Consider the following 72,089-nt stretch of genomic DNA (forward strand, 5'->3'; position numbering starts at 1 on the left):
AGCCTTGCTTAAAAATTATAAAAATATTTCAAATTATTTCTCATCTCAGGCTTGCAATTTTAAAACCTTATATTCACCTAGTTATGTAAACTGAAACTTTCAGATGATGAAAGTTGTTTTTAGATGAGAAAGGAAGGAAGTTTTAATGTCTGACTGTGATGTTGATGGCCTTAACAGAATTGGAAAATAAGAGAACCTACTGATTTATGAGAAGATAATTTTTATTTTAGAGACACTGAATTTGACATACTGATATCCAAGTTGATATACTGCAAAACTCCTAGAAAGGCATAGTGTTTCAAATACACAGATTGAAACTACCTTGTGGCTAAGTGACTAAATGCTTGAGATGATGATTATAAAGCAATAGTAAGTGGATGCTGATCATACTTCTTTGTTATGACCAGTGTCTAATGTGCCATTTGTAGTTATATATACACATTTAGTCCTAGGATAGCTACTTATATCTACTTAGGTATCAAAATTGGTCTTAAAAGGCTACAATATTATATTAAAGGAAATAATTCATTCACATTATCTTGAACAAATAAATTCTTACAATAATGAGGCCTGTTTTCCACTTGGTACATTTACCACTCGAAACTCTACCTAAGTCAAACTCCCTAAAATAAGTAAGATTTGCAAGTATAAAGAAGATATATGCACATATAATTCTTATAAATAAAATAATTTAAATGGTTTACATCCTGTTGAAGAGTTTTTCTTTTCTACCACAGTTCCATTAACATGTTATTGCCTGAGTTCTCACAGTATATTCAAGTCCATCAAAAGGGTTGCTTGTAGCATTTTAAAAACCATTCAAATAGCTAAGTTTTTGTAACTATGAGGTGCTGAAGAACTAGAGGATTAGGTTACATCCCATTTTTTAAAAAATTAGTAATCAGTAAGAGTGTGTTTATTACTTTTTAAAAAATAATCATTGAATTTGATGAGTTGACATTGGCCAATAAAATTGTTTAGGTTTTTAGTTGTACAATTCGATAAGACATCATCTGTATATTGTATTGAGAGTTAACCACCCCCGCCTCCCAAGTCAAGTCTCCTTCCATCAAAAATTTTCCCCCTTTACCCTCTTCTACCTTTCCATAACCCCTCTCCCCTCTGGTCACGACCATACTTTTTTCTGTGTCTAGGAGTTATTTTCTTTGCTTAGTCCTTTCACCTTTTTCAACCAGCCTCCCAAACTTCTTCTCTCTGACAGCTGTCTATCCGTACTCTGTACCTGTGAGTCTGTTTCTATTCTGTGTATTAGATTCCACATGTAAGTGACTGGCTTATTTCATTTAGCATAATACTTTCCAGGTCCATTCATGTTGTTGCAAAAGGTAAGATTTCCTTCTTTTTTTAGGGCGAAGTAGTATTCCATTGTACAAATGTACCACAGTTTTTTTATCCACTCATCTACTAATGGGCACTTGGGCTGCTTCCAAATCTTGGCTATTGCAAGGCTATCATTTCAAACTGAAGGTGAAATAGAGTTCCCCAGACAAAAACAAGCTAAAGAAGTTTGTTACCATCAAACCAGTATTACAAGAAATGTTAAAGGGTCTTCTTTAAGAAGAAGAAGAAATAATAAAAGAACACAGTTAAAGGAAGAAAATGTCAATAATCACTTACCTATCAATAATTACTTTAAATGTAAATGGCTTTCAGGGGTGTCCAACCTTTTGGTGTCTCTGGGCCAGAATAGAAGAAGAGTTGCCTTGGCCACACATTAAATACATTGCTACATATAATCACAAAAAACATCTCAATGTTTTAAATAAATGTACAATTTTGCATTGGGCCACATTTACAGCCATCCTAGGTTGCATACAGCCCACGGGCTGCAGCTCGAACACACCTGGGCCAAATGCTTCAATCAAAAGACATAGTGTAGCGAATATATAAGAAAACAAGACCTACATAAATGCTGTCTACAATTGTAGAAACCCACCTTAGATTGAAAGACACACACAGACTAAAAGTAAAGGGATGGTAAAAGATATTTCATAAAAAGGAAATGAAAAAAAAGCTGGGTTATCAATACGTATATCTGACTAAACAAATACTAAGAGACAAAGAATGACACTACACAATGATAAAGGGAACAATCCAACAAGAGGTTATAACCCTAGTAAACAGTTATGTACTCAACATAGGAACACCTAAATATGTAAAGCAAATCTTGAGGGACATAAAAAGAGACACTGAAAGAAATACAGTCATAGTAGGGGATTTTAACACCCCATTGACTTCATTGGATAGATGTTACAGGCAGAAAATCAACAAGGACACAGCAGCCTTAAATGACATACTGGATCAAATGGATTTAATTGATATATTCAGAGTGTTTCACCTCAAAGCAGCAGGATATACATTCTTTTCACATGCACATGGAAAGTTTTCTAGGATAGACCACATGTTAGGCCACAGAATGTCTCAATAAATTTAAAAAGATTGTATCATATCAAGCATTTTCTCTGATCACTATGCTATAAAACTAGAAATCAATCACAAGAATGAAAACTGAAAAACACCCAAAGATATGGAGACTAAATAACATGTTACTAAATAATGAGTGGGTTAACAATGAGATCAAGGAAGAAATCAAATGATACTTTGAAGAAAATGAAAAGTAGGACACAACAACCCCAAATGAATGGGACAGAACAAAAACATTTCTCAGAGAGAAAATCACAGCACAACAGGCCCACCTCAAGAAACAAGAAGCTCAGATAAACAATCTAACTTTACACACAAGGGGACTGGAAAAAGAACAAAAGACAAAAATCCAAATGAGTAGAAGAAAGGAAGTAATAAAGATCAGAGCACAAGTAAACAAAATAGAGCCTAAAAAAACAATACAAAATAGCAGTGAAACCAAGAGCTTGTTTTTTGAAAAGATAAACAATATTGACAAGTCTTTAACCAAACTCATGAAGAGAAGAGAGGACCCAAACAAATAAAATCAGAAATGAAAGAGAAGTAACAACTGACACTGAAAAAATGAAAAGGATTGTAAAAAAATATTAAGAACAACTATATACTATCCTTTAAAAAGTAAAGTCTTCAGTAAAATAGCATTAAATTACATATTGAAATTTGCATAAACAATATTTAAATACATTTCATTATTGAACTGACCATACAAATTTCAGCTGCAATAAAACTCTTCAAATGATGTAAATATATTTATTTGGTCCTATGTTTATGTTATGTGAATTACTGATAGCTCTAATTTCCACTATGGAATAATAAAAAAAGTACATTGGCTGTAATATTACTAGGAAATGGAAGTCTTAGAGACCATAAAGTGCCTTTTTCAGGTTGGAACAAGATAAAAGTAACTAAATTTAAGTAGTCTAGACTTTTAGCAAGAAAGAAAATACAAATAGAACATAAACAAAGATATTTACTTAATCTTCAAATATGTTGTGACAAATCAAAGAATATTTAAATACAGAAAGAAGAAATTCAGAAACATTTTACTTTTACTTAAAATATGTAAGCATTTTAATAAAATAAAAAAGTTAAAATACTTCAATTATTATGGGCTTTAACCCCCATCCTGCAATACAAGTTACTTCTAGTAATAGGGTATTTTCCTTCTGGTTTCTTAAAAATGATGTGAAATCACATATCCTTTACTATATTTCTATTTAAAATATTTACCACTCTTTGTAAGGCACAATGATTGGGTATACTCTGTATCAACAAAGTAAAGTCCATGAAAATATATTTAGGTTTTATGTGGATTAAACATAATTTCTTTTTTATCAGAAATATTTAATCAATATATCTGTCCTTTATTTTTAGTTTATCAGAAGCCAGAATTCAGTATGCCTTTACATAAATACAGATTTCTTTTTGTTTCAAAAAATGATTGCTATATTTTATCATCTGGCATTTGGACAACACAGGCACTCTTTAAAATGAGTTGATTTTATAAATTAGTAAATTTTTGAACTTTATTTTTCCACAGAGCCCACATAATTATAGCCGATATACTTCTTCTTACAAAGTTTAAATGATATGTAATATAATTTTGCTTATTCTGTGATAATACCTACTAAAATTATACAAGAATAAGATGGCTTTCTCTGAAGGGTATGAAGAAGGGAATTGGAAATACTACATTAGAATGGTGATCATAACAGGACTCAGCGTGCATGTGACTCTATCATCGGTATTATCTGAAGTGCTTGCAGTTTATGCTAACTGAAGAGAATTGTTTGAAGTTTATTTTATGCAGTATGCTTATCTTTCATTTGTTCCTAAAGCAATATGTTTGCTATACATATATACATCATTATTTAGCACATATGGAACAAGACCATGCTGCCATTCAACATGAAAGTGCCACATGTTTTGTTTTGTTTTGTTTTACAATCAAATGGCATCCAAAATGCAATATATTGCTATGAAAATGCAAACATTTTCACAGGCTGGCATTTATGAATGAGGTTGGTCACAATGAAATGGGATTTTATTTTATACCAGTGGAAATGATATATCATAAATATATAGACCAATATATAACATTGAAGAACAGGAAGCAGAATGGAAACAATGCTCTTGCATAAAGATCAATTCTCTTTGCTGCTGTTGGAATAACGGGTTTGGCGGGGGGAGGCTTCTTGTTGCTCTTTGCCTGAGATTTGCCAAGTCCATTGTTGACTTCAATAGGTTTCCCATAGCAGTCATAATTGGATAATTCAAAATCTCTGGGTAAGCTTCCAACAATGCTGAAGTCATTAGATCTCAGGTCAGACTTAGAAGTACAAACTTTTTTGCACCTTGTCTCACCAACCTGGAAGGAAAAATTAAACACAGAATGTGTCCAGAATTTTCTATTTATACCAAAAAAACACACACATCTCTTCAAAAGGATGTTTTAAAAATAAGATATAATAGTCATCTGATGAAACCATCAGACTGCCTGAACCTTAAACTCTAAAATGCGGCATATATAACAAGGCTTATGTCATGGAATGAACATTAAATAGGTTATTTTATATTAAGGTATCAAAATACAAATAAACATTTATTTTAGGTGTTCTCAGGCTTGTGAGCCCTCAATTGAAAGACCAGTAAGTACACATCCACTATTTAACCAAACCTCAGATCAGAGTCCTACGATACATGGCTTACAGAAACCTTCTGGTGCTTCTAGCCTTTGACTTCCCTGTGGAGCCTATTTCCAAATAGGGTGGTTTTCAAATGACCAAGGCACTTATCAACCCAATGAGATAGACTGCTGTCTCTAAACCACACTTACAAATAAGGACTAAAAGGTGGTCATAATTATCGTGAATCAAAGATTTGCTAGTGAAAGGTATTCCTAACGTCAGCCAAAGTTGAATAGCCAACCACTCGGATAATCGAAAGAAATTGTGTATGCTACAGAGATTAGTCTGTTAATAATCTGAGTTATTAAATTGGAATTCACTCCCAAATGCATACACATGACTTTGAGATATCATTCATAGATAAATGGATAGATAGATGATACATAGATAATTTCCAGACCTTCCATTTAAATTCCCCAATTTGAAATTTTAAAAGGCCACTTTCAGCAAGCAGTGTGTCATCCAAGCTCCCTCACCATGCACACACCCAGACTCACACATTCTCGCTCATAAGCCTTTCCTGTAAGTGTTCCAGACAGAAGACCACATGTAAAGCTCCAGCTTTTCAGGGCTGTTTGAGGAATGTGTAATTCTCAGGATGTGTCAATGAATTTCCGTATAGAGTACGTCATCACCCTGATTGGAAGAGAAGTGGAGAACAGACTCTACATACCAAATCTTTGCTTCATCCTCAAACTATCAAAGAACCTTCAAAGTCTGGGACACTGTGTGGGTATCTCAGTCTTTGTCTCTTTAGTATTCTCTGCTCCAAAAGCACTAGATGCACTAACTCTGCTTTGGAATCCACTCATCGAAACAAAGAACTCTAGCTTTGGACTTAAGAAGCATGACTTCCTATTTTACATATAAAAGGTCAAATGCATTTACCACAGAAATGTGTTCACTATAAATCATATTTTATATGTAGCTTTAGGTGTGGTTTTAGTTGTAAATAACCAAACAAGAAGTCAAATTTATATGGTATTATAACTCATCACACACAAATACTTGAAATTTTCTAACCTGTTTTATTTACTTAAACAGATTCTTAGATCCTGCTAGCAATTTTAATGATGTTAGAATTTTATCTCCCATATAATTTATTCAAATGTTGGTACAGAATGTTTATTTAGAGAGAGTATTTAAATATAGTAAATAAGTCAGTAAAAGAAGAATAATTTTGTCAATGAAAAAAATATTGTAAAAGCACTCCAAGAACTTCAATTTGGTTATGCTAAATGTATGACCATTTATTTTATTAAAACCTTTTCCCAAGAGGTAGTTGAAGATTTCTGTAGTACAGTAGGATTGCATGTGTGTGTGTATGTGTGTATGTGTTGGTGCAGAGAATGTCTAACTGCCACAGAAGTGATTTTTAATGACATGACACAACTAAATAAAGTATAAGATTACGTTTCTACTGGGAAGTCCTCAGGTCCCTTAAACAGCTCATGATTCATTAACTAATTGGTTGGGCTCACCTTGCCCCATTCATCAGAGATTTGATACAGACAATTTTCTTTCTTAGTTACTTTCTACACATAAGTATTGTATCATCTATGTACATGAAAGTACAAAAGAGTTTATGATCTAAGTACTATTTTAAAGAATTCTAATATCACATGAAGAGGGATTAAATACACTGCTTATAAATAAAACAGTAATTCTACTTAACATTTTTAAAAGTGATCTTGGTTATATTAATCTTTAATTTATGATTTCTCATTTTTTCTTCATATGAATATATGTCTCTTTCATATAAACTTGTCACTTCTCAAAATTGCTCGTAGCAAAAATGAGGTAGTATGATAATGAAATGGTCAAAAATGTTGAAAAGTAATGTTGAAATGCAGATAGAAAACCACCTAGTGCTACAAATTTTAACCTCTAAGATTTTCCTTCTAGTCCTTTTCTGTATGCATCTATATACATTTAAGAGCAATAACCTTATATGATATTTCTTGAACAGAAGACTTAGGCATGATTTCAATGTGATAGTGGTATTTCTACAGAAGGTAAAAATATGCTCAGAAGTGAATAAACTCTATATATTATACTAACTTTAAATCAACCCTTAATTTTAAAACCATATTACTCCCATAAAGAAAGACGTATCTCATTCATGTGTGAACAGCAGCTTTTATGATTTAATTTATTCAAATCCACAGGCACAGATATTATTTTGTCTTTTACTCAAAATAACTGTTTTAAATGGCACATGCCACAAACTAGGTGTTGAGAAGATGACGATACGACAGCAGTAGGTCCTCAACCTTACTTATTGAATGAAAAAGAAATACGTGAGTAAACAAATTAGTAACCAAAGTATTGGAATGGCTGAGGAAGAACAAAATTTAGGGAGGGGAAACCTAGACAATTATAAATGTATAACAGTATATTTTTATATGTAGTCAAAATTATGAAAACTTCTTACTAAAAGCTAGGGTAAATTATCATTGATCTTTCTTAAATTTTTTATCATTCCTTTCCTTAGCAAGAGCAATATTATTTTAAAATCAGCATTGTATTTTTTCTACAACCCCAATTTTATTATGCTTACATTAATTAATACTGTATCTATCTAAAAATAAATGACATATTATCTGACTGAAATTACTCAGCAAAAGCTTATATCCTGGAAGTGAAATATACTGAAACAAATATATTTTGAAACCAAAATTATAATTAATTTTTTCACAGGAAAACCACTAAATTAAAAAGGCAACATTTTATATTTCTTTTTTATACTTTCTTTCATGTGTCAGTGTGTAACCATCTTACAAATTTACCATGCTTACATATTTACTGTAAGTTTGATGTGACATTAAAGCTAAGTTATTTTTGGACATATATTCTCATTTTGAAGCCTGTTTGAGGATACAACTATTACATAGTTATACAGTCTTAATTTTGGTAATTGCATTTCGACCTGTAAGAAATAAGAGTAATCTACATTTATTTCTGGATATTAAAATTTTGGGTCAATGTTTAAAATCCCTAAGCATCACTGTATGATTTTTATAGTAAAATGTCATTGCAATTTCAGAATCCAGACAGAATCCAATGTATTTCTATTAGCAACTGAAAACATAGAGAATTAAAATATAGAAGCTCTTAATTAGGTTGAATTTCTGTTCATTGGGTAATTATTGCAGTGCTTGAAAGGTGAATTTAAATAATTCAATTCAGTCTAATATTCTGGATCCTATTTGTTCTTTATATTTATGTTCATGAATAATCTTCATATGTTCTCCAGTACTCTGAAAATCTGGTTTTCTTGTGTCTCCTTCCCTCCATACCCCACTTCACGGAATGTATTAAGATTCCAAGCTCATCCGCACATTGGTGTTGGGTGTTGCTAGAGAACTGCTACAGTTATTGAGGCCCCGTCACATACCAGAGAATGGAGCTGAGTGCGGCACTTCTGGAAATCTACAGAACACCTTTGCTTTCAGTCTCCTGATCTCATCCCCAGGGTTCAAGTTAGAGGGAGGGAGAATTAATTGGTTGGAAACATGAGGAAGTGGTAAAAGATTATGAGATGTAAATGGAGGGGCTCGATATGTCATACACAAGACTGCTTTAAAGCACGCGAGTTCTGCATTAATGAAAATTTTATACTTATTCCTCATAAAGTAGATCACAGTATTAAAGAGTTATAAGGCCTGAAGAACACTCCTGCAAGTTAACAACTAAGAATTTGCAGAAGTCTTGGCTATAGGCTCTGAATATGAGTTTAATGTCTTAACAAAAAGAAAAAAGAAAATCTACAGGCAGCTCCACATAGGAACTGTGCTTTTGTACCTGAAGATACATATGCCATAAACTTGTCCAATTAAGTAAGAGGAGTGATAGTGGTCAACAGACTAACAGGGTAGTATGGGGCCAGGACACACACAGAGCAAGCAAGATTTTCCCAGACTGTAGGATGCTATGGACCTATTAGTCTCTTGGGGAATTTACCATGCAAAGCTCAATAGAAATGATTGCCTCATTTATTAGTCTTCTTAACCAGAGATCATCAACAGAGGCACTTTGGGGAGAGTGGACAGCTATCCCTAATCCGTGCAGCAGCCTGTTGCTCCAGTATTTATCAATACCTGAATTTATAACCATCACCTGCTATCCTGAGAACTATGACCAAGTACAAGACAACGTGAGGGGTAAAACCTGTCCAATTCTTCTCCGGGCACTCAATGTTGGACAGGGAGGATCCAAAACTATGGGCATAGTTTCCCTATGGGCCAGGCATCCAAGGAGTAAGTAACCTGCCTGTCACGTTCTGTGTGAAACTCTCTAACCTGACAGGGAGTGTGTAGGGAATTAATCAAGAGCCTGCTCCCCTAAGCCTTCACTGTTGGCACAAGGCCAGTGCTTCCCCAAGAGTCCTCCAGCCTTTCCCTAAGGCTTATCAAATGAGACACAGTAAGGAGGTCTGTAGTTCTGGGAAGACCTCCACATTGGATGGTGTCCATCACAGCAGAAGGGTATCGTTAAACTCAGTGAAAAGTCCTCAAGAAATTTGGTGTTGATTTTTTTCTTAATTAGTATGTGATCTAAGCGTTTTCTATTTGTTTTCCAAAAAGTATGCTGTGCTTAGTTCCTTTTCATCTATGAGAGAAAAATGAGTGAATACGAATTCTGTCAAGCCTTTACACCCACAGAAAGTATCTCTCCTGACATTACAGAGAGCCATGCCGGGGGAAATCATTTCGTTGGAGAATTTCATTCTTACCTGCAAAGTGCTAATGTGAACCGGAGTCCCTGTACCGTTCACAGTGTTCTTTTTAGCCACATTTCCACCTTTTCCATCTGCTTGCTCAGCTTTAGCAATTCTGGCTTTTTCTGCTTCAACTCGTTTTGGGTTATTTAGCATCACCTGGACCACTGCATACTCCACAAGGGAAGCAAACCCAAAGAGCAGGCAAGCAATGAGCCAGACGTCAAGAGCCTTCACGTAGGATACCTTGGGCAGTTCAGCAGCAAGCGTTGTGCACTCAGAGGCCAAGCTGAGTACTGAGAAGATGCCTACAGAAATAGCAGTGGGCATTAGAGTTGCTAATGAGCCCTGTGAAAAAGTGTCCTGCAATCATTACTCCTTGACTAATCCCTCTCCAGTACCCTCCAAAGACCCATGAACAATTCATCAGGTCCTTTTAAAGCACAAAGAGTAGAAGACATAATATGTACATACTTTTTATGGGAGCATTATTAAAAGTTACTGGGGATGTTTGTAAGTTCGCAGCCTTTTAAATAAAGAAGTATAAATTTAAACAGGTATAAAAACACATTTTGGAGCTGGTTTAAATATTAAAGCTATCTAAAATTATTCTATCATATCTCAGAGGAAGCCACACAGCTTATTTCATTTTTCAGCATTATTTTAGGCAGCTACAGAGTTGAATTTTATCCCATGAACAACTAAATCAGGACAAGAACATATAAAGCAATTTTCTGATAAGGGTCACAATTTAAAAATATAATAGAAAAGACAAAGTAGAGAATATCCCTGGTTATTTCAAGGAAAACAAATGATTCCAGTTTTCACGGAAATAGTAAAATTCTGCTACATGCATTATTAACAGCACAAGGAAAGCTAGCTCCAAAGTACCTCTGGGAGCCTGTCATTTCAACTTACACAGGTGTGGGCAAAAGTAGGCTTACAGCTGTTCATATGGAAAAAGGCATACAGGTTATGACTATTACAATAGCTATACTAACTCGAAAGAATGTCACAGTAGCAAGAAATCCTACTTTTCCCACCCCTTACTGTATGAGAGAAAGATATTCCTAAAAAACAAGAAAATATTGACTATTTTGGGAAATGCATAATATTCTCAACAAGTCTAAAAATTTAAGTCTAGTTTTGGGTATTTTATTCCCAGAACATTATACTCCATAGTTAAATCTCATTCTCTAAAACAGGGGTGTCAAACCCATTTTCTCCAGTGGCCACATCAGCTTTTCGGTTGCCTTCAAAGGGCCAAATGTAATTGTAGGACTGTATAAATGTAACTACTCCTTAACTAGGGGCAAGGAGTATATTTGGCCCTTTGAAGGCAACCACAAGGCTGATGTGGCCTCCGGTGAAAATGGGTTTGACACCCTTCTCTAAAAGAATTAATTTATCAGCTGTCAATGTCTTCAATACAGACACATAACGCTTAGAATAAAATTTCCCACATTTTTTGGTTATTAAAATATAGATTTGGTCTTTGTGGTTTTTATTAGACATAAGCTACCAATTTTCTTATTCAGACAAAGTTGTTCTTTTCATTGCTTCTTTCCCAGTTCCCTTCTTCCTAAAATCTGTATGTCATTTAATTCTTCCAGTAAGTCAGGAGGGAGGTTGGCAGGAGGCCTTTCTGATGGAGGAAAAAATGAAATGGGACAACCAGTCAGTCACTGAGATGTCAGATATGTCACATTTTACCCATGTGAGTTCCAGGTGATGTTCACAACACACACACACACACACACACAGTAATGAAAAATTTTAAAAACACTCCAAAAAATCAAAACTTGTTAGAGTGTCCTTATTTTAAAGTTTATTCACTTAACCTAGAAGAAGGATTCCTATAGTGATACAATTTTCAAGTCTGACTAAGGTGTTTCTATGTCACAGAGCATTACAAACAACAAATTGGAAAGTGTGGGTAACCAGCCCTTACCCTCTCCAGCCACTGCTGATGATATAGCACACTGTAACTGATGTTTAGGGAAATGATGCTTAGTCATTTTTAAAGGAATTATATTTTATATCCTCTGATTATAAGGGTACGAGAATATAAAATATTACTTGGATGATTTACATTACAATGATTGTTTCTAAGCTTGTCACTATTGGCGATTTTAGAGTTTAGTTATCTGTGAATATCACAGAAAATACCCCAAGGACACAAAAAGAAAAAACTTAGTTTAATTACAGAGGGCACAAATAATGAGAAAATCTAGTTTAATGCCATGTTTTGAAGGAAGTAAAAAATAAGCGGAAGAAAAAGGTTGCTGGCAATTTCCAAACTCATTATTTCAAAATACTTGATTGTATACTCGGTCATATAAAGAGAGAAGTGTGGGGCACTTTACCCAGCGGCACTCGGGCAGCACTGGCATCCGGGTTGATCCAGAAGGAAAGCCAGGACAGAACCACGATCAGCAGGGTTGGCGCATAGACGCCCATCATGTAAAACCCGACTTGTCTCCTGAGGGTGAAGATGACTTCCACACATGTGTAGTACCCTTTCCAAAACAAACATGGAAAGTATGAGGTTCTCACCCACATACAACATCAAAATCAATAAGGGACCTATAAGTCACTTTTATTTGAGGTATTTTCACAAAGTAAACTCGACCAAAAAAAAGTTGTTTTTTTTCCCTATAAATATATGACATTGATGTGATCTAAGAGGATGACATTATGGAATCGGGTTCACCTGACCTTACACAACTTCATTATGACATTGAGAAATAGATACCACGTGTGGCTCCACTAGTGCCTGTCTTGGCTTTTACGCTTTTGTTCAGAGAATCTGCAATGGACTTGGAATTGTCATTACCCACGGCTCCTCTCCAAGTCAATGGTCCAAAAAGGAACCCTGCAGGGAGCAGCAAATCAAAGTGGGGCATGTCCAAAAGAAACACTCCTGGGCTGTGCATGACCATATTAATTTTTCAGCTACCTATACCACTTCTTATCTAGGAAGATGGCAGTCTCCAATGAGTTACATGCATGTTTAAGCCTTAAAAAGTAAGAAAGTATTGGAAGTAAACATTAGCAAGAATAAGAAATGTGTTTTCATGTCCTGGATGGTGTAGCTCAGTGGGTTGAGTGTGGGCTGTGAACCAAAGGGTTGCTGGTTTGATTCCCAGTCAGGGCACATGCCTGGGTTGCAGGCCAGGTCCCCAGTGGGGGCCATGTAAGAGGCAACCACACATTGATGTTTCTCTCCTTCTCTTTCTCCTTCCCTTCCCCTCTCTTGGAAAAATGAAGAAGTAAAATATTTTAAAAAAAGAAATATGTTTTCATTTTATATAGATACAATATTACAAAATGCAAGCACCTGAGGTTCCTCTCAATTCTCCCTTCCTCTGCTCCAGGCCCTCAAATGTCAATTTCACTAGCTGAGACAAATGCAGAAATTGCTTTACAACATAATTCCAGAGCTGCCCTGACCTCAGCTAGTTCCTAGACTTAATCACAAATTATGAGCAGCCTCATAATAGTCTTTGCTGACTTGAGACAGAAATAAATGACACAAATACTTGCCTAGCACTGGAATATATTCAGATTTTTTAGTCTATTTTTTAAATGTTTTAAGCATTTCAGTCAGCAATTTAAATACAATATTTAATGCCTAAAGCAGTTAATTTAAATAAAAATGTCATTTACCCTTCAACATAAGTAGAGTTATATAAAATACCAAGAAGTTAAATATCTTCCATTGTGTTCAGCTTAAACTGTACATTATTACCTATAAATGTTGAGACAGATAACAATGAATAAAATAATTCTAGGGAAAGGACAATATTACATTTAACTAGTTTATATTTTAAAAGTAATATGTATCTGTTATTCTTGGTTGGGAAGGATGTATATACTTCTGACACTAGAATGATCTTTACATTTATTCATTAATAGTACCTAAGCATACTCACATACATTAGGGTTTTAATACATGTAAATAAAGATTGCTATTCACATCATCTTATCAAATAATTTAGATTAAGAATCTACTTTTCCAATGTGAATTATATTATTGTTACCTCTGTGAAATTAGAAACATATTAAAGCTAATATGGAAGAATACTAAATAGTTGATTTGACTGAAGCAAATTCTAGTTATGCCAAATGTTTCCATGTTATATCAAAAAACTATAAATGCAGAGTGTTTTTTTCTTTTTAAATTTTCTTTAAAAATAGGCAACTCATTTAAAGTTTACACAGGTTTTAAAAAGATACGAAAGTCAACACAATAAAAATTTTCCCTCCCTTTTCCGTTCCCAGCCACTCATCCTAACTTCCTGCCTGAACAAGCAAGAGCATATGTTTCTAACTAACAATCATATGCAAAATATCCAAAATGCGATCTTTCATAAATTCAATATGCTGCGGTTAAGAAGCTCACGGTACTTTCTACATGTGGTTCTGAAGTACCTGGCTTTATAATAGCATCACTTGCTCAAGTTAAATTTATATTTACCAGTCGTGCAGAAAATAGAGAATGACACAATGTGCTTATGTACGTAGGGGTAGCCTAAGTGGTCGCAAATATGGTAACAATTTACTGCAGAGTTGTTCACTTGAAGACGAATATTTGCATTCGATCCCATCATGTTTAAATGACAGCCTAAATAACATGAGTCCTGTATTCTGAAGCAGGTTTCCACCATGTCCCTTTACGAAGCCACCTCTGGGGAAACTTCCCAAGATTTGGATGCACTTGGCAATAAATACATGCTTGGATATTATTGTGATTTGCTCCATAAACTTTTATGAGAAACATTTCTTGATCTTTTTTGATCTTTTCCTGGTACTCTTACGTTTATGAGAGGCAGGTGGGGAGCTAATTGATAAAAATGTTCATTGGCAAATTTAATTTACTTTCTATTTCCTGTGGGATTTCATTTCATTATTATCTACTCAGGCTTCCAATTTAAGTATTTCTGTATACTTGTTTTCCCATGTATTTCTCTGCCTTTGCAATTTCTACAATTACAAAAAAACTAACTTTTAATGAAGTTAAAGCCAATTATTTATGATATTTCTGTACACAGTAAAGAAAATGTTGGTCATTATTATATATATGTTATTCTCTAACTTGGTTAAGCATTCCATATATTTTGAAAGTTCTATTTTTCTAAATACATTTCTAAATACCATCCAAGTACTACTTTATGTTTACTTATATTCCTATGACTCAAGTAAATGTTAATAGAGCATATTTATTAAAACACAGTGCCAATTACGGTTAGGTTACCCATAAGGTTTTTTGTTACTATTTGCTATTTTTCTGTAACTCAAACAAGTCTACAAAACCCTTTACTTAACATAAATCTTCATTAATCCCCCAAATCCTCTCTATCATAGCATGCCTTCTCCTTTCATTCTCAGAACTAAAACAAACTATATTTATTTGTTTACTTGTTCACCACATCAGAGTGTGGATTTAAAAAGGGCACACATCTATTTTATTGCTCATCCCCTGTGGAGTCCCCCAAGGGAGACTTTTAAATGGAGGGCTCAGAGGTGAGAAAATTAATACCCTCATAATTTTCAATGCTGCTACACAATTTTATGCTTATTACTTAAAATTAGAAATGAAATTATCAATTTAAATTCATCTCCAGATGATTTTAAAACTTCGATAGGACATACTAAATTTTTTTTTCAAAACAGTATAGAGACCGTTTAGTTTGAAATGCTAACAATATAATCTGGATGTAGGTAACTATTTTCAAAGTACAGTAGGACTGACTCCGCAGGTTGTGGAGCGACACCAGACTCCCTGTCCCAGGACGTCATTTAGAAAGAGTAGCCTGTGGGCAAGTGTCTCTGCTCCATTATCCGAATGTGTGAAATAGAGATAATGAAAGTAATGAACTCAGTGGACTGCTGTGAGGATTAAGTTACAGAATTCTTGCAAAGCAGTTAAAACAATGCCTCACATAGAACAAGACCACAAAAAGCCATTTATTAAATATGTGTCTATACAACGATCTCAAATGACTTTTCAGTTTTTTATTATTATTACTACTAGGTGAGTCGTAAACATTGCTAAAACGTAGTCCTCATGCTTCCTTGAGTGAGGACGTTAGAGGAAGCACATGCTGTGTGTAGTGCTGCGGCTGACCCTGATTTGCCTGGTAACTCATTCAGCCACCCTGCACCCCGGTTATTTTATGTCCATATCAAGAAGGTCCCTTCCGTATGTAAAAATCTGCGTATCTATGATTCCTTCACTGAGTACTTGCATGGCCAGTTTATTAAGAGCCCAGTTTCTCCTTTCACAATACTAAATCTTTGAAATAGGACTTAGTGGTGTTTAATTTAAAGACCATTACTTACCAGTGCCTTTATAATATTTTGTACAGTTACCATATTCAATATCCTCCTTTTTAATATCAAATTGAGGCAAGGCAATTTTTTCTAACTGAACAGGATCCCCTGACTGCCAGATAAATCGTAAATCATCAGTTGTGTAACCAACTATAAACAAAAACAAATAAAAATATTAGTTTAAAATATAATTATTATACTTTCTTAATATTTTAACAATTCAAATATTGACCAACAAAATGATATGAAAATGGAGACATATGAAATTGTTGTTAAACTGTAAAGAGATGAAATCTATAGCCACTGATAAAAATGTCAGCACAAAAATTAAAGATAGTTGGCTTAAAGAAAGAACAAGTTAAAATAATCAGCATATTGCAAATAGTTAAAATCCTAGCGTGTCATATACAGTAGTACATTGTGTCAAAATTCTGAAATGTCATCAATAAAAAAAGTAATAAATAAGTGATACTAGCTTTCTACATGTCTACATTTACAATCGTGCAACATACAACCTGGAAATTTGTAAAGAAATATAAGCACCAAAGCCTTTTTTAAAGAAGTCACTACACACTTCCCTAGAAGAGTTGCATTGCCACAGGAAAGCAATAGAACAGCCCCTCCAGTGGATGCCATCACGGGCCACTGAAGCACACGTTTGGGCGTAGCTAATGTGGCTACAAGTCAAAGATCAAAGGGGTTTTACAGCATATAGTAACCTACTGTTCAACACTAAAATGCATATATTTTTAAAAGATGCTTTAGTTCTTCTGGTGATAGAAATGAATATAAATGTATAGTTGGACTTTTTATAAAAATACACAGGCATACATATGTACAACACATATACTAACATGGACATGGACACACTGACACCTGCAAAATCTCATTTTATAGACAGAAAGCAGTAAATGCTGCTCAAATGTAAGACCCTGATTTTGTAATTAAAAAAAAAACCCAGCAAATAATCACTAAGTAACCCTAAAATATATCATCCAGCAAGCATATGCAAGAGATTTTACAAGGCTGCTCTTTGCAGAAATGAGTTCTGGTATATTCATGTTAAAGATTCCTTATATTAGTGCTAAGTTTTTGAGTTTTATTTATTTTGAGTTTTATTTGCAAAAGGTAATCATCATATCAAATTAATGTTTTAGAGATAATCATTTTAATGAATACATTTAGTGTATATATTATAAAAGAAAAACAATCATAGAAACAAAAAAATATAATTTTATAAAAATAAATTTTATATATCCAAAGAAAATAAATGCTTGGCAAGACTTGGTAGACTGAGAATATTTTTTAATTTTTTTCAAATTTTCTGATCTAAAAATATGGTTTTAACATCAGAAAATTATTAGAAGAGCATTTTCTCCTTTACCTTACTATTTCAAATGAAGATGGCAATGGGAAGAAATTACAAGTGTACACCTGCATCAATTTAATTGAAATCAAAAACTAGGACCACAAGGATTTGTTTTATACAAATTAATATAGTAAAAGATTAACTACTATTTCCCTAAATAAATTATTCTAATGAGTTTTTGTAATCAAAATTTGTTATCTAAGGTATCAGTATTGTAGAATGCATTGACTAGATGTTTTAAACATTTTGTTCCTACAATTATTTAGGGTCTCATTTACATACAGCTCTCAAGTTGCATTTTGCAACGTTGTGTATCCATGGGAAACAAGGTCAAGTCCAATGGGCACGAAAGAGTAATAGATAACCTGAAAGTAGAAACAGAGGTTGTATAAGTCATTTAATATATTTCTCTGTGATATACTGATTTTAAAAGGAAAATATAAGTGTTCGTGCAAATACTAAAGATAAAAGAGTACCTCATGCTGACCAGGACATCTCCATCCCGAAAAATAAAAAGGAGGATATTTTCCTGGGTTACATCATGAAAATTGGCACTTTTTTCATTTGCGAAAAATAAATCAGGTTTCCACAGACATTTGTACATTGTGGGATCCACTGTCAGTGCATCCGAGCCCCGAAAATCACTAGGGAGCTTCAGCCTGGGATCATTCCATTTTTGTCGCAGGAAGATGTTCACTCTATAGTCCTAGAAAAAATATATGTGCAGAAATGTGTTTATTGCTAATTTTAAGAATGTATTCAGTGCCAGAATATAAAAGGCTTCAATGGTTAGCAACAGAAATATTTTTTCTCTTCTAACATTAACCAGGATCAAAACAGCTTGGTCATTAAGTATAAAGAGCTTTATCAGAAGCACAAAAAGAGCCTTGTGTCTATTTAACTACTCTCTATAGACATTTCCATAGCACTTGCTAGCTCAAATGTCAGAATATAACTTTACCAGTAATTGCTTGACCTTTATATAAATGCCAGTTATGCCAGTTGGTTAAGTGGTGTTATCATAAAAGCATGAGATCTGCTAAACATTACCATTATTCTTCCCAAAAAAGCATAGTAAAAATTTAGCTAAAAATAGATAAGAAGCCAAGGGAAAATATTTCTACTTGTCTTTTACTAAGCAGCAAACTACAAAACTAATATACATGTACATTATATATCATAGAATATATTTCTGAGAAGGAAAAAATTGTCCTTGACTACTCATACATGTGAATGATTATAGAGAGAACATGAGATAATTTAATGAGATTTGGATTATGCAAAGCAGATGAGAGCACATGCAACATTTTATGTTATATGCAACTATAGCAGAAAAATGTTTTGCAATCTACTAAGTCTTAACTAATTATACTTCAGTTTTTTTGTCTATCTCCAAATGTTTTAATTTTAAAACATTGTAAAAATTAGGTTGTATAGATTTTAGAATATGTGAACATGTTTAATACCTTAGTACATTTTATATTTGTCAGTGAAATGGGGTTTTGGCATAAATTGGGTTGTTAGTAATATGGAGTCAAATGCAGACCTGAGGCATCAAGTTTAGGTCTTTTGGTTTTCATTCTACACACTGAACTCAGAATGTGGACACAAATGTTCTAGGTATAAACTGTATTGGGCTCCAGCTTCCTTATTTTCAATCACTTAAAATTCATAAGCTACTATTCTAGCTATCTGTAAACTTTTGACATAATCAACAAATTATATTATAAATTTCAGCTCAAAATATAAATAATTAAATAGTAAGAGATGATAGTTCTCTTATTAAATAAGACCTAGTATATTTCTATGTATGAAGAGTTACATCACATATATACACATACTCTATATGTATAAAATAGAGAATGAAGCATTAGCAATATGTAATGACTCTAGAAAAGACTGGGAAATTCACTCTCCCTTTCATGTGATCTTCAGACAATGTGTAGTAATTAGAGAAGATAAAGCGTGATCACAATAAACATTTACTGAATTACAGACAGTGAAGTAAGATTGGATTTACCTACACCTTAAAGCTACTCTAAACTTGATGTTTATAAAAACATTAACACATACTATAAATTGATTCTTAAAAATCATATGCAAATGGTTTTGGAGTGCCAAAGTCAAAATAAATGAAAGACTGTATAAGCTGACACTGGACCTATCTGCATCGCTGGGAAAAATAAAGTTAATATTTTCCAACCAAATGAACAAGGAATCAGAGAGGGACTAAAAGAGGCCTAAAACCCTAGAAAATGAAGACCTACAATTCGTACTACATAAACTTTTTTTCAAACTGTACACATATCTTAACATTCCTAATAGAACTTCAGTGATTACATCATATCTGACTTTGATCTTTGATCGTGACAACTACAAAAATTAAGTCGATCTAAGACAAAGACCCATCTCCTCCCGTGGTGAGCCTTCCAGCAGGCACAGTGCTACTTCCTGACAAAAGTTTGTATCCATTTCATGGAAACATGCACAGCCATCCACTTGGGAAGACTCATTAGGTTCTATCATTTTCTAATAAAATACCAACTATGCTACCTTAGCTAAGGAACAAATATGGTTGATACCTACTTGACATTACTTTGAGCACTCAACAGCAGTCAATTTCAAATTATTTGCTAAAAAGCTTCGGGTAACGATCTGCCAAAATTATTGGTGTTCTCAAATTATGCACACTAACTGTTATTTTATCACCTCTAAATATTGTGCCTTATGAAGGAAAATCATCCAAATTATATCTTTAAACTGTGATATTTAAAATATGCATTTGCAATATTATAATAAAATACTATATCTTTAACTTATTATCAAGGGTCAATATAAAAAATAACTACATGTGGTTGCCCATGTGTCTTGTATTAGGTTGTTATTAAAGCCATGGTCCCTTATTTTGGTCACTGACAAATTCTTTATTATTCAACTTTCATTTGTATGTATATGTATTACTAATATAATTATATTGGCATTTACCATTGTTAGGCATTTTATTGGCCTAAGTGCTTTACAAAAACCCAACTATTCCTCAGTTTACGCTATGGAAAGTCTCTCCTGATGCTCCTATATGCTTCCTATTGCTGGAAAGTAAGACTTAAGTATCTCATCACGCTTTTCTTTCTGTCTGGCACCTAAGGAACTGAAAGCTAATTCCTGTGGCTAAATGAATTCATTTATCTCTCAGATCCTAGTATGACTATCACTGTATGAATCCTGCATATTAAATATTATATATCATGTTGGCCAAAAAGTTTGTTTGTTTATTTTCCATACAATGGCTCTAGTGGCACTTAGTTGTCTTTAACTTTATTCAAAACAATTTTGCTAGATTGTATTGAGACAGCTATCATATCAGCATACATTTAAAAAACTTATCAGCCCTGACTGGCGTAGATCAGTGGATTGAGCATGGGCTGTAAACCAAAGCATCGCAGATTCAATTCCCAGTCAGGGAACATGCCTGGGTTGCAGGCCACGGCCCCCAGCAACTGCACACTGATGTTTTTTTTCTCTCTCTTTCTCCCTTCCTTCCCTCTCTAAAAATAAATAAATAAAATCTTTTAAAAATTTTATCAAAATTCGTGAATTTTTGTGTAGCCATTTTAAGGTTGAAGATGAAAGAAAATGAATGACATTTTTGGTATATTATACTTTATTATTTCAAGAATGGTTAAGATTGCAACTGAAAAGCAAAAAGAGATTTGTGCAGTGTATGGAGAAGGTGCTGTGACTAATCAAATGTTTCAAAAGTAGTTTACAAAATTTTGTGCTGGAGATTTCTTGCTGGATGATGCTCTACAATTGGGTAAACCCGTTGAAATTGATAGCAATCAAATCGAGACATTAATTGAAAACAATCAATGTTCTACCATGTGGGAGATAGCTGACATGCTCAAAAAATATCCAAATCAATAAAGTTATTGGCAAAAATGAAAAAGCATGTCATTTATTTTATGGAAAAACCTATACAGACTGTTGACCAACACAATATTTTGTTGTGTTCTTTGTTATTATTTTTATACACCTAAATCATTTCTAGAAATAGGGATGGGTGAAAAACAAAATGACAGCTGAGAGGCTGTCCGTTGTAACACATGCACCACGCTGGTGTGGGTTTTGATGGGGGCCACTGTGCATTTATGAGAATAGGGTGTATATGAGAACTCTGTACTTTCTGTTCAAGTTTGTTGGAAACCTAAGACTGCTTTAAAGCTAAAGTCTACTGTCAAATAGTGAAAGCAAAATATACTATAAACAAAACGAAAGGAAATAAACACAACGTTAACAAAAAGATATCCAAAAATTGGAAATAAGGCCAAAAGATTACTGTTTGCCCTCCCAATGTCCTACATTGTTCAGCAAGCCCACCTAAGGGTTGAACGTTCTTCAGGAAAATGTAACATTCTTTGACTTGCCATTTTCTTTGATTAAGGCCTAGACTCTGTAAATTTACATAACTTATAGAAGATTGATAAATTATAAATGATGCAAATGATTTATGTCAGGTGTAAAGATATTCCCAAAGATTGTGCTTTAATTGCCAGGTGGACCATTAATAAGTCTGTATCCAGTTTAGCAATCTAATTTCAGCATTCTTTCTTTCACTGAAGTGAGACTCAGGATTCTCCTGAATTGTCCATTGAATCAACTTTAGTATTCTTTTGGTTTCCTCACTAGCAAGTTGCATAAATCAATGAGATGTCCTACTATATGTTTTTAACTTTAATAAAAATTAAGCTTTACCCTAAAAAATTTAAACATAAAATAACCACATGATCCAGAAATTCCATGCCTAGGTATATACCTGAGAATTGAAAATGGAGATTCCAACAAATTCTTGTGCACTTATATTCATAGCAGCAATATTCACAATAGCCTAAAGGTCGAAACAACTCAAGTATTCTTCAACAGATAAATGAATACCCAAAGGTAGTATATACATATACATACAATAAAATATTATTCAGCCATAAAAAATGAAATTCTGATACATGTTACTGTTGGGAACCACCCTGCCTGGTTTCAGAAGCTGTAGCCCCCCCCATGGCTAAGGCTGAGTGAGTGACCTTCAGACCATAAGCCACTAAGGAAACAAAGGTTATCTCCCTGGCTGGAGCACCACTTCTGCTCCTTTTACTTCACCCTGCCTGGCCCCCAATGCTTGATCGGTTAGCCAATGACAGGTAAGATTCCCCAAGGGGGAAATGACCTAAGACAGGCATGATCATGGGGAGGCCCCAGGGAAGGACTTGGGGGACTATGGAAAAAGGGGGTGATGGACCCTCGCCCCTCGGTTTTGACACAGCTTGAGCCCTCTGTCTGCAAGAAGTCTCCTAATCTCTTGGCTGTGTTACTTCCCCTGCCTGACTTAAGCCTAATGACAGAGGGCGATGCAACCCTGTGCTGGAAAGGGTGGGCTCCCCGGGTGTTCAGGCCTAAGAAAGAATATATAAAATCCTGTGAAACCTGCTTTGCTGAGAATGCTCTCAATTAAATGATAAGGGTCTGAGCAGGAAATGAGTTTGTTTCCCAAAGTTTTGTAGCCCTTTAGCTAACAGACCCTGACTCAGAATAAGCCCTCATAGTTCTTTATATGCTATCCATGGTTTGGATAGCAATGTCCTTACTGCCTGACAATGGCTAATGAACTTTATCTGTATTCCTGTGCAAATTGAAACCCAATAAAAACCTGTCAAGGCAAGGGTCGGGGCACTCTCCTCTTGAGAAAGTGGCTAGGCCTCTCCGAGGCGCTCTCCCTTTGAGAGGGTAGCTATACCGTCCCTTTTCCTCCACAGGACTCAGTAGTCCATGTGAATTTATCTCATATCTCATCCATAATGCCAGGGACACTGTGGGCCGGTGTCCGAGTCATGTTACAACATCAATGAACCTTGAAAACATTACCAAAAAAATTAAGACTGAGGAAGAGTTTGTCCAATATTCTACTTAGAGTACAGGGCCAAGACAGAATAACCCTGGGCAAGGCAAACATTTAAAGAGCGAGCCAGTAGACTGAAAAAAAAGAAGAAAACCCTGGGAATGTGATTTCACCAAAGCAAAGGGGCAAAAGCTTTGAGATGGTCAATAGCAGCAAGAACTGCAAGGAGCCAAATATATTCAAACTAAACAGTCTGAACACTCTCTCTACAAATGGGGAAGCCATTTAAGGTTTTATCAATAACATTTTTGGTAGAATGGCATATGAAAAGCAGTAGTACAGAGGATTCAGAAGTGAGTAGAGGACAAATTTTCCAACTAAAAAGATGGAGATGATAATAATACAACATAGGGTTTTTATAAGGAGAAAATGAAATAATACAGTATGTAAAGTCCATGAACTGCCATATTAGGTGCTAAACGAGTGTTTCTTCTCATTAGGATATATCCTTTATTTTGTTCTTATTCTTTTATAGTGTTGGTAATAGTGATAAATATGCTTTTGCCTCAAGGAAATCCACATGTGGTTTAATTCATTTGGTTTGCTCTCTCCTGTGCAGTACAACCTAAAATTGTGCCCAATAGTAATCCACTCCTAGGTCACAAATCTTGAAACAGTGCTAAAATATGTTTTTTGAGCATCTCCTGAATTCCTCTTGTTTTTAGCACACTAGTATAAGCTTAATATAACACATTAGCTTTGAGTCTCTACTATAATCCTTTTTAAAAATTTTATCTTTTAGTAAATCTCCAGAATTATATTTCAGTGAGCATCACTGAAAAACTGGAAAAATTACTTACTTTGTTGTATCATTCTTGATCATTATGTCTCATTATTTCATTATGAAAATGTCTCAAAGTTGCTTTTCTATTAGTTATATAGGTATATACTATTATAATTCAATACAAGTTATGGCAAGCCTATATATCTTTTAAGAATATATTGACATTTTACAACATAAATTAATAGTTTGGATGGAACACTCATTAAAAGATACAAGCACATTAGTTAGTATGCTTTGATTAATGTTTTATGAGAGTTTCTAAATGATAGGTAGCTATTGGCATTTCAAATGTTCTTTATTAGATTATCTTTGAAACATATTTATTTTCATTTTCAAGTACTCAATCACAATAATTATAGCTCTATCATTTATTTTGCAATGAACAAATTCCCATTAGAAAGAGACTTATTTTATCAATGGGAAATTACTTAATTGTGTTTAGAGAATTGGTAACAAATACTACTCATTGCTTATTCCGAATAGCACACTATTAGTCATTATCTGAAAAATGGATGGTCTCCAAAATGTTCAGTACCAATTAACACTCAAATTAAACTATTTCTTCAAGGCAATAAAACATTTCACAACAAGACATTGAAACTGATTAAATTTCATTAATGATACTTTTAATATTAAGAACACTTTATTTGTATTCTGTATTGTTTTTAGGATAGCTCTTCTGGCTACTTCTAATTTTTTTTACATAACTCTCACATATGCAAACTTTAACTCACTTGTTTTCTTTACATTATGATAAAAAAATTAGTATTCAGTGAACTAAAGGAGATCAGCTCTGATAGCATCTGGCAGCATTATAATTAAAGTTCTGTCAACGGAGCTGTTGTAAGCCTGGTTTCAAAAGAATTCAAATGTAGTGGTTTGCGAGGTTAGAATTTCCATGGAAGAGCTGCAAGATAACAACATGTCAGTAAAAATTTCTGGATTATATTTAACAGTTTTTCTCCATATGTCATTTTAAGGCTTTTAGCTAAACATTATTGAATTATACCTTATGGATATTTAAATTTTTCTAGACCTCTGCCAATATTCCATTTTTATTAGGAGTGCCTGCTTGGCGATGCGATGGTGTTGCACTGAACTATACTCTCCATACGAGCAGCAGTCTGCTGAGTTGTCTATGTAAAAACCACCCAACATGCTTCTAGTAAACACAGAAGTAAAGTAATGGCATCTGTGATATTTTGACAGGTTAGAATATTTGTCTAGCATTATTCACACCATTAATTTAATTTTTTCTATATCAGCTGATAACAATGACAAATTACTGGAAGGAGAAAATAACACTTGGATATTTCTCCTTCTTCCTTATTGCCTAATATGATACTTTACTTGTGATGTTTAATCAAGAATGCTTCTGAAATAATAAAGATAGGAGGAAAAAGTAGAGGACAGTATAAATAACAAATAGTGTTATTCTTCATTTTAAGGTAGATACACTAAAAAAGTAACTTTTATAAGGAAAGGAGACAGACATACCAAAAACATAGAATCTCTTTCAAATCTTTGTTATTATGATTTACTTTAAAGAATGAGAATTTTCAGTAATCACTGATTACAGAACCACTTGTTATTTTGGCATTTACATATATTGAAAAAGTTTATATATATATATATATATATATATATATATATATATATATATATAAAGTTCATATATATATATGCATAAGTCTCCAGCAGCACTTGGGAGTTATTATATATAATCAGATAATCCTCCAACAGAATTGGAGAGAAAAAATTTAACAAGTATTCATCAGAATATGTATTAGTTTCATATTGCTGCTATAACAAAATTACAAAATACTGTCTTAAGACACCACAAATTATTATGTTATAGTTCTGAAGTTCAGATCATCAAAACCCATTTCACTGGGCTGAAGTCAAGGCATCCTCAGGGCTGGTCTTTCTGGAGGCTCTGAGAAGAGAGTCCATTTCCTTGCTTTTTCATTCTCCAGAGGCCACCTGCATTCCTTGTGGTCCGTAGCTCATCTCATCCAACTTCATACTGTCTTCATCACATCTGCTGACTCTGCCCCTCCTGACCCTTGTGATGATTCTAGACCCACCTGGACAATGAGGATAATCTCCTCCATCTAAGATCCTTAATATCACACAAACCCTCTTTTACCTTGTAAAATAACATCACAGGTTCCAATAATTGGGGCACAGACATCTTTGGGGGACCATTACTTAGCCTACCACAGGGTAAAAACCCCGAAGATAAATAATATGAGGAAAAATAAATATAAAGCCATTTTAAGGCTGTGTATCTAAGATATAAAACAGAAAAAAATGAAACAAACACAGGGTGGGGCAATAGTAGGTTTACAGTTGTTTATATGGAAAATAATAGAGTAATTAATAAATAATAATACAGAAATAAACTCTGTGTGTCATGTACTCACAACTGTAAGTCTACTCTTGCCCCACCCTATATGTTTAATATTACTCTATAATAAATGAGATAATACTGAAAAGTCAGTAACAAAAATATTAAAGTACAAAAAATACTACAACTAGGACATGTTTTAAGGAAATAAATTTAAATTTCTATATTAGTTGACTTCAAATATGATTATTCTTTCTTGACAGACACAACTGTGTTGTTCAAAAAGAGCTGAAGTCTATTATTAAAACAAACACAAAAGTAATGCAGCAGAACGGCACAGAAAGTCTGACAGGATCATGAGTTTCAGTGCAGTAATAATTTAATTTAATTACAAAGCATGCCTAAACCAAAGAGAGAGAATGGATTATAAAAATAAGCTTTTATTTCCATGAAAGAGCTCTTATGATTTCTGGTGAGATAAAGTGCCTGTGTATAGATTGTTACGAAGAACCATAATACTCATTCCTTCCCATGAGTGCAATAGTTCACATTTTCTTTTTTATTAAATTTATTGGGCTGTCACTGGTTAACAAAATTATACAGGTTTCAGGTGCACAACTCCACAACACATCATTTGTACACCGCATTGTGTGTTTGCCCCCCAAGTCAAGTCTCTGTCCATCACCACTGATCCCCTCTGTACTCTCCTTCACCTCTCACCACCCCCTCTCCCCAGCAATCACCATACTGTCATAGTTCACATTTTCAATTATGAAAAATCATACTGATTTAAGCCAAAGGTAAGAATTGAATGAAAAAATTAACAAATATGGGGTCTGGCACAAATAACACTCCATTTTTATTACAAATCTCTTATTACAAAATCATAAGCATGTAATTCTGTAACATAATATCACAGTCATATGACATTTTAGGTGAAATGTTCAAAATAAAACTATAAATTATCGCACCCATATTATTACCCTACTAACCACACTCAAGCAGGCGTTACTTCTGCCGGACTGTGTAAACGAACATAACTGGAGAGTCGATGCCACCTAGCCTCTAACAAACCATTCTGCTTATTGTTTTTAATAGAATTTATTGAGGTGATGTTGGATAATAAAGCCACACAGGTTTCAAATATACAACTCTATAACATGTCATTTGAATACTGTATTCACCACCCAAAGTCAAGTCTCTGTCTGCCACCATTTATCCCCCACTATTCCCTCTCCCACCTTTCCCCACCACCCTTTCCCTCTGGCAATCACCATACCATTGTCAGTGTCTGTTTTTTGTTTGTTTGTTTGTTTGTTTAGCTTAAGTGCTTCACCTTTCTCGCTGGTCTCCTAACATCCCTTTTTTTCTGACAATTGTCAGTCTGTTCTATGTGTTTGTGACTCTGTTTCAATTTTGTTTCTTAGTTTAGGTTTTTTTTTTAGTAGATTCTGAAAAGAAATGAAATCATGTGGTATTTGTCTTTCTCTGAGTGGCTTATTTCCCTTAGCATAATATTCTCTAGATCCATCAATGCTATCCCAAAAGGTAAGACTTATTTCTTTTTTATGGCCCCAGTTTTCCATTGTGTAAATATATCAGTTTTTTTATCCACTCATCTCCAGGTGGGCAGCTGGGTTGCTTCCATATCTTGGTGATTGTGAATAATGCTGCAATGAACATGGGGATCCATATGTTCTTTTGAATTAGTGTTTTGGGCTTCTTCAGATATATTTGCAGAAGCAAAATCACTAGGTCATAATGCAGTTCCATTTTTAATATTTTTGAGGAAATTATATACTGTTTTCCACAATGGCTGCACCAATCTGCATTCCCACCAACAAGGTGCAAGTGTTCTCTTTTCTTCACATCCTTGCCAACATTTGTTGTTTGTTGATTTATTGATGACAGCCATTCTGACAGGTGTGAGGTGATGGCTCATTGTGGTTTGATTTGCATCTCTCTGATGATTAGTGATGTTGAGCATCTTATCATATGCTCATTGGCCATCTGTATTTCCTCTTTGAAGAGTCTATTCAGGTCCTTTGCCAATTTTTTTAATTGGATTGTTTGGGTTTTCTTTCTTTTTCTTGGTGTGAGTTTTATAAGATCTTTATAAGTTTTGGAAATTGACACCTTATCAGATGTATTATTGGTGAACGTGTTCAGCCATTTAGTAGGCTACCTTTCATTTTGTTGATGGTTTCCTTTGCTGTGCAAAAGCTTTTTAGTTTGATATAGTTCCAGTTGTTTATTTTTTCTTTTGCTTCCCTTGCCTGAGGCAGATACATCAGGAAAAAGATATTGCTAGGACAAATGTCTGAGATTTCAGTGTCTATGTATTCTTCTAGAATTTTTATGGTTTCACAACTTACATGTTCAGTCCATTATTAATTCATTCTATTGTATGGTGTAAAGAGATGGTCTAGTTTCATTTTATTGCAGGTGTCTGTCCAATTTTCTCAACACCTTTGTTTGAATATACTGTCTTCACCACATTGTATGTTTTTCCTTTTTGACCAAGTATGAATTGACTGTAAAAATGTGGTTTTTATTTCTGAGCTCTCTATTCTGTTCCATTGATCTAGATTCCTGTTTTTTATGCCAATACCATGCTGTCTTGATCACTTTGGACGTGTAATACAGTTTGATATCAGGTAGTGTAGTACCTCCAATTTTGTTCTTCTTTCTGAAGAGTACTGAGGTGATTTGGAGTCTTTCATGTTTCCATATAAATTTTTGGAATATTTCTCCTATTCTTACTGTTTTGAATGCTGTTAATTCAGTTGTCACAACTACTAACATGTAAATTGATACAATTAGAAGTGACTGTTCTAGCAACTTCAAATTAAGATGATTATATTTATTTAACAATTTTGTTGATGTTACTGTTAATGTCAGTAAATACCACTCACAGTATTAATAATGATACCTTATAAAAACATAAAGTTGTAGGATGCAAATGAACAAAGAGATATGAGAAAGAGAAACTATAAAATTCTGAAATTAATTGTTAAAACAGGCCGAAGGCACATATTACCACAGAAGTGTGAAAAACCTAAGGAATATAAACATGGCTGAGTTTTCCTCTACTACACAATTATGATTTGTGAATAAATCTAAGATTACTTTTAGTTTAGCCGGCAATAGATAGCATTTGAATTTTTTTAAGAAAGCAAATAAGCAGGAAGGAATATTTTCTGAGTAGAAATGGTTAAAATTTCCTGACAGCCGTGCCAATGCTTATAACCTTGCTTGCTTCCTTGTTTGACAATCAGCTTCATACAGTGGAAGAACAGGTTGTTCTCTCCCTTCAGAAGCTGCCCTGTGTCTGTCAGCTCCCTGCCTTGGAGCTATTCATGTTACCTCCACCCCCGAGCTATGAGTTCTACATTTTGCTTTCTGGAATAAACTGCCAGTTGAGCTAAGAAGGTTTGAGCTGCAGAGAAAAGTGTTGGGCAATATTAAAACTTTCTAAATTGTAAGGCTTCCTTTATTTTAGCAGATCTTTGTAGGAGAAATTTCTAGAGGACTCTTTATAAATGAAACCACAACTGTATACTGCAGCTACTAATAAATAGTTCATTTTCTTTAGGATGAGATTTTACTGTGAACTATTACATTAATTTGAAGGTGCATAAAAACCAAAGTCACCATTACTGAGAGTTACTATGCCAGGCAAAATATTTTATTGGGTTTTTTTGCTTTATTTTTGTATTTGTTCCACTCTTTTTTAGGGTATAACATATCAAGTACACAACACATTGTAGCACAAGCCTGTCTATTATCACAACTCACACACTGTGTACATGTTGTTTCCATGAACTCATATCCAGTATTTAGACAAAACTATTGCTCCCTGTTTTCCCAAACTCTTGTTTGTGAGGTTTATTTTATTTTGTTTTTAAGAAATATCCTCTCTGGTTATTGCATAAAAGACAAGATATAGCAAATGCTGGCAAGAATGTGGAATAAAGGGAACCATTGTACACTGTTGGTGGGAATGTAAATGGATACAATCACTACAGAAAACAGTATAGAGGTTCCTCAAGGAATTATAAGTAGAAGTACCATATGGTCTAGCAATCCCACCTGTGGCTACACAAGGGAAAAATCATGATCTAGAATAGATACCTGTATTCCCATGTTCACTGCTGTATTATTTACAATAGCCAAGGTATGGAATCAACCTCTGTGTCCATCCAGCAAAAGATGAATACATCAAGAAAATGTGTGTGGGGGTATGTGTGTATACATTGTATATATATAATTTTATGAAGATGTTTTGTCTTAGATGCATTTTTCCTCCTTAGAAGGCATCTTAGCGTTATCTATATATCTATAATAGCTTGTGCCTTTCCCAGCCATTAAACAACTGTCAGCCCATTTGCTTATTAAAAGATTGAGAAAATCTATAAAATATGACCATCTCAAAGCCCTGACTGGCATAGCTCAGTGGATTGAGCGTGGGCTGCAAACCAAAGCATCATAGGTTTCCATTCCCAGTCAGGGCACATGCCTGGGTCGCAGGCCACGGCCCCCAGCAACTGCACATTGATGTTTCTCTCTCTCTCTCCCTCCCTTCCCTCTCTAAAAATAAATAAATAAAATCTTTTTAAAAATCTTTAAAAAAATATGACCATCTCAAAAGACCCACCTATAATATACTGTTTTGTGGGGATGTAAGAAATAAACAGTACTAAAAGCGAAAAATAATAATTATGGTAAGTCTATATGTAAGGCTATATGATGAAGGCAGCTTCTAATCTGAACCTTTATATCTGCACAACTCAAATTGGAAGGCAGCAAAAGAAACAGCAAATACAAATAATTTTGTTCTCTGGAGAGAGGTCTCTAAAATTAATACTCTACAATAATAACATTATCCAGTCTGTTATTTAACCAAACAAATGTTCCACACGCATTTATTATTTAACATTTTCCTGCCAATTGTTGTATGGCTTCTTTGACTCACTTTGTGCTCAGCAAATAGCAGAATTTATTTGTCCATCTATTCAATCAATTTTAGCTAGTATAAGAATTTGCATATTTATCTGTTCAGTATTTATTTGGTGCCTATTGTCATCTGTATCTTATTGAAAATGGAGAAGTAGAATAAGTTATTCCTGACTTTAAGGATTTTATAGTTCATTAGAGAATAAAGTAAATACACACACAAAAGAAGCTATCATATTTAATTAACAAATAAGTAATAGAAATGGAAGCCTGGATTGAAAAGAAGGTACAAAGTGAGTCTGAGAAGCCAGTAATCTGTAGAAAAGTTGTCCCTTTTTAACACCCTTTTCTCCCAGGTGTTTTCAACTTGATGTAATCAAGTAACTATTGATGAGACGTAGAGGAGTTTAGATTTCTCATATTGGGAAGGCAATTCAATATTTATTAAATGACAGATACATTAATGATACATACTAATCTATGACACAGGTAGCCTTTATGTGAATGGGAAAAATATCCTTGCATTAGTTGTCCTCAAATGCAAAAGAGGGTTGAGGGTGTTTCCTGCAGGCTGTGACACCTTGCCATGGTGTTTTAGGTTGAGTATAGGGGTGTCGTAAAAGATACAATAGAGTATGAAGTGCAGAGACCAAATAGCTCCCCTGAAAGTTTCACCTTGAGAAAACGAGCTCTCTTACTCTCTGCAAAGTGAAGTGCTTTGATAGATAGACTAATCGTATGTTCAGTTAATGAGTGCTACACTTGTCTTGTGAGTGATATATGGTAATTTATATTATATTTCAGAGCTGACTTCTACTGATCTGTACTGTATGTCTATGTCATTTAGGTGAACTAAATGAAATTGAATTTTGGACTTGATTCCAAATCTTTTAAAATAATTCTCTAAAAAAAATATTTACACATTGCTTAAGAAAATCAATTATTCAGGGGCTAAATGCATGCTTCTATAAAAAATGACATTCTCATTAGGATCACAGATAAAAATAGGCATTATGATTTAATGCAGCATACAGTTCCTTTTGTAGCATACTACGCTCCTACTAGGAATAAAGGGAAGTTTTATTCATTCCTTCTCTAGTCTGAGATATTCCCTGAATAACTGTACTGTACTCTGACCATTATCACTAGGCTTTCAACCCACACCTTATATTATTACTTAAAAAAGTATCTCAAAAATAGAAAAGAACCCGAGCCTTCTTTCTCCCACCTGAAGTATCATTTCAGCATGTGGTTTTTCAAAAATGGGCACAAATCTATGTTCTAAAACATCAGAAACCAAGTAGACTTTCCCGAATGTCTTTTGAGAAGCTGGGGGGAATTACATCATCTACCGCTCAGAAACTCTACCCATGCCGCATGGCTGTCTGTGTCTCAAAGCTGCCATTCCTCACGGACAGCAGCTACTCCTGAAACCTTTCTTTTCTGTTCCTTCAAGGTAGCATCTTGACGGTCCCTTCTTCCCATTCCCCTGTGCCTTTCCTTGCTGCTTCCCCCATTGCATAATATTTTCAGGGAGCTCCATGGTCATATTTCATGAGGATCGATTTTGCTTTTCACAGTCCTCTGCCCCACACATCACAAAATTAGTCCAACAGAGAAAGCAAAGATCCTCCTCAGGAAACTGCAATTAAAAACCTGTCAACACTCAGACATTTCCAATGCTTACACATATGGGCATATTGGGGAAAATATGTTGTCCCAGAGTATTAATTGCATAAATCCTCTTTCCAGGTGGTATCCAATTAATTGTTCAGAGTGAGTATGGTAATTTTTCAAGTCCATAAGTTTTGACGCAGTATTAAGGCTAAATTTGAATTATAACATTACACAGCCACTGGAGTCACTAACTTAACCTTGGAGGTGGATTATTTTATACCAGTAAAGAGCATGCATTTTTTCCTTAGAGTTACCCATTGTTTTTCAGCTCTAATATTATTCCTCTCACTATGCTTTAGGTTAAATTTTGATAATTAAAAAATTAAATTAATTGTACTCTTACCATGGTGGTCTCTTGAATGGATCCAAAGCTGTTGATAAAAATGTTGACTACTACATCAACAGGAATACCTGTGAATAAAAATTAAGGATATATTTAGTGGCTGTAAAAACTTAGTCAGAATCTTCATATTTCATGGTTTATGCATTTGATTTTTATCTTTTCTGCCCCAATCCTCATGGATATAAAATTATAAATCAAAGGTCTTAGTATATCATATTCACAATTACTGATAACCTATTTTTTAAAAATAGGGATAATTACACAAATATAAAATGAGTTGTTGTATTTTGTTATTTTTCCAGAAATATTTATCTTTAAATTGTAAAGACTCTGAGAAAATACATTTACCTTTGAAAATAAATAGACAACCAAAATAGAAACAGAGGCATGAATACATGGAGTTATCTGACAACTGCCAGAGGGGAGGGGGAGGGGTGGGCCAGGTGAGAAAAGGCAAGGAATTAGTCAAAGAACATATAAGCTTAACTCATAGATGCAGGCAATAGTGTGGTGATGGCCAGAGGGAAGGAGGAACAAGGGTGGGGGAACTTCAGGCGGGCAAAGAGGGGCAGAATGAGGATACCTGTAATGGTGTAAAAAATAAAAATAAAGTAAAAAACAAATTTAGTTGATGCATTTCCTTTAAGAAAATGTAAATTATTCTTTACAAAATATCATTTAAAAATATGGTTTAAGTTTTTGAAATTTTATAATGATCTGGAATTCTTACTTGAATTAGTAAAGCAATCAATATTCAATAACTTGTATGTATAACTACTATATTTTTATTTCTAATTCATGCAAACTCAAAGTTAATTAGATGTATAACAGAGTCATTATACAGATTTTTGCCTGACCTTTTGGAAAATAATTTGAAAGTTCATGGAGTGAGAACTAAGGTATAATGTTGCAAATTTCTTTCTTGCCTTTTTTTTCTTTACTCATTGTGGGCTGCTGGTTGGGCTAACAAAGAGAATATGTGAATTTAGCCTTTCAGCCACATAACCACCGACTGATGAAAAACAGGTGGTGAATCAATATATGGTAGACATGTGACAATCCAGACCATGGCTGTTGTTGAAAGTAACTGAGTAGGTTCTGGTAATGAACAAAAATCCCTGTTTTTACAACATAGTTGTATAACTTCAGTTGACTAGAAGCAGCTGCAGACTTTTTTTTTTCTGTGAAGGAAAAAAAAATGAAGCTTTATAATGTTAATCTGATCGACATTAATACCTGTCCTAGCTCTACAATCTTCTCAGGACTTTTATAGCAAGTATGGATTTTGTTCTTGAAAGCTATGGTAAACTGTAATATTTTGTTGGGGTAAAATCAGTCTATGTTGTAGAAAACACAGTCACTTGTTTTCACACAAGTTAACGTGTTTTTAAAAACCACATGGCCATCTTTTTTTTCCCCCAGCAAAAGAATAGAGGGAATTTTTTTATCAATGTGAAAGGCTAGAAAACGGTGAAAAAGAATCTAAATACACATCAGAACTGTTCTCTATCCCTGAATGAGTAGATGGTCACTTTCCTACCAAATGTAACTTTGGTGCCTGTGAATGAAAGCCAGCGCTTCAACCTGAGACTAAATTTTAAATCACCAAAGTTAAGAATACTAAGTACGCAGAAAACCTATTAAGAGGTTAGTCTATTATTTCATGATATTTCCTTTAAAAAATTGAAAACCATATAAAACTATTAGAAGTAATGTTTGGCTTATTTTTGGAACATGTTTAACATTACATTGCTCTGAATCGAAGAACATTCTGGAAAAGTCACATATTAATTGGAAATGTTATTGTATTAAGTATCATAAATAAAGGCTTTCATGCTGATAGAATTCATTTTTTGAACTGCACAGAACAGAGCTATTTGCAGGCGTGGAGGGGAACGAACCTTTGAAATTCGGTCTGATCCGGGGATCATAACTGACCAGCAGCCTATTCAAGATGTTGCTAGTGGAGTTGGCGGGGACACGGGCAAGGTCTTCTGCTGACTGCTGGCTATAATAGAAAAAAAACAAAATGAAATCCTGGGAAGTATTTAGTTTTTTGGAGACAAATCCACAGTTATAGCATGGTGTTTCCAAATAGAAGTAAGTGAAAAGTAGGAGACATTGTCAGCAGCCCACAAAAAAAAAGTCATAAGAAATGAAAACCAACAAAAAATTACTTTAGCACTTAATTTTACCAGATGAATGGGACACTGTCCTGAATACTCCAAGTTACTTTCTTTATAAAAAATTAAGCAGACATCTTACTTGTCCTGAAACTACCTGCAATCAAAATCTAGACAAGCACAAAGGGAATGCAGACAATAAGAGCAAAAACAAAGTTTTTGAATAATGTATTATATTTAAACTTCTGCCCAAACAAAAGAGTATGTGAATCTCATCAGATGGCCAGAGAGATAGTCTAAGAATTCAAAATAAATCCTGCTGACATTTATAAAATGATATTTCCCAAGAAATACACAACAAATGTTCTCAATGAGTGAAATATGTTGGAAGGGGGTAAATATAATAATAAAAGAAACCTCATTTAAAATGGAGTCGAGAAGCCCTGTAGGGGGAGCTCTCACACAAGTACCACTTCTTGCAGCCTACCAAACCAGGAGGAAGAAGGAAGATAATTATTTCAGCAAGGGAGGACATTTTTCACGGGGGAATTTTATCTCCTGCTTTTATGAAAAGGAAGGAGGATCTGTCCTTGCCCTAGCTGCAACACACTAACGCCCACTTGCAGCCTATGGAAAACCACCACAGCCTCTAACTCTTGTTCTCCAGTGAACAGTCTTCCCACGTTCCTCCTAAAGCTAATAAAAGCGGGCCTTCCCTTTATCTCTGTGGACTAGCCTATGGTTCACCGTAGCTTGCTTGTCCCAAATTAAAATTCTCTGTTATTCCCACATAAACTCAACTGCCAGTAAAATAACTGGCTATTTTTATTTTTGAGGTTGACATGGGAAATTGGTCAAAAGGAGTGTCTCTCTTACCAGATCAATTAAACAGGGAAAATACAGAGCTGTAAGATACAACTATCTTTATTACATATATATTTGCTGTCAACTAAAGGAAAAACTGCCACATTTTTCTATTTCAATTAACTTTGAACAATGAACCTTGACTAAAATGGTAGTTGCTTGAGAATACTTAAACACACAGACACTTCATTGGAAGCCAGTGGAAAATGTTTGGTTGTTTATGGTTTGTTTTATCACTCACAAAGTCTTATCATATAATCATTTTCCCAGTACAAAAAAAATCCATGAGAATCACAAGGAACATTAAAACTATATTTGGAGCATCTAACACTATCCATTCTGTACTAATATATAAAAGTGTCAATTTCATAAATCATATTAATTTATATGAATCAAACTCAGATGTATTGGCTATAGCTTTGTTTTGAAATGCCAACTCTTATCTATCAGGCAATTCTGTTTTGAGTTAATTATTATACAATTTGTTGATAAGATACAATACTAAGGTGAGATATAACCAATATTAAGAAATTTATGAAAAATCTAAACTGTTGCAGATTATATAGCATTTTATTTTATCTTTTAAAAAGATCGTATAATGTTTTCTTTTTTAAGATTTATTTATTTATTTATTTTTAGAGAGAGGAGAAGGGAAGGAGAAACAGAGGGAGAGAAACATCAATGTGTGTTTGCCTCTCACACGGTCCCCACTGGGGACCTGACCCACAATTCAGGCAGGTACCCTGACTGAGAACTGAACCAGCAACCCTTTGGTTTCACAGGCCAGCACTCAACACACTGAACCACACCAGCCAGGGCCATAGAGCACTTTAAAATTGTTTCTTATGGTCTTATCAGCTTCAATACCACAGTTGCAGGGAGTTGGGGACTGGCAATAAGATTTTGTTTCATTTGAGAAAGCAGCTGACAATCTGATGGGAATTCCTTTGTAGGTTAGTGTCCTCTTATCTCTTGCTGCTTCTAGAATTCTCTCCTTCATTTTAATCTTGGATAATGTAATTATGATGTGCCTTGGCGTGTTCCTCCTTGGATCCAACTTCTTTGGGACTCTCTGAGCTTTCTGGACTTCCTGGAAGTCTATTTCCTTTGCCAGATTGGGGCAAAGGAAATAACAGTTCTCTGTTATTTTTTAGAATAACTTTTCCATTTGTTGCTCTTCCTCTTCTCCTTCTGGTAGCCCTATAATTTGGATGTTGGAACATTTAAAGATGTCCTGGAGGTTCCTAAGCCTCTCCTCATTTTTTTGAATTCTTAGCTCTCCATTCTTTTCTGATTGTATGTTTTTTTTCTTCCTTCTGGTCCACTCCAAGACCTTACAGGCAAAAAGGGGCTGAAAAGAAGTATTCCAAATCATGAAAGGCAAGAACCTACATCCAAGATTGCTCTATCCAGCAAAGCTTTCATTTAGAATGGAAGGGCAGATAAAGTGCTTCTCAGATAAGGTCAAGTTAAAGGAGTTCATCATCACCAAGCCCTTATTATAGGAAATGTTAAAGGGACTTATCTAAGAAAAAGAAGATAAAAAATATGAACAATAAAAGACAGCAAACTCACAGTTATTAACAACCACACCTAAAACAAAAACAAACTAAGCAAACAACTAGAACAGGAACAGAACCACAGAAATGGAGATCACATGTAGGGTTAGCAACAGGGGAGTGGGAGGAGGAGAGAGGGGGAAAAGGTACAGAGAATAAGTAGCATAGACGGTAGGGAGAAAATAGACAGAGGGAGGGCAAGAATAGTATGGGAAATATAGAAGCTAAAGAACTTATGACACATGAACATGAATAAAGGGGGGGAATGTGAGTGGGAGGGGGTGTGTAAGGTGGAGGGGAGTGAAGAGGGGAAATGGGCCAACTATAATAGCATAATCAATAAAATATATTTAAAAACAAAAAAAGATTTTGTTTCATTGTAGGTGAAATTGTAACCTTTAAAGCCAACTGTCATTCCTTATCAAAGATACAAAACTCCAAAGAGAATGAGGGGGTGGGGGAAAACTGGATATCAGGTTGCAAATTGACGTTCAAACCCAGTTACAAGGTTTCTCATTCATGGGATGAAAAGATAATTAATTATAAAATATACTTGTATTGGTTCATTTAAGGAATGCTATTATTGTGCCTCTTGGTATGAAACCTTTCACAAGTATCTTCCTTCTAAGCATTGAAATGACCAGACAATATAAAGACATTTAACGCTAGTTTTTGTGATAGCGAGATTTCCAGCTGATTTTTTTCTTCCAGCTATTAAGCATGGCAGAATGTGCCACCCTAAAATATATCTCTTTGGCATAAGGATTATTTTGAGCTAAAGGCATTTGAAAAACAGCAAACACTAGAGGAAGCTTTCTCAAAACTCTATCTGCCTAAAAACAGGTCCTCCAAAATGAAGTCAATTGTCATAGATCCTCTTAGGGGAGTTTCATCAACTAAGAAAGACTGACTTTTATCACCATAGAGGAGACTAGAAATGGACATCACACCAGATAAACTTTGTCATAAACTATCACACCTCCTGTCTCTTTTCTAATAGCTCATTCATCTATTCTGTATACATATACATGCACACACACATAAACACATATATACATGTGTGCACATAAGCACACACATATGTATATGTGTGCACACACACATGCAGATATAGGTGTATGGATACATGCAATACATGTATACACATATGTATGTGTGTATAGTATATATGCATGTGTGTGTGCATGTATATATTCTCCCTTAACTAGTCTACATTCCTCCTCCTCTCCACCTATTAAGATGATATATAAGCTCTCAAATCCCACTACTTTTTGGGTATCCACTTTTTGTGCTGTGGTGCCCTTGTGTAAGATTAAAAATTAATGTTTGAATACTTTTACTCCTGTTAATCTTCCTCTTTCCAGTTTATTTACTAGGCCTGGCTATAAGCTGTAAGCTGTGTCAATCAAACCTATTTTTAGCTGTTCTAACTCATTACCAAATTTTGTCTTTCCTCCATTCATTGCTTCAGAATAAATCCCCCTTCTTGGAATACTATAACTTCCACTCTTTATTGTTCTCATCTAATCCCAGCCCATCCTTCAATATTGACTCTCTAAAATCTAGCCTCAATCATCCAGCCTTACTGTAGTGAAGACAAACTGATAAATATACATTGGCAATACTCTGAAGCTTCTTTTCTTATCCACGTGTATATAACCAACAGGACTGGATACAGATGGTATGCTTCTTGAGGAAATCATGGCTTCTACATTTTTGTAACCCCCTGTACAGCTTACACAGTATCAAAATCACATCAGTTCAAGCATTTCCATCTGCCAGGTCTTTAAGTAGACTTCATGCTCAGGATTGCTGTGTGCCTCACAGCAGTAGCAGTTACATTCATCATTTCCAGATGAAAAAGAGATTTCTTCCTGTGGTGTCCTTTCAGGAGAAAGGACTTGTTTTTTGCCTCTCAGAAGCCTTCCAGCATTGGACATTGCTGACCAATCACTGGCCAGGAGGAAGAAACAATCACGGTTGGCTCAGGTGATAGTCTGGTATGAAATAGATACTGGAGAACCAACCATCTTGTCCATTACAGTCTTTCACTTGATAATTACAAACACTTGCTCGGTTACATAAGAGAGATATTAGCTACCCAGAGAGCTATTTTTCAGTGAAGTGAAAGAGAAAAGCCAGAGGGGTAGAAAAGTGAGCAGTAGGTGAGTAGATGGAGCACTCACGTGCATGGTATATGCAGAAATGAAGGCACCGTAAGGTTAAGACAGTTTTCGAAAGTGGTAAAGTCAAGAATGAAACCTGATCTAGGTTCCTAATTCTCATTGGACAATACACCTGCTGTAATGGAAATGAAATACCACCTGTCTTCTTACTGCCATGCATCTATATATTGCTTTTTATTACTTTAGGACAATAATATATGTTACATTACAATTAAGTTCTACCAGTTTCACTGATTTTAGAAAAAAAAATTGCCCTTTTTACACCTTATCAGTATCACTCTTCCCTCTAAACATCTCCAAATGCTTGTATTTCTCCCAAAGCCAAATAAATAAATAAATAGTTAACAAAAACTCAATGTTGACAGACAAAAATCTCCTGAAATAAAAAAGAAAGCATATCAAATATGCTGTAGGCCCTTTTATTCCTATTTGTGTCCATGTCTTTTCATATCTCTGATGCAGGTAATGCTGATACAAATATTTAAGCAACAGTTCACCCTTCCTTATATTAGCATTTTACAGATATTTTAAAATTCAAGTAAAATTCCATGTACTTTATATTCATGAATTTAAGGATCTTTTCCCACCTTAAAATCATGTTTTTAGCTTAGTGAATACTAAAATAATTTTAAAGTCATCTCTACAGATTAAAAAAAATACTTAAAGAGCCTAAATAACTATGCCACTTTCTTCCAAAGACTCAAAGCAATTTGCATGTAGCATATTTTCCTATATGTGCACTTGATATCATCTTATAATTTAGAAAAATACCAGTATTATTCATACAAAGTAAGCAGGAATAAGAAGAGTTAAATGATTTCAATGCCTTTCACTATTAAAGTCTTTATATTCTGAATCTCAGTCCAATGTTTCATCCATCTGATTATGCCATTTTATTTCAAGAAATCTATCAACAATTATGATATTATTACAAAACAGGATTTATTTCATGGAAATGTGATATTAATTTAAGAAAATAACTTACTCTACTCAGGCAATGTGATCAAATGACTAGAGAAAATAATGTTTTATATCAAAAGCCTTTTTACAACCAGTCTTCTTTTGTTCACTTGCCTAAACTTGAACCAAAGTCATTACTAATATGCAAAGTTATGCAAGGAATGTATCAGGCTGTATAGCTGTATGATGTAATGTTTTCCAGTGCTAAAGGAAAAATCCAGAAATTTCTTTCCAAAGGGGAAAGCTCAATTTTCCATGTAGAACGTTCATATTTTTACATGACCCTTTAGTGACCGCGCTGCACAGCTCCACTTCAGAACTGGTCTGTGTGAGTATAGTGCCCTAATCTCCTCCCTCCACCAGGAATCTGACTCGAAAGGGATTGTGGGATTATTTTTTCTTAAGAGCTATAAATGCTACAACAATGGTCAAAGGCCTTCTCCAGCCTGAATGCAGTATGGATATGTCCACAGGAGAGAACGGGGCGTGGGACCTGCAAAGCTTTCAGCCGGACATGAACTGAACGAAGCAAGCCCTAAGCAGCGAGGAGCGAGCAAGGTAAACATATGTAAAATATATGGGTTGTGTTATTTCTCCCCTGTACTCTGGGGCAGTGATTCTTTACCTCCTTTTTAGGTTATAGACACCACTCAGAATCTGATAAAAGCTATGTTCTTCCCCCAAAAAGTACAGGCAAAGTCTGCAGTGCTGAGGGTTCCTGGACCTGTGCACCACAAGCTAACTCCTTCATGCAAACAAACGCGGGTATCCTTGCCTAAAAGACAATTAAAAAAAAAAAAGTCAGGTACCTTGTAGTGACAAAAGTAAGCTAAGAGGAGTGGAAAAAAAAAACAAGATGAAAATATGACAAAGGGACAAAGAAGCCAACTGAAAGAGTTCCCATGGCCAAATTTGAAATGATTTGGGAAATAACATAAAGTAGTATTAGGTTATATTATCAACCATAAAATAAAATCCATAGATATATGCTTCTCCAAAATGCATGCCCCCATTCTAATTATAAGAAAACCATCAGACAAATCCCACCTGAGTGATGTTTCACAAAGTACCCAGCCAGTATACCTCAAAGCTGTCACAGTCATGAGAAACAAGGGAAGGCTGAGACACTGTCACAGCCAAGAGGAGCCTGGGGAGCATAAAGACCAACATAAGTAGTAAGTCCTGAACAGGGTTCTGGAACAGAAAGATAGAAGGACACTGAGTAAAAACTAAGGAAATCTGAATAACGTATGGACTTCAGTTAATGACAAGGTGTCAACATTGGTTTTTTAATTGTAAAACATGTACCATACAAATATAAGATGTTAATAATAGGGGAAACAAAATGCAGGGTATTTGTGAATTGTGTACTCTTTGGGCAATTTTTCCATAAATCTAAAATTGTGCTAAAATAAAAAAAGTATATTTAAGAAAAAGAAAAGAACAAATAGCCGAAGATCGTAAGAGACCCCCTCACCAAAGATGAACAGATGGTAAATAAACACATGAAAAAATGTTCCAAGTTATAGGTCACCACAGAAATGCAACTTAACAATAATAAACTACTACAGGCCTATTAAAATGCCCACAGTCCAGAATACTGACAACATGTACAAATGAAAATGAAGGGCCACAGGTGCTCTCATTCATTGCTGGTGGGAATGCAAAATGGTACAGCCACTTTGAAAGACCACTTGGTGGTTTCTTACAAAACTACACATATTCTTACCATCTCATCCAGCAATCTTGCTCCTTGGTATTTACCCAAAGGAGATGAAAACAATGTTCACATGCACACACACACACACACACACACACACACAAACCTGCACAGAAATGTTTGTAACAGATTTATTTGTGATTGCCAAAACCTAGAAGTAAACAAGATGTGCTTCAGTAGATGAATGGATAAGTAAACCGTGGTGCATCCAGACGATGGAAGATTATTCAGCGTGAAAATGAATGTGCTAGCAAGCCATGAAAAGCTATGGTGAAACAGAAATGCATATCACCAAGTGAAAGAAGACAATCTGAAAAGACTACATACTATATGATTCCAGATACATGGCATTCTCGAAAATGCAAAACTATAGAGACAGTAAAAAGATCAGTCAGTGGTTATGAGGGACTGGAGGGGAAGGGGAGAGGAACAGGCAGAGCCCAGAGGTTTTTAATGTAGTGAAAATACTCTTCTAGGTAATCAGACAGATAACTAGTCATATAAGGACAAATATTTTATATATTCTGGTAACAAACTAAGTCAGTGGTTATTTATTAATCCAGATAATTGAGGGGGTTATGTGTTTTATATTTTCCTATCATTTATTACTGCCTCTCTTGATAGTCTCTCCATTTTTCCATTCTGTTTTTATACATTAAATTATGAACAGAAGGTTTATAAATACGGTGAGTGATACCTTTTACATGATTCGTTGAGTTTAATTTGTTTATATTTATTTGAAAAGAATGTGTTTATGGGTATATGTGTATGTGTGTGGCAAAGTCTGTTATGTTATTATAGGCCAAGAATCATAATTAAAAACAGTGTTCCACAACATTCATTTTATTTATCCCCCGCCCCTGTTGGGCTTAAGGAACTTTTGGATCCTGTAGAAACATTTTCAAATCTTGTCTAACTTCAATTATGCAATTACATCATCCATGGCTCAAAGAAAAATGTTTTTCACAAAGTAGAAACATCTATTTGGAGAGATGCTGGAGTTTAGATAATAGCAATTTCCAAATCTCATTAAAGGCTATGATCTTTTTTTAACTTCATATCACATGTGACATTACTTGTCCTATGAATACTATAAGTACCTTCTATTTATACGGTGTGTTTCTCCAACAGTGTAAAACACTATACATTCTCACTACTTTTCATCGGTTTGTTAATTTGATACAAATCTGATGACCTAAGGAATTAAGTCTCAATCCAAACCAAATGTCTACTGTTCAATTCCTTTCCATACCATGCAGAAATAGTATTACAACCTGGTCCAGCAGATGAAAATCCACAGCAGTACCTCTAACTCCGCTCTAACTGCGGCTGGAATAGTACTTACCGCTTCTCAATTTTCCATACGTAGCACAGATATAAAATGTTTATCTTCTGGTCTAATAGGAATGGTAATAAGATAAACCAACACTAACACACGTCATAAAGTTAAATGTGGGTATAATTGAAGAAATGCTTGTCAACAGACTGGTTGGTGTTCTATCCCCAGACAGACTGCGAGATTCCCACATGACATTGGGTAAATCACTTACCCTCTTTGAGTCTCGGTGTCCTCACCTTTAAATCAAAGGTTTAAATGAGGGGACCCCTCAGATCCCATTCAGTTGGTAACCTGGCTCTACCTGTTGCGGATGCTGTGGTGCTGCCTGCCCCAGATGGTCCCTTCAGAACTGAGGCTGTTGCCAGGAATGCTGGCTGCTTAGGGGTCTGAGCTGGGTCTGAGCTGGGTCTCTTCTGGAGTAGCATTCAGCTCAAAGAAGGGGTCTTGACTTGGAGGCAACCCATGTCCAGAAACTTTGTTATTGGGCATATAAGGGGACCCCAAGCACTTTCTACAAATAGAGATGACTCAGAGGGCACCCTAGCTCCAGGGCTTCCTCGGGCACCCACTGATGGATGCTTCAGGTGCAGCCATATCATTCCTGTGTTTCACCCTGCTTTCCTTGCCCACATAGATGTTCCAAAAACAATCGCTCTCTGCATGTAGATCTTCATGTCAGAGTCTGTCTTAGAACTCTATCTACAACATCAAGTAAATAAGATTCTTTAAAGAATAAAACTTATGCAACTGTCAGTATGCTACGTTTCTCTTTTACATTAGTTATTCCTGAAGTCCTTTAAGAAAGTTCTTAAGCTTTAACACATGCCATGCTCAGGCCCATGTGCTGGTTATGTATTAAAAAAATCCAACACAGGTGTTGGTTATTCTGATATAAAAGTGGTGTTTGAAACTGTGGGTTCAGATGAATTTGTCTAGTGATTCTCAGCTCTGGCTGTTCACTGAATTCACCTAAGATGTTCTGCAAACTTCTGATGCCAAGCTCCACTCCCTGCCTCCCTCCAGGTTTAATTAGTTTGGCATGAAGCTCAGGCATCAGAATTTTAAAAGCTCCTCAGAAGATTCTAGTGGTTAGACAGTCACTTGCCAGCAAAGAGAATTTACAGTGAGGAAAGCACATGGAATTAAAACAGGAGCAGATGGGAGGGAAAAAATAAGCCAACAATTAAGACAAAGAATGAACTAGCCCAAGAAGTAGGAGGAAATCCAAAAGTGTGTGTCAACAGAACTCAAGAAAAAAGAATGTTATGCAAAGGTTGGTTAACGACCAAATGTCACAGAGAGGTTGAGGTGAGGACTGAAAACTCTCTGTGGGATTTAGCATAAAGGAGAGCTGTTTTTCACCTGATTGAAAGACAGAAGTCGGATGGGAGTAGAAAGAATACTGAGTAGTAGGAAAGGATATGGAACAAGAAAGTACATCTATTGAAAAGTTTGACCAGCAGTGACTTCAACAACATGGAATAGGAAACTCTGGACCCTCCTTTCCCCCATGGACACACTAACTCAACAGCAATGTCCAGGTCCATTCTCTTTGTCAGAAATGCAGAAACTAGGTGAGAGGCTTCTACACCCAACCAGGTGCAGTGAAACCTGTAGGGAAAGTGGAGACACTCAGCATAATCTCCAACCCCAGATCAGCACAACTCAATAGCATCCGGAGGACATCCTCAGCTCCCTGCTTCACCCTGAGGAGAAGTTTCATCCACATCTAACACCCCAGCTTTTCTGGATGCTGCTCTAGAGAGTGGGTTCTGTCTCTCCTGTTTTGGAGCAGTGATGGGACGCAGTACATGCCAGTCCACTGTGAACTACAGAGGACCAAGCAGTTGTTGGAACTAGCAGAGTTCACAATAGCTCCAAGACTGCCCCGTCAATGCATAGCAGTTGGGCTGCAAACCCCAGTTCCTCCCTGTCTCTGCACACCCAAGGGCACCGAATTTGCAATAGCCACCTGTGTGTGAAAACAACCTAAATGCCCATTGACAGATGAATGGCTTTTTTAAAAATGTGGTATATTCATACATGGAATAGTATTTACCCTTAAAAAGGAAATCCTGCCACCTGCAACAACTTGGATGAACTGTGAGAGCATTATGCCAAGTGAACTAAATCAGTTCACAGAAGCACAAATATAGCATTATTCTACTTCTCTGAGGCATCTAAAGTAGTCAAACCCATAGAAGCAGAGAATCCAACGGTGGTTGGCGGGAGTAAGGAGGATGTGAGGAGCTGGTCATTAACAGGTGAAGTTTCAGTTATGCAAAGACAGTGAGGCCTAGAGGTCTGCTGCACAGCACCGCGCCTACAGAAAGCAACGGTGTGACATGCACTGAAAACTCGGTTACACAGGCAGGTCTCATGTCAAGTATTCACACCACAAAACTAGTTCTTAATTTAAAAAAAAAATTGTCCCTGGCTGGCGTAGCTCAGTGGATTGAGCGCAGGCTGCAAACCAAAGCGTCGCAGGTTTGATTCCCAGTCAGGGTACATGCCTGGGTTGCAGGCCATGACCCCCAGCAACCGCACATTGATGTTTCTCTCTCTCTCTTTCTCCCTCCCTTCCTTCTCTAAAAATAAATAAATAAAAAAAACAATTAAATAAGTTTGCTTTTTTGGGAGGGGCTGAACCCAATAGATGTTTCCTTGAACTACTTGCACAGCTATTATTTGGAAGTAAAATGTAATTTCTTGGCTTTCTTCTGAGGAGATCCTGGCACATGAAGAGATAAAAAGGAAATGCCAGCAGGTTAAACTGTCATTAGATAGAGCTCCTAAAAACTTCAACTTTAACAGTTAATGAAATCTATTTTAAACCCCCACCTTGAAAAAGTTAAGTTTGATTACACATGCTCTGGAAAAAGATTCAAGAGTGACTAGAGATAGATGTAGTTTCCAGAGGCATGGTGCATCTTTCTTCATAGGAGTTTATAGTGTACAACCGAGTGCATTGCAAAGGATTCATTTGTGAGAGAAAATTAATCCCAGTTTCAGATTCTCCCCTCCCCCAAAGTAGGAGTCAATGAGATCTAAAGGAGGGGTGAAAAAAAGTAGCCTTGGCTGGGCGAGAACTCCTTCCCTCTAAGGAGGAGAAGGAACAGAGGGAGATGGCAATAGACGCAGGATCACGTGCCCTAGTGGAAAACTGAGTCAGACAGCTCAGTGTCCTCCTTAAAAGTTTCAAGCTACCAACCCAGAACATTGTGTTTTGTATGTCTGCCAAAATGTAAGAGTTCTCACATGAGCACCTAAAAGATAAAAAAAGAAATATGCTGTACCACATTTTAAAACAATTCAGAACCTTAAAGGCAACCAAAAATAATGTGACTAATTTTGAAATTTATTTTTAAAGGTATTATGATATCATATCTGGTATTTGCCAAATGATTAATGACATGATTAATATCACCTATCACCTGTATTTTGTTAGCATTGTTTCTCGGGGGGGAAATGTTCTTTTTGAATGTAAAATTTCAAGATTTAAAATTATTTTTCTTGCACAAAACTCATGCTTAGGTAGAACTACACATTCTGAATATACCACACCTATAATATTCAACAAATATTTAGTGAGTCATTCAACAAATATTTAACAGGTTCCTAACAGACCCAGACACCTTTTTTTAGGCTGTGGGAAAATACCAGCAAAAAACAAACAAACAAAAAAAAAACAAACACACACACACACACACACACACACACAGAGAAACAATCGCTGCCAATGGAGCTCAGTCCCTGGTTCATGGAGTGATTGGCCACAGGGCAGGAATGAGAAAGTCCCTAGTTTCCATTCCTTAAAGAATACCATGCAGTGCTATGGTTTGTATTTGATGTGGTTTTAAACGGCCATTGTCCAGGTCTAGCCATATTTATGAAAAGGTGGTTATTCCAGTGTCATGGTAAATATCGTCACTCCTGATTAGTTTGTTTGCTTTGTCTTTTTCCCCATATGTGATTGTTTGGTTTACTTTTTAATTTCATGTTTGAATACAAATTAGAAACAACATTGAGTCTATACTATTGACATAATAGTATCTTGGCATGTACTATTGAACAGTTGACATAAGTGGAACCATTATAAACTAGAGTGAGGGCAGCCATTCCAGAGGAAGTGCTTACAAGTCTTCCTCCTTGAAGATTTGGAATCTTTGAAGCAGGAGAAATAACCTTTGCACTGGGCCAAAGCAACATGGTCTGATAAACAATTATTTGTAAAACTAACAGGAAAGCAGATATCCTAACCACAAAAACTGTTAATTATGAACATTTCCTCTGAAGCTAGAATCAGTAACCAGTCATGGATAGCTAAGGAGTAACTCAGTTTAACACCGATGGGAATTTCTTTCCTCTATTCACACAATCATTGTCTCACAAAAAGTCATTTCCTCTGCCATCAGGACACAACTTGGGATTCTGCCTGCATCTGTGCCCCAGAATCACATGTTTGTGACCTCAAATAAACAATGATGCCTCTCACTTTGGTGTCTTATTTTTAGGCTAACAAAACTGTGTCAATAAAAATCCCAACATCTTGTGTCTACATGTATGCAAATAGAGCAGCTGATTCTAAAACTCCTATGGAAATGCAGAGGACTTAGAATGACCAAGGTAGTACTGAAGAACAAAGCTAGAGGACATGTAGGCGTTCTGCTATAGTCATAGGAAAGTGTGTTGCTGACACAAGGTGAGCAGTAATAGACCCGTGGGACAGAACGGAGAACCAAGCAACTGATTTACAATAAAGGTGCGACTGCAATTTAGTCAGGTATGACCTCCAAATAGTGTGCTGCTTTTCAAAATGAGTCCCAACCCTATCCCACATCATATACAAAAAATAAATATAAACAAACAAACAAATAAATAAATTGACATGGATTACAGAATTAAATGTGAAACATAAGACAGTAAAGTGTCTAGGGGAAAAAAAGCAGATTATCTTCATGACCATGGAGTAGAGAAATATTTCTTAAATAAAACACAAAAACATTTAAAAAGATTACTAAATAAGTCAGACTCAGACTTCATTAAAAATAAGTACTTTAGTTCATCAAAAGACACTGTTAAGAAAGTAAAAATATATAACAAAAACTGGAAAGAGATTTGCAGTATATAGTGAGCACTTTTGAGGAGAGTTATAACTAAAAGTCCAATATACATATGAAAAGGTGCTCAGCAATAGTAATCATCAGGGAAATGCAAATTAAAATCACAATGTAATATCTTATACCTATACCTAATGACTAAATTTAAAATGACTGCTGATGACACCAAGTTATGACAAGGATGTGAAGCAACTGGAACTCTCACACATAAATGATGACAGTAGAGTTGGAAAATGCCTATTATCTTCTAAAGTTTAATATACCCTATGATTCAGAAAATTCATTTCTTAATATATGGGTGTATATACTATCCTCGGTTTTGATGATTGTTTCCTATGCACACTCTTATTTTAGTCATCGATAAAATGTTGAACACACATAAGGCCAAAATTTCACCAGGAAACATCACCCAGGTTGAAGATATCCCACTAATTACCCAGTTGTTAACTCATCTAATTTTAATATTGAGACCATATTTCCAAATATCATCCATAGGGATTATATAAGTTATTTTCAGGTACCTTAACCAATCCAGATATAACAACTTATAAGAGTCAAAGCTCTTTTTATTCACTGTTTAAACAAATTTTTATACTGTGTGTGTGTTATGTTGATCTTTAGTGCTTGAGTCACGGAGACACTGGTCTCAAGCTTTCAATCTAGAGGGGAAAGCAGGCGATTACAACTGATGCTTACCATAGACTATTATAAACACAATAGGCAATTAAGGTACCATGGAGGCACAGAGTATGTTTATCTAAATGAGATTATCAGAATTTGGAAGTTTCCCAAAGGAGATAACAGGGTTTGAGTTGAGTTTGAGGTCATTAAAAGGAAGATGAAAATGTTAAATGTATGGGTGTGATGCTCTTAAGAAAGGTCTGGGCCAGACAAAGATGAAGGGATCGACAATACATACTGATATTTTTAGCCATAGACTTGGACAGGACTGCAGAGGTGGAAGTTAACTAAAGATAGAAGGAGAACACTGGCATTCTCAGTTAAGGAGAGAATACTTCCAGAGGTATGAAAGAGCAAGTGTGTGTGAGACTTGACTCATGTGTGGGTCGGGTTGAGGTGGGGGCTGGGATGGAAAGGTAGTGCTGGAGGTGTCAGAGGCCGGTTCAGCAAGAACTGTGGGTGTGGCCAAGAAATCAAGACCTTACTTAGAGTAATATGGAGTCCCTTCAAGGACTCTAAGCATTAGAATGATTTGACTATATTGAAAATTTAGAAAACACACTCTAGGGTCAGTGTGGAATATGAATTGATGGAGGAAGAGAAGAAGCAGGGAGACAAAGAGTTCAGTAAACAGGATGAGGAGGAGTAAATAAAGCAGTGTCCTCATGGAAATGAAAACGAAAGACAAATTCCAATGACAGGCAAGACTCTGGATTGAGAAGTCTTGGGAACTACTGAATTTGAAAAGCTAAGATAGAAAGAGAAAGTCTAAGGTGATCCCCAGGATTCTGCTCCAATAGCAAAAAGAGTGATGCTATGATTTACTGGAAAAGAAAACACTGTATTGGGAGGGGTGGGAGGATTTATGAACTCGGGTTTCACCATTTTGAGTTGAATCTGAGGTCAAGATGAGATAGCCAGGTAGAACTGTTGGATCTAAGCTGTGGCATTGTTCAGAGAGGTCTGTGCTGGACATAGAAATGTAGAAGTTAACAGTGACTAAATGGTAGTTACAGCCACAGATTTGGACAAAACCACTCAGGCAGAATGTATAAAAAATCAGAGGAAAGACCAATAGATTAAGGTGAATGTCAGATTAAGGTGCAAGATAGAAAGCCGTGTCCAAAGACTTAATCTGAAATATTTTTTCTAATTTAAAGTTTATTTTTTATTTATTAGTATATATCAAATTTCTTAAAATTTCTGAAAGCAAATCGATCAGGTAGTTTATCAATGTGGTACTGTTGTTTCATTTAAATACCAAAAAATAATGAGTAGTAGCATATATTTATGATTTGATAACATCTCAAAACAATGTATTTAAAAAATAGTAAAGACCCAGGAAAAGTTTATGATATGATTCAAGCTCAATACCAAAATTATACCCTAAAATATTAAGGACTCCAAGTCCTTTATTTCTTCTATATTTTAAAACGTTTTTCCTTTATATCCACTTTTTGAAGGAAATATTGTTAGGACAGTAAAGTGAGACATTTTTCTCAAGTTTGCCACACTCAAAAAATACAACACATATGTTTACACAATGCTGTTGCTTCATAAACTACTTTAAAAATTAAGTTCAAATAAATCAAAGTGTCACTGGATAAGAATTTCACCATATTGAGAAGTTTTATGATAGTTGGTACCTAATTTCTGAGTTTTGTAATATTAAATATTCCTCCTAGTCAAGATATTTTTTGCTTAATCAACTTAACACCAGCTGGGCAAGCTGTATTACCCTTTAAGATACAAATACTTTGCACACCCTTTCACAGAACCTTATTAGACCTGAGTGAGACTCTCAAACTGGATGTTCAAAGAAACTTAATGTAATAGATCCAATCATAGCCATAGAAAACTCTAGTCTTCTTAAGTTCACAATTCAGCATTAATAAAATCAAAATCCTTAATGAAATGCTCAAACCAAAAAATGTGTATCTAATTCTCTAAGGTACATCTACTTTTTGTAAGTCAGAGTTTTGGCAGTATCACCATGGTAACTACTAAGATTTATCTAGTCTCATAATTATAAAAAATAGACAAAATTTTAAAATATAGTAGGAAATTTCAAAGATAAAATTGTAATTAATTACATATCTAAAATACTGTGGTAAGGCCTACCAGGTATATGTAGGACCTTCCACATGAAGACTTCCATATTTACCAAAACAGGACCTTTATTATTTCACTCTTTATCTACTGGATTAACTTTAAAAATCTGTCTTAACTATAGACAGGATACATATATACAGGCAGTTTATATATAAGGCATTTTTAATAATGTAATTCTGTAAAGGGGTATAATGTCTTCAAAGACTCTTGTGAGATATATGGTGGTTATGAGGCTTGCTGATGCCATGTTCAGAACTCTTTGATTTATGATGTTTAATGGAGCATGAGGAAGGAGACCAGAGCCTTATAAGCTTCCCCCTATAAAAAAATTGATCAAAGATGGCTTGACCCCACACACAGAATCACCATGACTACAAGACATACACAACAGTTTGTCAATATGTCAACACTCCTCAAATAAAAGGTTAATCTAGAGACTATCTAAAACATGAGAATGTGCCCTTTCGCTTGGGAAGAGTAAGGCCTGAAAATTTCCAGTTCCCTAAAATGTTAATCTCCTGGTTGTGTCACAGAAACTCTAACAGTGAAGAATAGTAATCATTTCAAATGATGGTTATTATTGAGCCTCACCCTATCAGACACTTCCTATCCAGTTGGCCAGATGGCCAAGGAGAGGCACTTGAATATGACGGAGGGCTATCCCATCACACACCCAGATATCTGGACCAGACACCAGACTGGTAGCACTGGAATAAGCAGGCCTATTAAAGCTGAAAATCAGGAGGTATTTCCTAATAGAGAGCCTAGTAATGCAGGACTTGATGTGGCTCATGATGCTGTCTCTAGACTATTAGTCTCACATACTCACATACTCCAAAATACCAATTGTAATATCCTTTACAAAATATGTTTCCCAAAATGTACCTTAGCATCTATTATAGAACACTTTAAAAACTATAATAATCTACATTTAAATGATGGTGCTGCTGAGATAATATTACCTGGGATCAACATGGCATTTAAGAAATCTTAATTTAAAAATGACCTGCAACAGCACAATAATTTTTATCACACATCACTGGATATGTTGCATGATCACCTAAAAAGCACATTATATTTTGTGGACATTATTAATGTGCTGTTCAACTGCTCTATTGGACATTATTTGCTGTTACTCAGCAGTTATATTAACCTTTCTCATTTAAAAAAAAAAGAGTACAAACTTCAAAACTTTTTTTTGCTGTCCCACCCAGGGTTGTTGATTTGGATTTAGACTTTATTTTTACATGTAAGTTCAAACTTAATGGCATTTTTTTTAGAAATATTCTAATTTTCTAGTCCACCATGTGAATTTTCTTATTCCATCCATCAGTGTAAACTATATAGACTTTAAAATCATAGTTTAGCTATCTCATTTCTTTAACAAATATTTTTTTAAACACCAGCTTCTGAAATGGTACATATTCAGAACATGCAATCTCAGTATCCAATTAAAGTTGCACATTTAGGGTAAAAGAAGGTAGTAACATTTTTTCTCCTGTTATAAAAGATGTATAAAAATGTATAAGCTCGGGCATAGACAAAACTTTATAAAACTTTACCTTTAACACTGGGAGTTAGCTTTCACATTCTAAACCTCCCTTCAGTCTATCACCTCCTACCTATGAAACAAATAAGTGCATATTCTGATATGAAAAGCTCTGCTGATATATGTTTCAATAAGCCACCTTACTTGAATAAAAATGCAATAACATTTCTCCATATGAGAATATAAGACTTGAAGAACGTACGATGGGCATAGATACTGCTTCTTTTTCCCCTTCCCCTTCTTTGAGGACTTCTCTTTAGAATAGGCTTCTTCAACCCACAAGGAAATTAAAATAAAAAAGGCAATCGCCAATAAAAACTTCATCTTGAAACGTTAAATTTCAGGAGATGGATCTACAAGAAAAAAACAAGAAAACATTTACATTTATGAAGCAAATCTTTAACTATAAGACTCTTTAAGAAATGTGATTTTTACTACCCAATGGACATCTGTACATCAAATCCTCATTGCTCATTCCTATGTGGCTATACTTTACTATATGTTTTGTGATGATTTAGCAGTAAAAGTTAGTTTAAATAATGGTAGGAAAGAAAAACCTAATGAGGTATAAAAGATAACCATGTGATATGCTGGACTCTAGAATTACATAAAATTGTAAGTTGATATTGATTTGCATGGTATATTGATCTATGTTTAGAAAGATATCTGGAAGGATGTTTAACACAGTGATAAAATGGTTATCTCATGCTATCACATTTAGACTAATTTTTGTTTTAAAATTTTTATAGTTTCAATTTTGCATGTGTATTTTCCATGAACAATAAAACTAAATAAAGGGAAGATAATTTTAAGTATTAAAAATTGACAGGTAAAATAAAAAATTAGCATGAAAGAGTTTCACACTCTAAATTCATTGTGTTTTTATTTATACACAATAAATCTGTAAGTTATTTTTTACCCCCAAAAAGATGAATATAGATTTAAATGAGCTTTTTGTCTTTCCTACTTGCTTGATACTAATGTTGATTATCATAAGATGATTTCTTACTCCAGAAATTCTAGTAACATTATATAAAATAAAATAGCAAGTATGATCAGACTCTTCCAAATAATCTTCTTAGCCATATTTTAATAACATTTTCCATGCTGAAATGAAAATTATATTCTTCTTAGAATCTGATGCATCAAAAACAGAAAGAGAGAAAAAAAAACTTTAAACCTCCGCTAATCCTGGAATATTTAAACCTCTTCTGTATCCTTCATTTTCAAACCATAAATTGTTTCTCCTTCATTGTTTTCTGCAGAGAGAGGGACCTATCATATCTCACAACAGTAACTTAATGCCCATCTGACCCTTATGAATTTGCTTCCTTTATGTCATGATTTACATCTCCTTTTCTCCAGGAATGATTTTCTCACACTTATGTTTACACCCTAAAGCAAGCCAGGTCCTTTATAATGAAGAAAACAGGAGCTGCTTATCAGGCCAACAGCAATAGCAGAAGGCTCTCTTCTGTCAATTTACAGCATTGGACGCTCCCTTCCCCCATCTTACGGTGGCAACTGCCTCCAGATACCTTTGCCCACAGCAGCAGGTACTTCTCCCACCTTCGCACCCTTCCCCGAGAAAATACAAGGGCGGTCCAAACAGTTTGAAGGGGCAGAAAGAAATTCAACACCATGCTGTCTTCACCGCCGACCTTTCAGAGGGGACAGCTGCAATGACTGAAGGATCTTCACAAACAACGCCAGGAGCTCTCCCCGCCAAATTTGCGGTTTTTAATCATCCCCGGCCCTTTGCAGCCCTCCATCCCGAGAGCATCTGCAGATGCCACCGCATCGGTGACCCGGCTGCAACTACCCTGCGCCCCTGTCCCCGCTCAGGGTCGTGCTCGCCCCCTTTCCCTGCACGCCGCAGTGCTCCTCGTGCCCCCAGCACCCCAGCCTTGACCCTGTCTTTCCGCTGAGGCATTTATTCCGGTCCGCAGGCAACCGCCCACCTCCGTCCTCCCCAGCCCTTCCCTCCTTAGTCGAGCCCCGGACACGTACCCCAGGCGCCCCCGCCTGCAGCCGCCAGGGCAGGACGAGGCGGCACAGGCCCCAGACGGCGGTGGCTGCTGGGGGTGCGGCGGGCGCAGAGCAGGGGCAGCTGCGTCCCCCCGGCCGCGCCACCGCCGAGCTCCGCTGACGCGCCTGCTCCGGTCGCGGAGCCTGCGCTGTGGCGCGCCGCTGCCGGGTGTCCGAAACTGCGGCCAGGACGGCCGCGGGGACAGTGGAGCCCCGTCCCGGGGAGATAGGGATAGCGGGACAGCGGAACGCAGGAGAGGAGGGGACGGGAAGAGGTATCCTGACCCGACGTGTAGGCACGTCACAGCACCTTTCCCTGTGGGCACTGGGAAGGCTTTTGAGCAGAAGAAATGTCGTCTCCCCTTTTAGGGGACTACAGACAATGAGAGCAGGGGGTCAGGTAAGGACAGTGTTGGTACAGGAGAAAAAAGCCCTTTCCATGACCTCGAATCCTTTAGGGTCACCTTGTAACCAATATTAACAACAAAAATAAACAACAAATAATAGAACAAATGACCTTCTTGGACCAAAGAGGGCAAACTACAGTTTCTGTAAACTCATCATTTACCTAGACTACTGGCATCTAACCTAATCTCTGAGTTTTATTTCTAACGTCCAAAAGTCTGACCTTTCTAAGCAACCTTAAATTAGTCACTCATTTGGCCCTCCCAACATCCATTCTTAGGCAAGATTTAAGTCTTTGTTCTCATTTTGCAGATGAAGAAAATGAAGCTCAAATGTGCTGTTACGGGATATATACTTGGTGTTACATATGTTGAATGTAATTTACCAGAAACTCACAGTCTGATTTTACACGTCTTAGCCATATGATTTCAGCTTTCTCTAGCAAAGTGTTCATTGTCCTTGCTGTCTACAAAGTGGTCGTTCACTTGGCTATGTAGCTCTTGGATAATTGTCAGCTTTGCTGTTACTTCTTGACTGTGTACCTAATTGATGTTTTTTTTTTTTTAATCAAGAAAGCATTGGTTCAGGTGAGCATCACTTAGCACTGTGCTCTGAACCTACAGATGTATACATTTTTCAATCCATATCATATGGGGAGAAGGAGCATTCATTGTATACAGTAATTGCCTGCCTCTTCTCACCAGAAGCAGGAGACACAGATGGATGTTTTGTAGACATGATGAAGTGTGTAAACACAAAACATGAGATGGCAACACAGTACACAGCTGAGTATTGGTTGTTTACTCTCGTGGCTAACTGGGAGCAGCTGCTCATTGCCACTGCCCACCATCACATGTGGGTACCACATGGCATATTGCCACCCTGGAAAAGATCAAAATTCAAAATTCTAAGTACACTTGCTACTGAATGCATATTGCTTTTACATCATTTAAGATGAAAAGTCAGAAGTCAAACCATCATAAATGGGGGACTGTCTGTATAACCATGTTCTATAAGCTTTACAAGATATGCTGCTCCCTAAGATTAGTATTGGACCATTACTTTATTTAAAGAGGTATCCTTTTTTTTGAAATTCCAAATTGGATCATGACTTTGGATGTTAAGAACATAAAAAGGAGTACTGTATTGTAGTTTTATAAGATGTAAGTTTTGGAGAGTAGGTTATATAAAGAAGAATAAAATAAGTTTCATGGAAACAAGGGAGTTTAGATGAAGAAAATCTTAAATATCATTTGCATATAATCAAGGAATTATTATTAAGAGTTTGGAATAATTGGATGTTCACATTTGTATGATGAAATAGACTTATGTTTTACTTCCAAAATCTCCAGGACACATTTAAAAGAACTTCTATGCTAAAAATATCTAAAATTGACTTGTTCACTTTTCCTGCTATTATCTGTAATGATGTCACATGCAGATACTTCATTGGACAATTAGGTGAATCATAAGACAATCATGTCCAGTTGTCTGGATAAGTTTGAGTTTGGTTTGGTTTGGGTTTTTTGCCCAAAGATGAGGAAATACAGTTAATGAACTATTCTAGGCCTGTGGAGCTGTGAAGTTCAGAATTTTGAATATTGGCTATGAAGATAATCTACTCACTGTTTTATACTATATCATCAATGGGGAAGCTTCCAGATAGTCTTGAAATAATGTATTTTCCCCAATCCTGTCAAATGGTGATCTACTTCCTCTAGTTCTTCTTTATCTATATCATTTCCTGAGTAATTTCATTCAGTCATGTGGCTTTAAATACCATGTTAATGATTTCCAAATTTATTTCTCCAGACTAGACCTTTGTTCAGAACTCTAGACTCAGATTACTAAGTGCTTTCTCAACATCTCTACATGCACATCTAATAAATATTCCAAACTCAGCATTTCCAAAATGGAACTAATGTTCTTCCCAAATTCTGCTCCATGCTCAGCACTCTTAGTTGATGGCAATCCCTTCCTTCTTGTTGCTCAGGCCAAAACTCTAGAAGTTGTTCTTGATTTCTCTCTTTTTCTCCGTCCCACATTCAATCTGTTAGAAAACCCTGTTTATTTCTCAAATTATATTCAGAGCCCTGCTACTTCTTACTGTTTCTACTGTGAACAGCCTGGACTGAGCCACCACAACTTCTAAGTTAGATTATTGTGATAGCTTCCAGGTGGCTCTCCCTGCCTCTTCCATTGCTCTCCCCATCCTCTAGCATTCTCAACACAGCAGCCACCTACCTTTAAAACATGTCACATGGCAGATTATGTCACTCCTCTGCCCTAAACCCAGCAATCCTCATTTCACTCAGATTCTAATCTAAACTCAAGTTCTCACAATGGTTTACATGGTCCCAATTGTTATGCTCCCCTCTCAACAACTCTGCCTTCTACCCCGCTTCTTCCTGCCCCTTGCTCTCTCTGTTCCCGCTGCACTGATCTTGCTGCTTCTCCAACATCCCCACGCTAGGCAGGAGCCACCTTAGGCCATTCATTCCAGCTGTTCCCTCTGCTTAACATGCTCTCGCCCAAAGCGGCACATGCCCAGCTCCCTAATGTCTTCAAGTTTTCTCTCAGACGTCACCCTCTGCAGATTTAGTAAGTATTGTTTAAAAGAGCAAACTACCCCCATGCAAGGATTTCTGATCCCCTTACCTGCTGTTCCCCTTTTTCGGTATTTACTTACTACCTTGTAAAATATTGTATGATTTGTTCATATATCTGTTGCCTTGTTTTCCTGGCTAAAACTTAAGCTCAATTAAAGAAGAGATTTTTGTCTGTTTTTATCCACTGATGTTGTCCAAGCACTTGGAATAGTGGTGAAAACTTGAGTAAAGCTTGGCCAAGTTACTTTATTTCTTTAAATTTCATGATTTTGTATTAGTAAAATGAAAATGACAGTACATAACTTGCAGGATTGTTCTAAGAACTGAATGGGTTGATTTATGTTAAATATCTGATATTAATACACAGGAGAAGAGCCACAAATAATTACCTTCCCTCTTTTAATTATTTTCTATTTGCTAATGGAATGATAGGTTTTTAATTAATAGAACCCCGATGCACATTTTTTCTACTTTTTTTTTTGTTCATGCATATGTGGAAACATTTTATAAGCCTACTCAGGGTACTCAATAGGAATCCTATTTCCCATGTACCCCGACATCACATGGTCTATAATATATTAATTTTATTTTGCTTCTTCAGAAACTTAAACAGCATTCTAAAATGCCCTGTATTACATTAAGAAATCAATTACTTTAAGAAGATAAATTAGTCTCACCAAGTCATTTGTTCATATGATGCAAGCACTTACCACCATTGCTGCTCACTGCTTATACAGCTATGAAACGTGTCTGAAATATACACACTTACTTCTTTGCTTACTTCTTACTCTATGTATGCATCATGTTTACTCTTTAATGAAAGCCTGAACTGTGATAGTCATTCATGAGTTTTAGTGAATTTTTCACTAAAACTTTAGTCTATGCGCTATTATAACCATTACATATTTTTTTAAAGCATGTCACCTCTTTTAGATGTGTTTTTCCCCAAATCACCCTATTTAAAAATATCTCAAAACTAAGTACTTGGAATATAAATAAAGAGAAGATTACAGCTGAGGATGATTAGAATAATGGGCCAGTTATTTGGCATCTGTTAAGTACTATTCATAAATTTTGAAAGACAGAAAACTTGTATTGGGAAATGTTAATTGAGTAGCCAGTCTTAATGTTCTAGAATAATGAAAATAATATTTTATAACCCAAAATCAGTTCCATATGCTTTTTAGACACAGCATATTATCCTTAATACATTCTCCAATATGCTAATTATCTTTGAACTAACTTTTAAACAATAATACCCACTTTTTATTGATTACTTGTCAATTACAAATGTCATTTATATTATACTTCAAAAACCTCAAGATATTTTTGCAAGTTTTTTCATACTCACATTTTTTTATTAGAAATCAGAGGTTAAGAAAGGGAAATTAACTCATCTAGGATAATGTAGTTGGAAAGGGAAGAGATAGTTTCATTTTTAATGTCCTATCACAGCATTAAGACTCGGGTTTTGGTTACATGGGGGTGAGTGAAAGCAGATTAAGTTTTAGACATAGACACGGCTTGTACAGAATTCTGGCTGCAGATTAGGATCTTGAAATCAAAGAGACTATTCTAATACTAGATCCAGGCCCTTACTTCCAACTCTAAGTTGTTCCAAAGATTAACTAATATGTGAATTATTTTTCACATAATTTTTTTCCTGTTAAACATAATAATGGCACTAATAATTATTATCATTATTGATTGAGTATATACTGTTTTCCATATACTACACAAACCACATTAAATTTATTATCTTCTCAACAACTTTATGGGGTCAATCCTATTCTTATTACAATAGAGATCCAGAGGCATCATATAAGTTCTCCAAAGTCACTTTGCTAATAAACAATCAAAAGAGCTACGCACCCAATTATTTCTGATTTGGGAAACTGGACTCTTAAAATGGTTTTTGTGTGACTGCAAATTGTTTATTCAATAATATCCCATGATACCCATAAATACATTAATATACAACATAAATACCACATCAATTATGATAATGTGAAACGATAAAAGCAGAATATAAATAAGATCTTATTTACGAATATAAGCACTATAGAAAACAGTTCAGAACAGTCGAAGGCCCACTTGGCCAACTCACTGTCAGCCCTTACTCCCCTGGGGAGGAGCGCTCTGTGGTTGGAGGTGTGTGGACTCAAATCAGGTACCAGGACTTTAATATTTTACTCTGAGTATTCACTGCAAAGCACCCACAAGATATGGCAGAGCTTTTGGACCGATTAGACCTAAGCCTTTAGCAAAAAAAGAGGGAAAAAAGTGACTCACCTTTATGTTCATGATACAAGGCTAAGTTCAACATCAATTATATCAAAATCACTGATTTTAACCAAAACTCTTCATGTCCAAATAGATATGGCAAAGCCACTGTCATCCACAGATCTGTTTCTGTGGGTTATTTATTCCTTTATTTATAGTTAGCATGTGCTTGTCAGCTCATTCAAGGCCACCTGAAGCCAAACATTTCCTCTGAAGCAGTAACAACAGTTATCAGGGCAGAAGCAGATGACTAGTAACTCAGGGCCACAAATCTTCCCGTCAAACAGAATCTCTTCCAAAAGTGTTTGCAGTTTATACCAAGTCTGAGCAAAGTTATAGTGACCTTTTGGGACAAGCTTTGCATCTGTCCATCAGCTTTGTCGCAGATCTGGGAAGCGGTCAGATGCTCCAGCAGCCCGGGTGAGAAGGTTTACAGGTTCAAGACAGCGTGCTCTCTTCCTCTGCTGTTTGAGGCAGATATGTAGTATCAGCTTGAAAAGCAATATCCTAAAAAAGACCCTAAAATTTTAAACTATGTGAACACTGCCAATTAATTCAACTGAATTTGCCATAGGTTTTTTTGGGAGGGTGGGTAAATTAATAAAAGCTAGGATCTGGTCACTGAAAGTGTATGAAGGTGAAATGATAGAGAGCTAACAATAACATTAGACTATTTTAAAGAAAACTATTTTTTAAGACTGAAGGAACATAACATAGTTCATTATTATTTGGAGGAAATAAAAATGAATTTTTCTTTGAATAGACATGTGTTTTGGATATCTGTGGGCCAAACTTGGTGTAGGCAACTAAAATATACAAAGAAGTAAGAAATGGCACCTACACTAAATGATCCAAAGTAAGGCAAACAGGCGTATGTTTAAAATAGTGTGGTTAAGAGTTATCACATAGGAAAGTACAGAACATTCTGAAGGCCCATCATAGCACTTTGAGGCAACCATGAATTGTTTCCCAAAGGACATGGCTGAGATGAATCTTGTAAAATAATTAAGGGTTGACTGGATGAAAATCCTTCTTGTGCAGAGATTTTTTTTTTTTCTCTAAACAGAAAGACCAGACTGGGATGTCTCTGGGCATTAGCATTGAGTGTGAACTAAATAGCTATTCAAAACTTCAGTGTGGCTGGACCACTGCAGGAGCACAGAAGATAAAACCAAAGATGTAAATAAGATCAGGTAATAAAGAACATTGAATGCCATGCAAAGAGTTTATTATGACATTATTCTGAAGACTATGGGAGCTACTGAGGAATTTTAAGTAGCAGATAGAACAAGACCAGATTTACATTTTAAAAGTGTGATTAGCAAAAGAACATGTTGATTTTGAATTGTTTCCACATACTAAAGAATTTCATTAAACTAGATTAAGCAAACAATGCAATGAATTTGCCCTGAAAGTAAATCTCTTTCAAAGTAACTTTTTGTGATTCTGAAACAACACACCATTGTTATTTCAATTTTGTGCTATAGTAATTCCTTTTTGGTGTTTTTGTTAAATAGCTCTGAAACTGATTTAAATGGTTATTTATGGATTTTTTTAGAAACTGAAATTGCTCCATTAATGAATCACATAGTCTAATTTTATAAGGATAGATTTAAAAATTACTTCTTTTTTTCTAATATAGAATATGATTTCATAAATTTAGGAAAGCAAATATATAAAAAGAGGTAAATATGATACTTGAGCCTCTTAGAAAATTATGGGTTTTTGTTTGTGTTCTAGTGTCTTGTAAAAAGAAACACAGGATTTTCCAGGAAAAATCCTTTATCACCATCCCATTTTGGTTAGTATAATTCCCAGGGAAACTGTGTACAATTGATTGAGTTAATTGTTTACATTTGAAAACCAGGACAGAAGATGTCTCAGCCAGGTGCCAAATAAGGTACAATGTAATTGATGGGCTCACTATAAGCCATAGCGATTTTATTAGACTAATGAAAGAATATATTTTAAAATTTACAATAGATGGTACTTAGTTCAGTTTCACTGATTTCCTTATGAACACTTAAATGCTGTGTTTAACAAATTTGTAGAGCCAAGTGGGAACTGATCTGGAAGAAGATGAAAAAGCCAAGGAGGAATTACGCTTAATTTAAAAAGGTCAAAAGAACCTGGAATATTAACATGCAAATACAGCTCAGTAGATTTAATATTATTTCCATTGTTTTGAAAGCAATGCATTTTATTATCTCCACATTGACAAGCAGACAAAGGTACATTTCAAGAATTAGACCACTTCATTTCCACGATTTATCAGGATAACATTATTTTGTGAAAAATAGTGGGCATTATTGATTTGAGAGCTTTAGCTTGGCTAGATACAAAATAGTAATTGAAGAATTTTTCTAATACAACAGATGTAGGTATGTATATATTTTTTACTTTAGCTAATTCAAATATTAGGATCTAATCTTATAAAGAACCAAATATAAAAATTCTGCAATCTTCTTTAGGCATACATTTCTGTATTTAAACAAACTTCGTCTAATTTTTGTTATTTGAGAAGATGGGAAAAGTTAATACCTAACAGAAGATTCTACAAACTTGGCATCCTAGGTTACTACTCATAAATCCTCTTTCTAAAAAATCACCTCTTTGGTACTGTCCACGTGTGTGTGCGTGTGTGTGAATGTGTGTGCACAAACTCATTATATTTTGAGAACTTAGGCTGAGGAGTTGGGGCCAAGGGATACAATTTAAGGAAAAGCAGGAAATTGAATAATCTAGTAAAAGAGTTGCTTTTACAAGAGGGCTCTGTGGGGAGCAGCTTTTATCATGCAAGACAATGCATCCTTAAAGGAGAACCTGCATGAGGAAATTGGAGTGATGACACCCCATGCCATGATGTTTATGGTGGAACTGTTCTTTTGGGCTTTGTAATCATTGTATGGGAAAAAGCATATTACACTTATCTCTTGTGTCCCCTTAAGGAAAAGACTGTGCCAGAGGAATGGGAAGTCAGGAGAAGGATGCATCTTACACTTGCTCCATAAGAGCTTACCAACCTGGAGCCTTCCAAACAGAGCCACTCACTCTGTGGGGTTTTTTTCCCACAGCTTTCCAGTCCATTGGTACCTGGCCAACAGGTGACAGAATTTATTTTTAACCTCTCACTACCTGGGTAAGGTATTCCCAGATATGAATAAGGAAATAAAGGTGAATTCTTAAGACAATACATTTCATTGAAAAAGACATTTCAATGAAATTGTCAGAAAACCAAAAAGAGGTTTCAAAAATTTTTAAACATCAAAACAATTTTTTGTATTTGAAAAAAATTAATAGAGAACATTTTTAAATAGATTGCTGAAAAACAAATCATCAATTAGGAAAATCAGAGGTCAGACTCCTTTTATGCATCACATGCTAGAGATAAGACACACATAGCAAATTTCTATTAATGAAAAGAGAAGTACACAATTCTGTAATTGTGGTGGGAGTTTTTAACATGCCTTGTTCAAAAATTGTCAGATCAAGTGAGAACGAAAAGTGAAAGATAAAGAATCTGTTGGCTTTTTTTCCTTTTTTTTCTTTTATTAACAAGATTTATGATTCTCTTGCACCCGAGCAGGTTTATGAGACTGAAATATAAGATAACTGAGACCACCTCAATTTTGTACCCCTGCTGTCTCTCCTCCTTTCCCCTTTCCCCTCTCTGTCTAGTTTGGGACCATGTGATGCTGAGAACAGAAGTTGAGTGACAGAAACAGCATGACTGATCTACTATAAAGAGAATATTATAATTAAAAAAAAATTAAAATCCATATATGATCTTTCCCAAACATAAATTATTTGTTTCTGTAGTAGCAGATAATACATATTTGTAAGGCTATAATGAATAATTTAACTAATTTCAGGAAAATGGAGCTATAGAAACTTCATTTTCAAGCTACTATTCAATAAACTAAAATTTAGTTATAAATGACTGGGAACATACACACACATAAAACGTTCCATTTTCAAAATAAAAAACACATTTCTAAATAAAACTTGGTTTAAAAGGAAATCAAAACTAAATATATGAGCTTTAGAAATTAATTATGCATCTCTATATTTCAAAAGTAATGGATTTAGACCAAAGCAGTATTGAGAAGTAAATCTATAACTATAAATGCATTTAAAGAACACAAGAATATTTTAAATAAATGAATTAAACATTCAACATAAGAAGTTACATAAAAATAAGAACATTATTTAAGTATAAAATGAAACAATAAAATCAAAAGCAAAATTAAATAACAAATAAGTTATACCAGTTAAGTAAAATAACCTGGCAAAATCTTAATTTGTATCAAAACAAAAGATATTAGAAACATATTACATATTATTAGTAAAAAGACAAGAAACATAATAGAAAAAATGTAAGGAATAAATTTATATGCAATTGATGACATTCAAGGTGATATATAAGTGACCACAGTTAAGTATAGAAGACAGAATACACAGGACCAATAACCACAGACTATATTAGAAAGCATACTAGAAAGCATACTTCTATTGCAGGGGTTAACAAACCATTTTCTATAATGTTGGGAACTGCCCTGCCTTGGTGTCAGAAGCTGTAACCCCCGCCAAGGCTAAGGCTGAGGGAACAACCTTGGACTGTAAGCCAGCAAGGAGACAAAAGCTTATCTCCCTGTCAGGAGCGCCACTTCTGCTCCTTTTACTTTACCCTGCCTGGCCCCCAATGCTTGATCGGTTAGCAGATGATGGGTAAGATTCCCCAAGGGGGGAACGATCTAAGACAGGCACGATCACGTGGGAGGCCCCAAAGAAGGACTTGGAGGGATAAAGCAAAAGGGGGTGATGGACCCTTGCCCCTTGGCTTTGACAAAGCCTGAGTCCTCATTGTCTGTGAGAAAACCTCCTTATCTCTTGGCTGCCTTACTTCCCTTGTTCCACCTAAGCCTGAAACAATGACAGGGTGGTGCCGTCCAGTGCTGGAAAGGGTGGGTTCCCTGGGTGATCAGGCCTAAAAAAGAATATGTAAAATCCTGTGAAACCTGCTTTGTTTAGAATGCTCTCAATTAAATGATAAGGGTCCAAGGAAGAAGTAAGTTTGTTCCTTAAAGTTTTATACAGCTCTTTGACCCTGACTCAATAGGCCCTCAGACTTCCTTGTTATCTATTGTTAGATCCTTACTTCCTGGCAATGAGTAATGAGCTGTACCTGAATTCTTATGCAAACAAACCCAATAAAAAGCCTGCTAAGGCAGGGGAACGAGGCGCTCTCCCTTAGGAGCGCTCTCCCCTAGGGAGGGTGGCCATGGTGCTCCCCACTAGAGAGAGTGGCTGCTTCGTTCCTACTTCCCCACAGGACCTGGTTGTCTCTGTGTATGTTTTTCTGATGTTTTGATGAGCCATCTGCAGCATTCTGCGGTCACTGCCGGTTGGTGGCCGTGTCACTATAAAGGACCAGGCAATAAATGTTGGAGATGTTATCAGTAACATGTTGCAAATACAGCCATTCCATTCCATTGCAGCATGAAAGCAGTCAGAAAATTCCTGAGCATGGCTATATTAAAAAAAAAAAGAGGTGAGAGTATGGAATTGGGCCTACAGCTACTGTCTAATGTCACTTAGATCACCGTCACTGTTTTCTAAGGTCTCCTCTGTATTTCCGAGGAGAAGCCTGGGACTACTTTCCCAGAATCCACCTACCAGTAAGTTGGGGTTGGAGCCTACCAAGGAGAGAAACCAGCGTGGGAGAGAAACAGCGGTAGCCTGCCAGAAGGCCATCACTGTTCAGAGTAAACTGCAGACAGTCTGTCAGTTCTTGGGCCTGCGTGGGCTATTTGCCAAATTCTGGGATTTAGGAAGCAAATCTGTTTGGTTCTCTTAAGTTACATCCTCAAGCTTAGACGGTTTCATTTTGAACTCCAGTTTCTTTTTCCTTTATTTGTTTAAAACTCAGGGAAAGAAGAGTGGTGACATTTCAAAGGGAGAACCTCAAGGTATCAACAAGTTGCCAATTGAAAGGCAGCTGGCTCTTATGTTCCTGGGTACAAAGTCACAGCGGTATTCCCTGTGTGCCCCTGGTTCCTCCATAATACAACTGAGCCTACTCAACACTGTTCTTTCTTCTCTGAGGGATAAATGTAATAATCTGTCTTTCGGTGTAAAGAGTCGAGGGCCGCTGGATCCCTAAAAATTTTACTGATGTGATGGATCCTTATACTTTCGTGGGTTTTATTTCCCACCCTTTGTAACATAATGGATTTATCAAGGCCTCTAAACTGCTAGCCACTTCTGGCTCATCCGGACCAACGAGCGTAATGACATTAAACTAGGGGACATATGTGATGTTTTGTGGGACATCCAGAGGATACAGATCTTTTAGGTCTATATCATGGTGTGGCTCAAGAGGGTTAACCTAGTCCTAGGACAAAACTCTAAATGTCTGTAAATATCTATTCCAAGTGAATTTGAACTCCTCATGATCCTTATTTCAGATTAAAAAAAACAACAACACATTTTTAAAATCAAAGTCCACACCGTGCACCTGTTATTCTATTCTAGCACAGATGATCACATCTGGCCCAGAAGCTGCAACTTGGACTACTGCTTGGTTGACTTTGCAGTCACCCTGTCATACTCCAGTCAGGCAGATGATTCTGAAATTGCGCATGAGCATCTGCTTTTTTGAACATTCCTGGCACAAACTTCTGCAGTTTGGCTTCCCTCTGAAGTCGACTCTAAGTTCAAGATTAGCTTGCCAGACATTTGTGAAGGAGTGCTCTTGGGAACCCATGACTGTGGCAGAGAGAGAAAGGAAACAGGATTAGACAGAGAGAGAAGCTGAGCTGCAGTGTTGTCCCAACAAACGCCCCTGTGGGCTCCATGGAGAGGTCTGGAGCTGGGATGGGCTCTTAGAGTTGTTCTGAGTTAGAGGGAGGTTTGGGGGACTGGATCTTACTGCCCCTGTGCTGATCAGTTGCTGGATGCAGACTAACCCTAGAGATAGGTGTGACCTGGAATGAGCCAGTTTTCTTCAGTCAAGGCCAATTTCCACGAAAAACTGATAGTTGAGAACCAACCATTCTCAGCAGCTGAAAGAATTTCTTTTATTTATTAAGGTTAATATGAGTTGCACATCAGCGTATCCCTCAGAATCAGATGACAGTGTATGGGGACATTATCTGGGCTTTCCAGTCTGCCCTGTCATTCAACTTCTCTATCCTTGCACAAATGTCACATTGTTTTAATTACTGTAGCTTTATAATAGTTCTTGATATTTAGTAGTGCCTAGGATAGTTTTTATCTTCGGCACTGGTATTGTTGTTCTCTTCCTTACGCATTTTAGAGTAAGCCTATCGTTTTTGATTAAAAAAATTCCTGCTGGGATTTTGGTTGTGAATACATTGAATCTATACATACTTTGGGGAAAATTAATCTCTTCACAACACTGTACTTTCCAATGAACATAAATTATCTTTCATTTATTTAGTTTTCTTTAATCTTAATAAGAACTTTAGTTTCTAATGTAAGGACTTAGAGTATCTTTTGTTAAATTCATTCCTAGACATTTGATATTAGCTGAAGTTATTGTAATGATGTTATTATTTCTGCTTTATTTTTTATTTTTTTGCTCCTGGAATGCAAACAAATTTTCTAAATAGGACACATATCCAGTAATCTGACTAAATTCACTTATTAATTCTAATTATTTATAAGCTTTTTATAATTTCTAGGCAAATAATTATCATATGTCTATGAATAGTGATTGTATTTCTTCTTTTACAGTTAGTAGATCTTTTTGTTTTGTTTTTTTCTTGCTCTATTTACTGGCTAAATATCCAGCATGAAATGAAATGTGAATATTGAATGAAATGTTGATAGTGAAATGCCTGCTTCATTTCTAATTTCAAGAAAAATATTTTTTAATCTTTTTGATATTTTACCATTGTGTAAAATGTTTGTGTGAGGCTTTTAAAATATTCTTATAAACTACAGTATTTTTCTTCTATTATTAGTATTAGCATGTTCAGTTTTAATCATGAGTATGTGTTGAATTTTGTCAAATAATTTTTCTAAATCCATAAAAATAATTATGTTTTCTCCTCTTCCTCACTTTATTTTGTTTAATGTGGTAAATTATACTGATTGATTTTTAAGGTTAAATTAACTTTACATATAGAAAAAATCCACCCATTATTGGTGTATGCATCTACTTCTCTATGAAAATATATATCCATATACTGAATTCTAATTGCTGATATTTTATTAAGGATTTTTCCATCAATGTTCACAATTGGTCTGTAATGTTTCTTTCTTATAGTTTCCTTGCTAGTGTTTGGAATCGAGGGTTCGATCTTGTTCTTATAAAAAACATAGGGACCATTCTCTTGTTTCTATTTCCTGTAAGAATTTATATCTGACTCCTGTTATTTTTTATTTACATTTTTTCTTTAAATATTTGGAAAGATATACCTCTGATACACCTTTGTCTGGGCCTGGGAATTTTACTGTGAGAAGGGTTTTTGTAATAACATACTCAGTTTTAACTTTTACACTATTAAAGGATGATATTCCACCCTTATTTATGGAGTATATTCATATGTTATTTACCAAGTTATGTATTGAATGTGTTCTCTGTACCATGGTGATAGAGGTTGATGATACGGTGGTGATTTTGTGTGCCTAAAGTTGACATGTGTGGGCCTACTCTTGTGGCAGGTACATTCTAGAAGAGGAGACAAACTGTTGTCAATAATATAGCAATAAATAAAATGTTTCCATTTGGATGATCTCTAAGTAGAGAGATGGTTATGGGAAGATTTGATATCACCTAAGTATATTAGGAACAACTTTCATGAAGAAATAATATTTGTAAATAATTAAATGTTTTAACTTATTTTCATACCTTTTAATGATATATTCTTTAATACTTATTCTGTTTATATTTATATTTAATATTATATTCAATATTTATTCTTTAATATTTAAATAATTAATTTAATATATTCTTTAAATATATCCTGTTAACATAGCTGCTCCAGCGAGGTGGCCTGTAAAGGCAGTGATCTCTAGTACTGTCTGAAATACCCACATTAGAAGGAAAGCTGCCCCCCACCCCCCAAAAAAAGAAGGGAAGCCCAATTCTCCTTACTAGGGTTCCCACCTCTCCCAACTGAAGTGGAAAAGCTGGGTTTCACCTTCTTATCTTATTGCCATTGCTTCTCCCTGCCACATGGTGTCTCTGTTGATAACTGGTGGAGTCCATGAATTCCCAAAGAAGGATTCTACCCTCTGAGAATTGTATGGAGCAAGGATTGCCACTCCAGCTACTGTGCTCCTCTCTCTCAACCATATTCAGCCATTACCTTGACTCTGGAGTATTGTTTCAAAATTTTTTCAGTAACTTTCTTTGAAGTTCTGAACATGCCCAGAGCCTTCCCTTTACAACTTTCAAAACTCAAAGGGCCCCTTCCTTTCCAGTTCATCCTCTTACCCTCATAAGCATTGTCAGAATAAGTGTCCTGGGCCAACAGCATCCAAAATACAAAAGATGCCTGTAGAGCCCTTCTCCTAGATCAACGAAGTTACTCTGTTTTCTCAGAAGGAAATAGGGATCTATTTTCAGATCTCAAAGGAAATTTATCTTGCTAAGGATTACTGAGGTAGCTTTTCAGCACTTCTCCCACTAGATCAAAGAAATGGAAAAATAAGCACAAGTTTAATTAGGAGGATTATATATACAATAAAATGCTCTTTAATTACACACCTTTCTTTTGTTCTAGCTAACATTCGTATGGAGAAAAAAATAATAATCAGTTATAATCTTGTGGAAATACCTCAGGTATCTAATTACAACAATCCGACTGCCCTGTGGGCTTTTCTTTTCTATTATGAGCAACACACTTCTTCAAACCTTCTCTCGCGTTACTATTTTCTATCCTTTTATTCATTTTCCTCATTTATTCCTGAACTTTTCCAGTTTGTCCACATCTTTTAAAAAGTGTAGTGACCAAAAGTAGCCCCAATATCCTAATAAGGAGCTCATGAATGCATAATATAGCAGAAAAATTACTACCAAATGTCCCATAAATTACTCTTTTTAACAAATTCCAGAGTCATACAGGCTTGGATTAAGCATTGAGACTCCAGATTTTTCTTTTATATTTTTGCCTAGTTGGTTCACATATACCTACTGAATTTTATCCTGCTTTAGAAACCAATGTTTGTGTTAGTGTCACTTGGATTCTTTATTTTTAAAGACTTTATTTATTTATTTTTAGAGAGAGGAGAAGGGAGGGAGAAAGAGAAGGAAACAGCAATGTATGGTTGCCTCTTGTGCACCCCCTACTGGGGACCTGGACCTCAACCTAGGCCTTTGCCCTAGACTGGGGATCGAACCGGCAACCATTTGGTTTTCAGGCCAGCACTCAATCCACTGAGACATGTCAGCCAGGGTTGATTCTTATCTTAACATTTCAGAAAATGGCAAGGTTTCCAAATGCCATTATTCCACATCTCAATCCCTTTATTAGCACTAGATTGATTATTCAGTAGTTTATGGTTATTGACTTTTTAAATAACTAATTGGTATTCCTTCCAACATGATAACCTTTGTAAAGAAAAGCACAATTTAGATAATAACTGACAATAACCTTCTGATTCTGGACAAATTTGATTACATTTTCTCCAACTTCAGCAATGATGCAACAATTACCCTTACCTATTACACTTCTGTCAACAAAGTGGTATTTCTAAAGAGAATCTTTGTCTTTGGTTTTGTACAACAAGGCAGCTAATGTATTGGAAGCAAATAAATAGGCCAAACAATTTCTTCATAATCTTTATAGCCCTATCAGTTTATGTGAGCTCATGTGTATAAGTTCTAAAGTACATCATTATACTGTGCAGAATTCAACACAATTTATTGTATTATTATTCTATAATTTATTGAATCCATGAATCTT

The 72,089-nt window shown here is 35.6% G+C and overlaps 1 protein-coding gene across 2 annotated transcripts; it reads right to left on the reverse strand.

Moving 5' to 3' along the window:
• Nucleotides 1–3,115: 3,115 nt before the first annotated feature.
• On the reverse strand, nucleotides 3,116–56,053 carry GLRB (glycine receptor beta). Of its 2 annotated transcripts, none has more exons than XM_028520958.2 (10): nucleotides 55,838–56,051; nucleotides 54,030–54,180; nucleotides 35,516–35,622; nucleotides 33,615–33,682; nucleotides 18,034–18,263; nucleotides 17,840–17,922; nucleotides 16,198–16,338; nucleotides 12,219–12,371; nucleotides 9,868–10,160; nucleotides 3,116–4,813 (listed from the first exon to the last, which is right to left on the reverse strand). In XM_028520958.2, the coding sequence occupies exons 2-10, from the start codon at nucleotides 54,149–54,151 to the stop codon at nucleotides 4,517–4,519; spliced, it is 1,494 nt and encodes a 497-aa protein (XP_028376759.1). In that variant the 5' UTR covers nucleotides 54,152–54,180; nucleotides 55,838–56,051; the 3' UTR covers nucleotides 3,116–4,516. The 2 variants fall into 2 exon arrangements, with proteins under 2 accessions (XP_028376759.1, XP_035887863.1); XM_036031970.1 differs by lacking the exon at nucleotides 3,116–4,813 and adding an exon at nucleotides 7,040–7,138 and having other exon boundaries at nucleotides 55,838–56,053.
• Between the last annotated feature and the right edge of the window lie 16,036 nt (nucleotides 56,054–72,089).

Source organism: Phyllostomus discolor, chromosome 8, assembly GCF_004126475.2.
Source record: "Phyllostomus discolor isolate MPI-MPIP mPhyDis1 chromosome 8, mPhyDis1.pri.v3, whole genome shotgun sequence".
In the NCBI taxonomy this organism is placed as follows: domain Eukaryota; kingdom Metazoa; phylum Chordata; class Mammalia; order Chiroptera; family Phyllostomidae; genus Phyllostomus; species Phyllostomus discolor.

Coding starts and splice junctions, on each gene's coding strand:
- GLRB (XM_028520958.2), bottom strand. CDS start 54,151: ATGAAGTTTTTATTGGCGATTGCCTTTTTTATTTTAATTTCCTTGTGG. Junction 18,264..33,614: donor CCATTCAAGAGACCACCATG/GTAAGAGTACAA, acceptor TATTTTTTCTAG/GACTATAGAGTGAACATCTT. Junction 4,814..9,867: donor TTCACATTAGCACTTTGCAG/GTAAGAATGAAA, acceptor TTTTCCTTCCAG/GTTGGTGAGACAAGGTGCAA.